This window comes from Hoplias malabaricus, chromosome 18 (genome assembly GCF_029633855.1).
Source record: "Hoplias malabaricus isolate fHopMal1 chromosome 18, fHopMal1.hap1, whole genome shotgun sequence".
NCBI lineage: Eukaryota > Metazoa > Chordata > Actinopteri > Characiformes > Erythrinidae > Hoplias > Hoplias malabaricus.
In genome coordinates this window covers 21,734,657-21,806,745 of record NC_089817.1, presented here as the reverse complement: position 1 = coordinate 21,806,745, position 72,089 = coordinate 21,734,657, and the positions used below count along the sequence as shown (strand labels likewise).

General features: G+C 37.3%; 2 protein-coding genes across 7 annotated transcripts in view; both read right to left on the bottom strand.

The window, feature by feature from the left end:
• Window positions 1–23,872: 23,872 nt before the first annotated feature.
• On the bottom strand, window positions 23,873–50,951 carry ints2 (integrator complex subunit 2). 2 transcript variants are annotated; one of them, XM_066651013.1, is made up of 25 exons: window positions 50,595–50,951; window positions 49,774–50,070; window positions 48,600–48,738; window positions 48,386–48,488; window positions 48,109–48,222; window positions 47,038–47,168; window positions 46,744–46,914; window positions 46,342–46,568; window positions 46,043–46,168; window positions 45,730–45,801; window positions 45,323–45,437; window positions 40,982–41,050; window positions 38,592–38,726; window positions 38,012–38,188; window positions 36,932–37,040; window positions 36,430–36,534; window positions 33,583–33,747; window positions 32,750–32,951; window positions 32,378–32,503; window positions 31,219–31,420; window positions 30,717–31,046; window positions 30,381–30,488; window positions 28,354–28,459; window positions 25,761–25,937; window positions 23,873–24,520 (listed from the first exon to the last, which is right to left on the bottom strand). In XM_066651013.1, exons 2-25 carry the CDS (start codon window positions 50,064–50,066, stop codon window positions 24,339–24,341), a joined length of 3,684 nt encoding a protein of 1,227 aa, XP_066507110.1. In that variant the 5' UTR covers window positions 50,067–50,070; window positions 50,595–50,951; the 3' UTR covers window positions 23,873–24,338. The 2 variants fall into 2 exon arrangements, with proteins under 2 accessions (XP_066507110.1, XP_066507111.1); XM_066651014.1 differs by having other exon boundaries at window positions 45,323–45,374.
• A 3,400-nt stretch (window positions 50,952–54,351) lies between these two features.
• Window positions 54,352–72,089, bottom strand: part of med13a (mediator complex subunit 13a) — a 78,677-nt gene continuing 60,939 nt past the window's right edge. Inside the window, exons 15-30 of one of the 5 annotated variants that reach the window (XM_066650728.1) lie at window positions 72,079–72,089; window positions 69,756–70,678; window positions 69,200–69,367; window positions 68,815–69,038; window positions 68,362–68,551; window positions 67,529–67,973; window positions 65,563–65,782; window positions 65,089–65,280; window positions 63,192–63,415; window positions 62,902–63,044; window positions 60,585–60,743; window positions 59,985–60,161; window positions 59,674–59,831; window positions 56,938–57,102; window positions 56,134–56,234; window positions 54,352–55,642 (exon numbers count right to left, since the gene is read on the bottom strand). The exon at window positions 72,079–72,089 is cut by the window's right edge and continues 183 nt beyond it. In XM_066650728.1, coding sequence (XP_066506825.1) covers window positions 55,510–55,642; window positions 56,134–56,234; window positions 56,938–57,102; window positions 59,674–59,831; window positions 59,985–60,161; window positions 60,585–60,743; window positions 62,902–63,044; window positions 63,192–63,415; window positions 65,089–65,280; window positions 65,563–65,782; window positions 67,529–67,973; window positions 68,362–68,551; window positions 68,815–69,038; window positions 69,200–69,367; window positions 69,756–70,678; window positions 72,079–72,089 — 3,633 coding nt within the window. In that variant the 3' untranslated portion in view covers window positions 54,352–55,509. Of the gene's footprint in view, window positions 55,643–56,133; window positions 56,235–56,675; window positions 56,850–56,937; window positions 57,103–59,673; window positions 59,832–59,984; window positions 60,162–60,584; window positions 60,744–62,901; window positions 63,045–63,191; window positions 63,416–65,088; window positions 65,281–65,562; window positions 65,783–67,528; window positions 67,974–68,361; window positions 68,552–68,814; window positions 69,039–69,199; window positions 69,368–69,755; window positions 70,679–72,078 lie in introns of those variants that run through there. The other 4 variants (XM_066650730.1, XM_066650731.1, XM_066650729.1 and 1 more) reach the window with 4 other exon arrangements.

Genomic DNA, 72,089 nt, shown 5'->3' with positions numbered 1-72,089 from the left:
TTCTAATGTTGTATTATAATGTTTGTAACAAGACTCATGCTTAACACATTGTAAGTGAAAAGACTCTAGTGTCACACTTGGTTCCCCAGTCTTTGTGCTGTCCTTCCAAACCAACAGAGGTTGCTATCTCCTAAGTATTAAGACCAATTAATGCTTCTATGTTTAACCTATGCATTAGGCAGAATGGCCTGAAGCCACCTTTCCAGAAATGTAACTCATCGCGTCTACACAGACCACAACAACTGTGATTGGTCTGCAGTTTGACGAACATGGCTCAAAAGTCCAGAAATATTAACTCTTCAATATGAAGACAAAATATTAAAAAATTGTTCTCCCCAAGTCCAATTGGGTGGTCCTCCAGGTGCTCCAGTTTCTTACCACAGTCCAAAAACACGTGGATAGGTGGATTGGCAATTCAAAAGTGTCCATAGGTGTGAGTGTGTGAGTGAATGTGTGAGTGTTACCCTGTGAAGGGCTGATGCCCCCTACAGGGTATGCTCCAGACCCACCGCAACCCTGAACTGGATAAGCAGTTACAGACAATGAATGAATGAATGAATGAATGTTTGGATTCAGCCCTAGTGGCTTGGCAGTTTATTTGCCGAGTGACACAGATGCCACTGCACAAGTATAAAGAGCAGAAACATACTTCACACAAGGACGCAGTGCCAATGCCTGTCCAGTGATCTGCAAACGCACATTCTTGCTGTGTACAAACCCATGTGCTCTTACTCGTGCAATTTTTGGGTTTTGGAATATTTCTTCTGGTTTTGACCTCGCTTCACATATTGTGTTTCACATGTTGTGTATAGTGAGTTATTTGTGACATCTACAGATCCGGAAACTGTGTATATGGATGACTAGAAGTTACTGAGGACTCAAATACTAAACGGTAAAAATAATGGTACCAATTCCTTTTTTTTTTTATACAATCTCCCCAGCCTTAGAGAATACCCTTTCACATAGCACTGAGGAGGCTGGAGTTCATAAAAATACCAGGGTTAGGCTTGAACCCTCTTTATGCGGTAGCAACACTCAGAATGAAATGATCACGTGTTCCACAGAATCCGAGGCCCCCTTTGTCATCTGTCATGTGATTTATATGGTAACAATACAAGCCTCTAACTGGGGCTTCATCTGGCATGTCACTTTTTGCTCAACACAGGTTCTGATACCTTGCTTCTATTGTCATATCTGTACTGGGAGGAGAGGTGTCTTAAAATGTACAGTGCAGTGGCCCAACAGGATGAGGACTGAGCACCCCACTAAAGAAAAGTGAAAAGTTTGTTTCACGTTACATTTAATTTAAGTTATGCTTATCTGATACCAGTTTGTAATCTAATTTTGAATTAATTGCCATACTGGTGCCACAAAAAATGAAATCCATGTCATGTAAGTATAATTGTCAAGTATAATTAGCTTTCACGGTTCAATTAAAAAGTTTTTATTAAATCCAGTTGTGAAAAATTATCAGATATACTAATTCATGAAAAATTACTCCTGCAAATGGGCATTGACCCATGCAAATTGTATCCATGCACATTAAAGTACTTTATCTGATCTTTCATGCCTGGTTTTTAAAGCAACACTGTACGTTTTGGTATTTTTGCTTCTGGGCTCCATCTAAAACGTTGCAAAGTGTAATTATTTTTTACAGCACTGTCCTGAAATCAGGACAGATGAGGCAAGAGGACTGGCTGATTTCCTATCCTCCTGCAAATTATAAATAGTGCAGTTTCTGCTGTGCTGAGCCAAGATTAGCAACAACAGGTGCTCTGTTCTCCCTATTACAGCTCGGTGAAACATCACAATGATTTCAAAGCTATCAAATCTGTTATCTTTTGGTCAAAATAAATTATTTTTATTTGTGCACCATATATTTTTTCTCATATGGCTGTCATTCAATACAGTTGCAATATTACATTACCAACAATGGTTACTCAGGTCAGTGGTTGCAATTTCATTACCTGGCTTACTTATACTGGACAGTACAATGTCATGTCTATATACAGGGTGAGTCAAACGTCACAGGACACCCTTCATGAGGTCATAACCTGGATTGGTTTTCAGTGAACAGCTGTGGCCTTGTCAAGAGTTAATTTGTTAATTTGTAGAACTAGTCACTTTCTTAAAGTGTTTGAGATCATAACTTGGGTTGTGCAGAGGTAGGGCTGGCACACAGATCTATACACTGAATAACCCTATTCCACTAATGATTAATGAGATGTGTCTATAATTTTGATGAGTACTAATATATATATATATATATATATGGGTTGGCCAATGAAACTGAAACACTTGGTTTCAGACCACAATAATATATTAGTATATTGTAGGGCCTCCTTTTGCGGCCAATACAGCGTCAATTCGTCTTGGGAATGATATATACAAGTCCTGCACAGTGGTCAGAGGGATTTTAAGCCATTCTTGTTGCAGGATAGTGGCCAGGTCACTACGTGATGCTGTTGGAGGAAAACTTTTCCTGACTCGCTCCTCCAAAACACCACAAAGTGGCTCAATAATATTTAGATCTGGTGACTGTGCAGGCCATGGGAGATGTTCACCTTCACTTTCATGTTCATCAAACCAATCTTTCACCAGTCTTGCTGTGTATTGGTGCATTGTCATCCTGATACACGGCACCGCCTTCAGGATACAATGTTTGAACCATTGGATGCACATGGTCCTCCATGGTTCGGTAGTCCTTGGCAGTGACGCAACCATCTAGCACAAGTATTGGGCCAAGGGAATGCCATGAGCCCAAACCATCACTATTTCACCCCCATGCTTCACTCTGGGCTTGCAACAGTCTGGGTGGTATGCTTCTTTGGGGCTTCTCCACACCATAACTCTCCCGGGTGTGGGGAAAACAGCAAAGGTGGACTCATCAGAGAACAATACATGTTTCACATGGTCCACAGCCCAAGATATGCACTCCTTGCACACGTTTGGCATTGGCATGAGTGACCAAAGGTTTGGCTATAGCAGCCCGGCCATGTATATTGACCCTGTGGAGCTCCCGATGGACAGTTCTGGTGGAAACAGGAGAGTTGAGGTGCACATTTAATTCTGCCGTGATCTGGGCAGCCGTGGTTTTATGTTTTTTGGATACAATCCGGGTTAGCAACCGAACATCCCTTTCAGACAACTTCCTCTTGCATCCACAGTTAATCCTGTTGGATGTGTTTCGTCCTTCTCGGTGGTATGCTGATATTACCCTGGATACCATGGCTCTTGATACATCACAAAGACTTACTGTCTTGGTCACAGGTGTGCCAGCAAGACGTGCACCAACAATTTGTCCTCTTTTGAACTCTGGTGTGTCACACAATGTTGTGTGCATTGCAATATTTTAAGCAAAACTGTGCTCTTACCCTGCTAATTGAACCTTCACACTCTGCTCTTACTGGTGCAGTGTGCAATTAATGAAGTTTGGCCACCAGGCTGGTCCAATTTAATCATGAAACCTCCCACACTAAAATGACAGGTGTTTCAGTTTCATTGTCCAACCCCTTTGTGTGTGTGTGTGTGTGTATATATGAGAGGGAGAGAGAGAGCTAGGTAGCTCCATGAGACAGTACTTAAACAGCATTTTGTTGTTCGGCGTAAGGGATAAAACAGATATGATTTCACAGCTGAGCAGGCCAGGGGCTGAGCTGGGTGCAGACAGGCTTTCACGCTTGACATAATAACAGCACTGAAGATTGGATCAAAAACAGCAGCTGAGCTCACACCACAGATCATCTCAAAGCTTTACATCAGCTTCACAGTGCAAACCACACAGCACACACCTTCTCCGTCTGTCTAGGCATTAGTTTTTGTTAACTTGGCTTTAAATGAATGAATGTACAAACATATTTTGATGACTGGGCGGGACTGTACTACAACAGGTAGTGTTGCTGTCACACAGCTTCAGGGTCCTGCGGTTGTGGGTTTAAGCCCCGCTCTGAGGAGTTTGGTGTGTTTTCCTCGTGTCCATGTGGGTTTCCTCCAGGTGCTCCAGTTTTTTCCCATGGTCTAAAAACATGCGTTTGTATGTGGATTGACTACTCCAAGTGTTCTACAGGTGTGAATGTGAGAATCAGTGTGTGAGTGTGTGTCGCCCTGGAAAGGACTGGCACCCCTCCAGGGTGTGTTCATGTGCCCTCTAATTCCAGGTAGGCTCCGGACTGAATAAGCAGTTACAGACAACGAATGAATGAATTGTCTGCTACATTAGTTCACGTTTTATTAGCTAAAATGTTCTTTGTTGATGGTAGTAAATTAATAGCTACAGTCTAACTGAATATCTACTCTTATAGCCAGTGTTTTTTTTACAATGAACGTGATTGTGTATTTCCATAACCCTCGCCTCAGAGAAAACGTGTGTTTTTGGACTGTGGGAGGAAACTCAAGCACCCGGAGGAAACCCATATGGACACAGGGAGAACACACCAAACTCCTCACAAACAGTCACCTGGAGCAGGATTCGAACCACCAACCTCCAGGTCCCTGGAGCTGTGTGACTGTGACACTACCTGCTGATGATACGTATCTGCATTATGGTTTAAAACCTAAATAAATATTATGCCGAGATGAACAAGTAACTTACCTAGCCCAGCACACTGCTTTAAACTAGAGTTCCTGCCTTGCACTCAACAATTCCGAGTAGGCTCCGGACCCACCGTGACCCTGAACTGGATAAGCGGTTATCTTTCTGAGAATTGCAGAATAAAAATAGAATTCACATATAAAGACCAAAATGCACAGAACTTGAGTCTTTAAAAAACAGAACATGTTTTTACAAAACCACAATCTACCACATCTATTTTTAAGAGATGCAGTTGGTGCCATGGTCCTTTCTTATGTACAAATGATTTTAGTATGTGGCTGTGCATAGAATAACAGTTCATAAACGTTTGTTTGTTTCATTCACATGTAATTCATTAATTATGTATACATTCATTCATTCATTGTCTGTAACCGCTTATCCAGTTCAGGGTCAAAAGGTGGGTCCGGAGCCTACCTGGAATCACTGGGTGCAAGGTGGGAACACACCCAGGAGGGGCTCCTTCGCAAGGTATTATGGATACATATATTTTTTTTAATAATATGTTATTGAAACACTTTTTCTTTTTTAATACAAGCCCAATTCCAAAAAAAAAGTATAAATCATAACAGAATGCAATGATTTGCGATAAAGTTACGTTAAAGCCAAGTACACCCTTATTTTTCTTGTGAAATTCCCAATAAGTTTGATGTGTCACATGACCCTCTTCCCACTGAAAAAACAAAAGTTGGATCCAAAATGGCAGACTTAAAAATGGCCACCATGGTCACCACCCATCTTGAAAAGTTTTCCCCCTCCCATATACTAATGTGCCACAAACAGGAAGTTAATATCACCAACCATTCCCATTTTATTAAGGTGTATCCATATAAATGGCCCACCCTGTAGAACCCATATCAAATTTTTTTGCCATTTCTTGAAAAATACTAACACATTTAAAACTTGATGGCAGCAAATTGTAATTGGATAAAGGATTAGTAACTTTTTTTTGCAATCTTTTCACCCATTATCTGTATGAAGGACTAGAAGATAAAGTTGAGGGTTAGATATTTTTGGTTGGTGTGCTGTTTTCAGAATTGTAGTTAAAATCTATAAGCTCCAGTAAGTTTGCTGTAGCTGATCCACACTGTGATGGCAATGCTAAAATCTAGTAACCACACCCATCTGTAATTTTCACCAACATATCTTATCAAGTGCGAATTGGTCATAAATATTACTGACGTCTTTTGGTAAAATAACATTACCCCTGCTCCCCACATAAAACTTATCCCATCCTAATAGCGGTTATGACTGTTATACAACACAGCATTCACTGTATCCAACTATTCATGGACTGATTTTCTAAGTTCCCTAATTTATACAACAACACAGAAAAAGAATGAGCACTCATAGACAAAGTCAAAATGCATACTGGTCCTGGTCTCCATCATAGCAGCCCCTGTCTCTTTCTACTTCCCCTGAGGAGCTGATTATGCTAATGATATGCTAGCTAATTAAGTGCCAGTCAGGAAGGAGTGCAAGCCTCTCAGACTGCACTGTAGAGATCAATTTGCTGTCAGGAGGAAGGAAAAAAGGCACCCAGAGGCAATAACAAAATAACAGTTTTACAGTGTATGATGATAATCAAAAACCATAATGGCTTTTCAATCACAATGTTAATGACACAGTTTTGATGCAGTGCATTGTATTTGTGCAATTAATATGGATATCCTCCTAGCATTGTAGCCATCTGTCAGGCAGAGAGAGGAGCTCTGATCCTCTAGAGTAGATGGGGAATACACTCTGAACAGCATAAAGCTGTCAGCAAGGTCGATGGTTTTTAATGTGTGTTTTAAATTACTCATAGTGGGTTTTAATAACTTAATTCATATATGAATGAAGCAATAATTTTGATATATATGGCTGCTAAAATAACTTATATCATATAAGCATTTTTTTCCAGAAGATCAAGATGGTATTATATTATTAGTTCCAAGTGAAAAGGCTGCATTAGCCTAAATAAGAAATGTCTGGTTAACTGCTTTTTGTTTCTTTTTGACAAAGAGATGTTACATTTTTACTAAATAATGAGTCATTTTCTTACAAGGACCTCTAGGTTCTTTCCATTTACCCCTCTTTACTGTAACACATCAATATGTTACAGACCTATTAATAGAAGCTTGCTTTAACACACATGGTGAGTGACAGGCACAGACTGAACAGCTCTCAATCACTGGGCTTTAAAACTGTAAAGCAAACATACACAAGTAAGAACACTCCCTAGATGGCAGCAAATGGAAAGACCTCCAGGCATCTCAGCTTTAATTCTCCATCTGACAGGAGAGTTTAAATCCCATCACTTTCAGTTCTAGCTTTAACAGCAGGGTTAATTAGATGTTAAGCGCACTAATTGTTGGGAGGCATGTGGAAAGTCTCATATTGAGAAAAATAGAAATTGTAGGCTAATTGCTTCTGTTTTCAATTCAACTATATTTTATTTTGGATAGGGCTTTTTACAGCAGGTGTTGTCACAAAGAAGCTGTAACTGGAACTAACATGCAGGGATGGTCACAGTCAAACTGTAGAAGGAAATACAATATAAATATTTATTTCAAAGAAGGAGGGAAAATGCTCTGGGCATCTCTAAGCCTCAAAATTTAATAAAAATAAATTAACTAATTTACCTCCACAAACCTATAAATACCGTCTTTGTTACCATTTTTATACATCCCTTTAAGTTATTTTTAATAACTATTACTTATTATATAAACTTGTTCCTTGATTATACCAGATTCAGCTCTATTTGATTGCTGTTTGTCATAATTATTGTCATTATAAATACTTCTAATTAAAGTGAGAATTTTTGATTATCTTAAACTTAATGTTCAGTGATGTTGTATTTAATGCTTTGGCAACACTAAATGTGGTCATGCCAATAAAGCTGATTGAACTGAAAAAAAAAAAAAAAAAAAAAAAAACATACAATATGAAGAAAAGAAATCAGAGGTACTGGAACCCTGTTCATGTGTGGTCTACAGCACTCTGAACAGTGCTGGCCTGCACACTTTCCTTTTCCTTTACAGAATTCAAGGTCTACGCCTTAAAAAAGAAAGCAAAGGTGGGTAAAATGGTAAAGAAACACTGCCTCAAAATATGAGGGCACAAACACTAAACATTCATCCATTCATTATCTGTAAACGCTTATCCAATCCAGGGTCGCGGTGGGTCCAGAGCCCACCTGGAATCATTGGGCGCAAGGCGGGAATACACCCCGGAGGGGGCGCCAGTCACAAACACTAAACAATGAAAAAGAATTATGGGGCTAAATTGGGTGTATAGTACTCTATTAAGTTATGATATGAGTGGTGAACCTCTGAATCTGGACCCTCATATGATCAGAAACTGAATAAAAAAGATTTTTTTTCCATTAGTGCTGCATTTGTGCCGCAAAAATCTCTGTACTGTTTGTACCAGCAGTATGGTGGACCAAACCTGCCAAAAAAATAAAAATAAATTAATTAATTTTAATAAATGACCAGGGCGGCACGGTGGCACAGCAGGTCGCAGTCACAGCTCCAGACTCCTCCAGACTGTCTGTGAGGAGTTGATGTGTTCTCCCCGTGTCTGCGTGGGTTTCCTCCTGGGTGCTCTGGTTTCCTCCCACAGTCCAAAAACACACGGTGGGTTGATTGGTGACTCAAAAGTGACCGTTGGTGTGAGTGTGTGTTGCCCTGTGAAGGACTGGCGTCCCCTCCAGGGTGTATCCCCACTTTGCGCCCAATGATTCCAGGTAGGCTCTGGACCCAGCATGACCCTGAATTGGATAAGCAGTTACAGATAATGGATGGATAAAAGACCCAGTAAAATTTATTTCCTCCATAATAATGATAGTAAATATAAAAATAAATTGAATAAAAAAAACTGTGAAAATACATAACACTTTGCCTGAATTAAAATGTTAGTTTAACTTACTCTATGTCTTGACTAATTTATTTATATTTTTATAATATTTTTTCCAGTTACTAATTTTATTATTCATTCATTTATTTCTATAACTATTTATTTTTTGCTCCCAGAGACAGGGCAGCACTGTCAAGGCCGATTTATACTTCTGAGTTGACTGTACGCAAGAGCACGCCGTCATAACACAAAGGCTGAATCTCACAAATCTTCCTCTACACTATGTAGTGGTGTAGTAGAATTGCTTTTATAAATCTTTAAAGTGCACTATTTAGGGAGTAGTTCGTTGTTTGGGACAGATCGGAGTTTACATGAGGTGCCAGGAAGGATACAAATGCCTTCACCTTTTTCTCGCGTGCTCCCGCTTTTCATAGAGTTGTTTCCCAGAGACGTCCTTTTTTCTCTTTTCTACATTTTTATTGATCCCTGACGTCCACACCATGTCTGAAGAAATCTCTCACTATTAATTTGGAGAGGAGTTCATGTCTGCGTCGATTTGATGCGTACATTTCTGGAGAGATGCGCGTCAGTATGGAAGGCGGTTGGGCTCAAAACATGTTGATACATGCACATTAACACAATACTTAATACATTAATACAATTATGCGAGTCAACGCGCAAATTTTGGTCGTGATTAAGTGACTAAAAAGGACACGATTACACGCTTATTAAGGTTTTTGCCAATGGGAGGCCTCAAATGTAGACATAATTACAAATATCCATAATAGGACTTACATCACACATTTGTGACTAACAACCCAACAAAAAAAGCCAATGTGAACGTAGCCCCTAGGTTTCATCTTATTTATAACATAGTGAGCTAAGCACTGACCTATGGCTATGTAGAGCCCTACATGAGCAGTGTGATTACAGCAACACTAGCGAGCTCATCCCATGGCAAACAGAAGTTTATTTGTCCCAATAAACTACTTTGGTGTTTAATACCTTAAAATTTGTAAACATGCCTATAACTATTCATTCATTCATTATCTGTAAACGCTTATCCAGTTCAGGGTCGTTGGTGGGTCCAGGGCCTACCTGGAATCATTGGGCGCAAGGCAGGAATACACCATGGAGGGGGCTGCCTATAATTATATAACTTCATAAAATGTTGTAAAGCATTTCATAATTTTGTATCAAGCAAGCATCACTATTCTCTCACATTATGGGTGTGACACACCTTGAGGTATAATTCACATTTATAAATTATGTATATTGTTTTAATGGCATACTGCCTAAACCAGGGGTGCATAATCCTATTCGCAAAGGGCTGGTGTAGCTGCTGGTTTTTGTTCCAACCAACCAGGGGTGAGTTTTCCATACAACGATGGAGCCTAGCATAAATTTAACGTGGTACAATACACTGTTAAACTAGCCAACATCTGAAGTCTGACCATTTCCCAAAACCGTCATACTTTTTTTAGTACCACAGTAGTTTGAATCATGTTGGCTTAAACCACTGTAGTCCTAATTTCAATGGTCTGGTTTTCACAACTGGAAACTTGCAAAAACTCACACCTTTTGTAAAATTATGTGAAAATATGAGAGTTGTGACCAAAATTACTCATATTGTAATCATATACAATCAGCAGCAAAAAGAATAACGTAACTTGAATTCAAAATAAAAGCATATTTTAAAATAAAATAAATAAAATTGTAATTGATAATAAACATTGTTTTGTAACAAAAATATTTTAGTGTATCTATTATTATAATTCAAACTAAAAATAGATATGAAGTAATTCAGAAAAGTTCAGAAATAAAACTGCGAGGAATTTCAGCAGTGTTCCTAAGTGGCGCAGTGAGCTACATGGGAAAACCCTGCATTTCTGTATTGCACAGAGGTGGATTCAAAACTCAAGAGTGTTTACTGTTTCGTTTTTATAACAGCAATGGAATCTCCTTATATCCCCAATGTCCCCCACCCACTAGAGATGTACTGGTTGTATAATTAGTAACTTTTTTCACTTTTACAGACCCTGATTGATCCTTACTGCATCCAATCCCTTCTACCCATTCCCTACTTCAAAAAAGACCTTTAAATCAGACCTCCAACTCCTCATCCTAGAAGTGGGGAGTAGGAAATAGATGTCTTTTGTCCAACAGGGCTCTACAGGAAAAGTGAATAATATTCAAATCCATTTTTAAAAACTCTGGTCTTAATATACAGTTAAAGTTACTATGTTTTAAATAAAGTTACTGGTTTTAAATAACATTAAAGTTACTATATACTCAACATATAACTAAAACATGTAATGTCTTTATTGGTTCAAGTAGGTCAAGATGAGACAGATTATTGCTGGAACACAACATTAAAACCTATCTCTAAGTTCACACAATGTATTTCATAATGGTCATTCATAGTTAAAAAAACATCAGGTATAAAAAAAAAAAAAATCAGGATGAGTTATTTAAAACCAGGGTTTAAATGATGACTGTATATTAAGACCAGAGTTTTTAATATACATCTTTCAAACATTTTTAATTGCTATTAAATATAAACATTAATAATATTATATACATATATACAACATAATTTTTGTATAGTCTATATTGTTTTTATTTAAAAGTTTAAAACTGTCCTAAGTTTTGTATTAAATCTTGGGTAAACATTATATTATTTTACTTACGATTTATATAGTATACACACACACACACATATATATATTGTGGCGTGCTGGGTGAGGAAGGAGGCTTAGAAGGATTCAGCATAACGCAGAACTGTTGTTTATTCCTTTTTCAGTGAATAACATAACACGTATTGAATAAAAGAAACAACACCCTTACAGAGCCAGAGTGGCTGACCACACCAAAACATTACCACAACACGAAAATGGTAAGTCACATAATTAATCAAATTAACCACATACAACAAAACAGAATGAAAGCCAAAAAAAAGACGATGCACAAGACCCATAAACTACTACATAAATTGAAACACTCAAGGAATTATTACAATGAAACATGACTATTTACAACCCAGGTGTTTATGGGTAGTGACGTTGTATGTAGCCCACTCAATCCACATAGCGGCCGATGCCACAATATATATACACACATACTATACAGTGTAGGATTTAGAGAAGGATTTGATAGGATTTTGAGAAATGATGATGGTTCAGACTATGCAAGTTACCTCGATAGTTCCAACGACGGTTCTGAGAAACACTTGCACCACAACTGCATCGTTCAAACTATGTCAAGCTGCTAACATAGTTAGCAACTATGCTTTTGGGAAACACCCCAGGAGGTCACATGATCAGTTGTTTCACTGAGACCAACTAATTATAGGAGTGAAATCAGGTGTGCTCTGGCCTGAATGGATAAAATCCAGCAACCACACCGGCCCTTTGGCCCTATTCATTTTTTAATTTATGTATATCTACTTATATCTATATATATATCTGAAAAATCTGAAATCTTAATTGAAAAAAAATATATATATTTCTCTTTTTTTTCTTTGCAGAATATATATTCATGCCCCCTCTAAGGTGTGTTCCCACCTTACGCCCAAAGATTCCATGTAGACTATGGACCTACATGACAGCTATATGTGTGTTATGCTGTATGATTTAAAATACATGCTTTAAATTGTTCAACAATATAATGCAGTTATGTTTATGCAAAATCCCCCAAAAGACATGTATGTATCTTTACTCTAAATGTGCGCTTAGAGTGAAAAAAACATCCATTCACTTTTTAACATTCTTCACAGTCTTTAATTAATACTATATATTTAACAAAAAGCTCACAAAGAAAGGAGGTTTTGTTATAAAGTACTGCACACTCCAGTCCCATTCCTTCATTTCAAAGAGGAAAGTGCTTTGTATGAAACAGACAGACATTTTATTCTGGTCAGCGCCTGAAGCCTCGTTCTTTGCGCATGCGGGTCAGTTCAGGAGCGTGATCTGTTCAGACTGATGTCAGATATAGGTCACATTATACAGATTGTGTGAACAGCAGAACAAAAAAAAATTATATTTGGTCACAAAATCAGATTTTTACCCTCTGTGTGAACGTAGCCTTCTGTTAGAATCAACATTCAATGTTCTGGAACTGAGCCTAAAGGTGAAAAACACACCCCTTCATTAGCATATATTTAGGAGGAAATAAATAAATAAAAACAAAAATTGAAAATACAGAATACATCATTTAATTAAATAATCTAATTATTTAAAATAATGCAGAAATAAATATATTGAGTAATAAATAAATGCACAAAATGTTTTGTTTTGTTTTATATCCAGTATTAAGTTATTTATATATTTATTTTGTTTTGCTTTTATATTCTCCATGTCTTTTTTCTTTTTTAATTCCACTTTTATTCATTCATTTATTTATTTTTAATTTTGGCAGGTTTGGTCCTCCATTTTTTAGAGAAATTATACATTATATTTGATTAAGTGTTACATAACAAACCCTGTCATTAGTGGCCAAATCGCACCAAATTGATCTCATTCATTAGTGCCCCATTTGTGCTGGTTGTGCCTTAAAATGAAACATTTGTGCTCATTTACTACTTGAGATATAGGCTAAGAAATATTTATTTGAACCAGTGACATCATGCAGCAGTTCAAGTTTCAATTTGTTTGTGCCGTTAAAAGAAACATTTTTGTTCTTTTTGTGTCTGGGTTGTAAGTGATTATCAATGAACGTGTAATGCCACCATTCCCCTTTGATGTTTCTTTTATGTCACTCAATGTCAAACAAAGAGCACATTTAGGCTTGCTTTCCTAGATAAGGATTAAGTGTAGTCCTTGATCACACAGGGTTCTGAATGAAGAGTCCCCATTAAAAGAAGGACTCAGGGATGAAGTGGGTTAGCAACTAGGACTCGGGGATTAGGTTTGGAAGCCTGAGATGCTATAAAATGTAGAAATTGCCTGCCATGGTGAAGACTCCTAATCATTAATTAATAATGAATTAATACAGGAATATGTATAATCATGGTTTGTGAGTGCTGTAAAATTGCAATATGCATGTAGAATGGTGTCTCAACAATTTTTGAAATAAATTTATTTCTAAAGTTGCTATTGACATGACATTCTCACCAGATGTCAGTAACAACCCATCCAATCCACACATACAAACAAATCAAACCATAGAGGTCCATAAATTATGTGTAATAATGAGAAATAACACAGGGAAAAATGATTGAACACCCTTACTGAAATGTATTTAATACTTTGTAGAAAAGCCTTCGTTGGTGATGACAGCTTCAAGACGCCTCCTTTATGGAGAAACTAGTTGTATGCATTGCTCACATGTGATTTTGGCCCATTCTTCCACGCAAACACTCTTCAAATCTTGAAGTTTCCGTGGGCTCTTTTTATGATCTCTGAGCATTAGTTCCTTCCATAGAGTCAGGTCAGGTGATTGGCTAGACTATTCTAGCAGCTTTTTTTTTTTCTCTCTTAAAACAATTGAGAGTTTCCTTGGCCATGTGTTTGAGATCATTGTCTTGCTGAAATGTCCATCGTTGTATCTACTTCATCATCCTGGTAGATTGCAGCAGATTATTATCAAGAATGTCTCTGTACATTTGTTCATTCATCCTTCCTTCAATTATATGAAGCATGCCAGTGCTGTATGCTGAAAACCAGCCCCACACCTCCCATGATCCCACTTCCAAGCTTCACTGTTGGTATGGTGTTTTTGGGATGATTTGTAGTGCCTTTTGACCTCCAAACATGGTGTGTATGATGGCATCAAAAGAGTTCAATTTTGGTCTCATTTGACCACACTATATTCTCCCTGTATTTCACAGGCTTGTCTAAATGTCGTTGAGCAAACTTTAAACATGCTTCAACATGCTTTGTCTTCAGCAATGGAGTCTGGTGAGCATGCATACAGGCCATGGCAGTTGAATGCATAACATTTGGTTTTCTTTGAGAAAACTGTACCTGCTCATTCCAGGTCTTTGTGTAGTTCTCCATAAGTGGTCCTTGGCTCTTGGACAACTCTTCTGATAATTCTTTTCACTCCTCTGTCTGAAATCTAGGGGGGGCAAGGTGGCACAACAGGTAGTATCGCTCTCACACAGCTCCAGGGAACTGGGTTGGGAGTTCAAGTGCCGATCCGGATGACTGTCTGTGAGGAGTTTGGTGTGTTCACCCTGTGTCTGCGCCGGTTTTCTCCCACAGTCCAAAAACACACGTAATTTGGTGGATCAGCGACTCAAAAGTGTCTGTAGGTGTGAGTGTGTGGGTGAATGTGTGAGTGTGTGTTGCCCTGTGAAGGATTGGTGCCCCCTCCAGGATGTGTTCCCGCCTTGCGCCCTGGGGCCACCACAACCCTGAACTGGATACACGGTTACAGACAATGAATAAATGAATATTTCAGGGAGCGCCTGGTCGTGGCTGGTTTATCTTGAAATGCTCACTGGAACTGTCAGTAGTTTAGAAATTATTCTGTAACCAATCCTGCAATGCCATCTGTATGTTTTGCCACACTAACGTTGTGAAGGTCTTGAGGGAGCTCACTGGTTTTACTCAGAACCCTGGGGGACACCACAGGTTACTGGCAGAAATATTATTGTCTATTTCTACAAAGTAGGTCCTGCCTTCCAGCTATGAAAAAAACAAAAACCTTAGGACTGTTTCTGAGAGTCCAACCCAGTTTACGGGTCTATATATAAGAATTTTATGATCAGTGGTATCAAAGGCAGCATGAAGATCAAGCAGTAATATAAGAGATACCTTTCCAGCCTCTGTATTTAAGTGAATGTCGTTAATGACCTTAATTAGAGCTGTCTCAGTGCTGTGATTAGCCCTAAACCCAGACTGGAATTTTTCTAAGCTGCTGTTTATGGACAGGAATCTAGTGATTTGCTTAAAAACAGTTTTCTCAATGATTTTGCCATTGATAACCTGTAGTTATCTTGAGATCATTCTAATTTTTTCTTTTTTAGAAGAGGCTTCACAACTGGAGTTTTTAGGGAGCTCAGAAAAACCCCAGACACAAGCGAGGTGTTTACAACTTGGAGTATGTCTGGTGCTATAGTCAGCTGATAGAATCGATTGGTGCCACTCATGTCCAGTGTCTGCTGCTCCCTCAGGTTGTCCTCAGTGGGGAGAGGATGTTCTGGCTCGGAAATGGATTCATCATCTTCTACAGTAGAGTTCCTGGATATTGGTGCTGATGTGCCACAATCAAGGGGAGTGGATAAATTGCACACAGAAAATGAGGTTTTCTGTCAGATGTTTAAGACCCTTCTTGGTTTGTGTGTCATTCTTTCAAACATGTACAAAAATCCGCTTCAATGTCGTGTACTCAGCCAGTAACAAATCTCAATTAACAAATCTCCATTGTCCAATCTCCACTGTCCGCTGCTCTGTTAAGTCCTCCACCCAATATCTGCTGCCCATACTCCCACACACTTTTACTCCTTGCACAGGGCCAAAATACGAGTCCTTAAACTCTGATAGCAGGATCCGAAAATCCCTTTCCAAAATTCATTCTTTGTAGAAGTCCGTAACAATTCTGAAAGGACATGTTGAAAACAAATGAGCCATTTTAAAAGTTTCTTCTGCTGTAGCCTAATGAAACTGTCCTGGTTCCTAGAAAAAAGGAAAAAAAGGAGAAAAAAGGAGTGCTTTAAAAAGTATCAAAAACAAAAATAAAATGTCCAGTTGTGGCATCATAATGTTGCTGACAGTTGTGTTTATAAAAAGCTCAGATACTCTGTCACAGAAAAACAAGAAACTTTTGAAAATAAAATAAAGTAAAGAAATAAAAGATAGCAGAGCTAAGCAACAAAACATCTGAACTACAAGGAAGCAGGAAGCAGCACAGAGTGATATATCACAGCAGAGGAAGCATAATTTGGAGAATCAAATATAATACACTTTTGGACACTGTAATTTCTACTTGAATAGACTGTTTAGCTGTGTAATTGCCATTCTTCAGTACATCAATTGGGGTTCCTTGTTGTTTTAGGAATAAAGTCCCTATGTAGCCACTCTGGACAAGGCAGAAGGTAAGCATGGTTTTTAAATTCTGTGGCAGAGCAAGTCCTATCCAATTTTCCACAGGTGGCTCTTGTGTCAGTATGTCATCTCTAGAATATTATATTTGTTTGCTGTGTGGAATCTCTTGGATCAGTGGGTTTTGATCTTCTATGCCTGAAGATTCTTCACATTTAACAGTTTCTGGGATACTTTTCTCATTGTTGGCAGGTTTGACTAGAGGAAAGCTGCAAGTTCCCTTCAGTGAACCCAAGGTGTCTGTTGACAAAATGGTCCAAACAAATTGGCAAGTTTTCATGTTTGGATTGTAGTGTTGTAAGGACATAATATGCAGTGGTGTTGAATCCAGCAGTTCTAAACGTTTTCTATCATTCCCCACCTCAGATGAAAGGAAATTTCCGCACCCAACCTGTCCTGTATTACCTTAAAAAATGGTAATAAAATGCACATGCAAGTTTATAATTTTCGAATGTATTGTGGTAACACTTCTATCTCTAAATGAGTAGCTTAACATTATAACACCAGGTACAACATTAACATCAGTGTTCAAATATTTAAAAATACAGGAAATTGGCCCAATACTTAAACTGTGCTTCAATTTCTCACTTTTCAATCTTTGCAAAAATGAGCAAAGGCAGGTGCAAGGACGTAGGAGTGAGTTTGATATTGGGGGTGACATATTTGCTGAGTCAAAGTCCCATTCCCAAAATATTAGAAGGCTATAAGCTGATTCCTATGTAGAATCATTTATAATGATATGGAACAGCATTTGATTAACATTAACTTTAGAGAGTGAGACAAAACAACACACTATGGAACTTTACATACTACAATGTAGTTTACTTACATACCTTGTCTGGGACAAGGACAGAGACTAACATTAACTTGCTGCATGTTTAGAGCGCTTTCTCACAATCTGAACACAGCTCATATTACAGTTAACTAACTCTCAGATACTCATCTGTTGCCCTAACAGCCATATACAAACCGCTTTTAAAACTGTAATTAGACGCCATTGATATCTGTTGTGCTCTCGTTACTGACCTCAAGCCCAGAGCTGGTAAACGCTAACTTTATAAACCAGACTCTGATGGTGAATCGGAGGCCAGTGATCGCGTTAATCACTTTGGCGCATTTTCAAAATAAAAGTTTGGAATAAAAGCATATTTTGGTTCCAGGCAAGCTACATTTTTCTGGTCTCCTATCTAATGTTCTTTTAGCATGTTTAGGGGCTATTAATTAATCCAGTTTTAGTGTGTGCTTTTTACTGAATAAGCTTTATCACTTTGAGAATTGCTGAAATAATCCAACTCACATGAGTGAAACTTGAATATTGAAAAATCTTCTTTCCCCTTCTTAGCATTAGACAAACACTATATTGTCAAACTATGCTAAAGAGTGTAATCTAATTAATGTGGGATAAACTCTGGAAAATTATCCCTATCGCCATCATGCATAGCTAATGCCTTACTCTCCTCACAGATACAGGTCACCCAATTTCTGACATCAGTGGTGCATTCTTGGATAGACTCCTGAGTCTTCCCAGTGTCCAAACTGTTGAATCTGCAATTCGTTTTTCAGATTTCTTTTGCATGTCTCTGAGATGGCAGACATGCCTGTTTCATTCTTTCCTTCAGATTCACTCAGAGCAACAACTGCAATAGAGTGAATGAACTGTCTTGCATTATGGATTGCCATAGATTGAAGAACCAGTGTCATGGCTCTTAGGTAAAAATAAATGTATGTTAATTCAGTTCAATGGACCTGTAAAAATTTGGCCCTCTGAGGCGACGCAAACTGACATCATGGCATGTTGCACAGCTTGCTTTAATCCAAAGCAAATTGAAACATATTTTCACATACACACATGCTTAAATTTAGATCATTTAAAATAAGCCAAGACTCTCAGTGGTTAATTAGTAACAATAGTACTATCACAGTAATAATGAATTCTGCAACATTCATAGATTCTCTTTGATTTGATTTTGGTTAAGCAGGCTTAAGAAATAACTTTACATTGTTTTTTGTTTTTTGAAGCTTTATAAAGTATATATAAAGTATAAGCTCTGTGGCATAATTTTGACTTGTATCTGGCAGTGTTGGCATGGTTGGCTAGTCAATAGAGGGCACTAGCGCAATTATTATTATTTTTTTATTTATATAATAAACATTTTTTTCAATGATGATTAAATACTTACTGGTTATATGAGTGTTTCAAATGTAAATAATGTTTAATATATCAATTATATTCAGCAAATGGAGCCCAGTTATCTTTGGATATAGATACAATATGATAGTGTTTTTGCTAATAAATATGTTTTTCAACTGGTCTGTAATCTAATGATTAATATAATGTAATAGTTGATGTCTAGGTTTAAGACCTTAATTTAGCTTTAGTTTGCTCTATATATGTGTCAATTTAACTCTTGCACTCTCTATCACCATTTCATTAGCAGATGGATCTGTGGTCTAGTCTGGCATGAATATTCATAACTTAATACTGCCAGCACTGAAACACTAAACTTGTGCAGATTATCAAATCAAACATGAATTACATTATAACACAACACCGTAGCCATGAACTGAACACTGGGGGACCAAACCTACTCACAGATTTTTTTAACATGAAGCTGGGAAATAATGGAAAGGTCTCGCTTAAGTTACTTAAATATAGAATGCCAAAAACTTAGGAAGCTTTATTTGAATTGTCCTGTCCACATTAAATGGTGCAAGGCCACGAATATGGCCTAATTTAAGGTGGAATGGGGAAATGTTAACAGGAATTTGGGAAATGAGTAATTACAACACCCACCCCCAAGGTTATTAAATAAAAAAAGGCCAAAAGTTGGGAAGACCCCATAAGCTTCTTATTTAAATTAGCTTTTTCACTGTAAAGGGTGAAGCAGTTACATTCTAGCTCCTGCATCATTTAAGGTGAAAGAGAAAATTCGAGAAAAATGTAATAGAAGAGCAACATTTTTAGAGGTGTTTCGTAACATAATGCCTTGGGAAAGGAAGATCAATTAAATTTTTCTATTTTTACCTAAGCATATTGGGGTGGGGTGGGGGGTGCATATCCATATATTGGTATAATGGGGTATATTATATAGCATCCTGGTTCAAGATTCTGAACATGGCTGGCAGGCAGAGGGAGGCAACTTGAACACACTTCTAAGAGAAAAAGGTCAGTCTGCTTCACTGACATGCAATCATTCTGAAACCACACACTTCCCACTCACTGCAGCTCAGCAGTGTTCCAGCACACATGCACAGCCGGATAACTCAATATCCTGTCAAATGAGCAAATCATCAGATAGCCTATGACCCCTAGGAAATACTGTAAAATCAAACACAGCTAGAGAGCTTTTTAAACCTATTCATATTGAATTCTCCACAGTCCCACCTGCCAACCAGTAACCAACTGCAAGGAAAGGCGAGTGATATGGAGGATATGGATATAGAGATGATCTATGTGAAGAAGACATTTAAACTTGACAATGCCTCGCAGTGAAAACAAAACCGAGCTGTGATGTCTCCCCTTGCTAGCCCAAGGCAATGTTCAGAGCAGCTCAGAGTTAGAGCGTAACAGAGACAAAAGTGTAGCTCTAAAGAGAAAATTTTAAGGCTGCTGCTTAAAAACATTCTGCTGCACCTACCACCTCTCTATGATAAAAAAGACATCACCCTAAGGGGAAGGTTGGCTTCAGAATTGTAGAACTGATGGTTAAACAAAGACAAAATATATACACACATAATCCATAACATTACAAACCTCTCATTTCTAGACTGTCCATTTTATCAGTTCCACTTACAATATAAGTGCACTTTCTAGTTCTACAGTTTACAGACAGTGTTTCACTTATTGATTTGCATATGTTTTTAGCCCCATTTCACCCTTCAATGATCAGGACCACCACAGAGCAGGTGTTTTTGGGTAGCAGATCATTATTAGCAGCGCAGTGACAACTGTGATGTGTTAGTGTGGGTTGCACTGATAGGAGTGAATCAGACACAGCAGTGCTGCTAGAGTTTTACATGTTCCAGCATCACTGTTGGACTGAGAATAATAGTCCACCAAACCAAAATACTCAGTCCCGTGCAAAAACAGATGAGCTACTGTCAGATTTTGCATCTATAAGATGGATCAAAAATATAGGAGCGTCTAATGTGATCTAATGCATTGTGATTCTTTGGGACTAATTTTAATAGCCTGACATCGCTACCTCCCCTCCATTAAAAATGGCATAATATTGTGTAGGTCCTGTAATCCTATTCTGCTGAAACAGTTCTGATCAACCAAGCCATGGACTTTAAAAGACCCTTGAATGTGTCCTGTGTTATCTGACATCAAATATTTGCATTCTATATGCTTCAAGGTGGGGCCTTCACACTTGCTTTTTCCAGCATGTCACACAGATGCAGATATTATATCTTGATCTCTGTTATGTTTCCAAACTAGGAGGAAACCCACGTGGACACAGGGAGAACACACCAAACTCCGGAGTGGGACTCAAACCCCCAACCTCAGATACCTGGAGTTGTGTGACTGTGACACTACCTACTACACCACTGTGCCACCCTAAATTGTAAATAAAGAAATTAATATATTTTTCCAGCATTCACTTTATTCCATTAATTATTTACAACTGGGCATGTCACTTTCTTCTTAATTGCTTGATTAAATATTCTTGATGGATGTTGCCCTTAGTGCACAAATACACGTTGTGTTAAAGTATGTTGGCTGACACCTACATTCTTAAATGGTGCTACTAATTGTTCTTTGAGGAGTTCCATAGAAGAAACACTTTTGGTCACCTGGCTGACACCAATATAAAATGAATTATTGAAGAGATATTCTGCTATTCATTACAGATATATATTTTCCAGTCTTCTTTACTAAAGTAGTGTTCTTCTTCTAGGAATTCATACATACAAACATACCTGACCAGGTGACAGTTTCCACTTACTTAATTTTAAAAAATAATTTAGTTTTTTTTCCTAGGATCATTGTTTTGATTGTACATTCCTTGTGAGAATGACAATCACATTTTTATTCAGATTTTCATTGTAGAAGTCACATTTCTAAAAGTCATCTACCATGCACTTGCTGAACTCATGCAACCCCCAAATTGCCCTTTTTCTGCTATGAGCTGAAAGAGGAAGCCTGGCATACCAGATCAAGACACATTTTTAGACACTGGGGCTTCATAAACACATTAGATCGGTTTAAAGTATGCAAACAGTCTGGATAGGTAAAAATTGTGATGAATCTTCCTAGAAGTTTTATTACTTTTTTTTCAATAAATTGGCTTTATGAGACAGGTGGTAAAAGCTTTTATCTTGCAAGTAAAAAGGAATTAAGCAGTGGCCTGAGCCACAGGCTGGTTCATTTAAGGACTATGAAGTATTGCACTTTGCAATTTCCTACAGGATCAACAGAATACTATCTTTATTCATTCATTTTCTATAACTCATTTACCTGTTCAGGGTTGCAGTGGGTCAGGGTCTTTCTTGGAATCATTGTTTGCAAGAAACACACCAGTGCATCACACATTAATCCAGTCAAACATTTTTGCATAGCCAGTCCATTTACTAATCTGTTTTTGGGCTGTGTGAGAATACCAGAGCACCCAGAGGAAACACACATATGGAAGCAAATCTGTCTCATCAGACTTTGAAATATTACCACCTTTGAATTTGTTTGCACTGAAATTATGCAACTGAATTTTGTTGCTTTTGAATTTAAGTCTTCTGATTTCCACCTCTGAATATTTTGCTTCATAATTATGCATCTGAATATAATTGCTCTTGAATTGAACTCGTGAATTTTTCAAGAACACGTTTTCACTGTTATTATTGAAGGTTAATAAATGGTCAAGAAAAAAAAATCAAGCTTAAATTTCTAACAATATATTTCAAAGTTGCTCAAATTCAATAGACCAAATTGAGATGACAAAATACGAGTGAAAAAATTCTGGGATACAAAGGATAAGCAATTGAGATTTATTTTTATAGGATATCAATAGTCTGTTATATTGTGTCTTTAGTGAGACTTTCAGATTTTTGTGACACTTTGAAATTAAAAAGATCTGCAGAAGGAAGCTAAACGTGTAGTTTTTCCATGGTATGGAAGTTGTGTTCGTATTTTGCCATCTAGCGGCTTCAGAATGCAACTAGTGCACCATTTAAGGTGAAAGAGACACCTAATGAATCGATTACTTATCCTTTGTATCTCGGATGTGTACTCTGAGTTTTTTCACATCTGAATTTGGTCTATCGAATTTGAGCAACTTTTAAATATATTGTTAGAATTGTTTTAAACTTTAATTTTTTTTAATCAAATTTATTTACCTTGAATAATAACAGTGAAAACGTGTTCTTGAAAATTCACGAGTTCAATTCAAGAGCAATTATATTCAGATGCATAACTGCAGAGCAATTGGAAATCTGAAGACTTAAATTAAAAAGCAACAAAATTCAGATGCATAATTTCAGTGCCAAAAAAAAAAATCAGTGCAACAAATCAAAGGTGGTAATATTTCAAAGTCTGATGAGACAGATTTACTTGTATACACACAGACACGAGAACACATCAAACCCCTCACAAACAGGAGTTGGGGATTGAACCTGCAACCTCAGAAACTGGGAGCTGTGTGAAAGCGACACTCCCTGTGGTGCCTCTCCCAATTATTATTGTGTCATATAGAAAAAGAAATCTAAAACTAAATATTTTCATAAATATTTCCCTTTTTTTCTGGTGGAAAAATTACTTGTTGCTGCTTTGATTGTACTTAATTAAAAATTGCATCACATATACACAAGTTTGTACAATGGTGCCTATAGTTTCAGTATAGTCTGTCTAAATATATTGCTTTTAAGTTAACAGCAAATGTCCTGTTCAAATTAAAATAAATCATATTTGAAAATTGGTACTAATTTGAATCAGTACATTTGTGATACTGAACAGGTTGTACTGTTTTATAACATTTATTGGCATTTTATGCATATATTTTGTTTGTGTGGAGTGGGAGCACAACACGTAATACAGATGTGTCTGCTTAAGCCTCAACCTGCATTACAGCTTGTCGAGTTTGCATCAACATACACTAGAATCATTCAGTAAGCTGTACTGGTCCATAGACACCACTGAGATTTGACTTTCACAAACATCAGTTTGCATGGTGCAAAATGAACGTTTTAACATGTAGCAAAAGTGCCCCCAAATGGCACACAAGCGTATCTCATTATGAAATGTATGTAGTAGAGGAAATATCAGCTAAACGCCCCCTTTTCCCCATACCAAATAACATGCTTTTTAAATTAAACTGGCTAATTAAAAGTTTAATTACTACAATAATAAAATGAGTATTCTCTTTTAAATAAATTTGCAATTACTTTTTTTCAAAATAAGCAAAATGATTCCTAAAGGTTCAGATTTTTTTAATTAAAATATTGAAAACTGTAACAAAACAAACAAAATACAAAAAGGAGAACAATTCAAAACTCAAGATTTCAAACTTTGAGAATGACATCTGGAACAAATTAAATAAACTTTATAAAGTGTTAGAGATAAAAGACCAAAAATTTGTAGCCACTTTTGGGTCCCTTCTACATACACTTGCAAGTAAAAAATAACAGTGAGTCAAACACTAAGAAAATCCTTTCACCATAGACATCACACTCCTGAGAAAGCCTCCAAAACTTTTGCTGATTTATTATTTCAATTCCTGTGTTGGCATTTTGGAATAGACTCTAGAATTGGAAATAAATTTGTCCAGTAGAACAGAAATATGATTTATAGAAATTAGATTGTGTCCAGTTAATATCTTATGTTCTCACAGATACAGATATTTTCCCCCTTTTTTTAAGACTGCACAATCTTTTTATGGTCCTTGTATACTTGTACTAATAATGTCCATGAATGTGGCCTCTATACAATAGCACAGCTGTACATCTGTGTCTGCTCCACTAAATTCCTCAGTAGATCTTTTAGACCAAGCCCTCTTGGATAACTGCACATCTGATTCCAGTGCTTCTTTTGTTTTCTCTCGCAAATACTGCAACCCTGAAAAAAAAAAAGAAAGAAATATAAAATAAACAAATATTTTGGCTTATTGCAATATTTTCTCTTTCAATACATTTCAATCTCCTTTCAATACATTTTCCCTAAATAATGTTTGTCTGGTAATCAGAATGTGCCAGCATTTAGATTAATCGGCAATTACCCATGACTGACCATTCAGTCTCAAATCTGATCCTGTTCCGGTCAAATTTAAATTGTGCACAGTGGTTTGTGTGGCACAGTAGAGGTACAGACATACATGTTTTTACACTGGAGTATTTTCACAGTGAGTAAAAAGTAACAACAAGCTCAGAGCAATACCTACAAGACAGCTGGAGATGGTTCAGTAAATGTTTGGCCACATCAAAAATGAGCGGCTCTTTACTTTCGTCACTTTCCAGGCAACAGTAGTAATATACTACTAATACTACTGCTATTATAAATATTATTAATAGTTGGAATATTATATCAATATTGCTTTTAATTATAAAAACATTTTTGAAATATGAACATAACAGTATACAACACAATTTCTTCTCTTTTCTGAAACCTTCAGGCAAAAAAACAAAAAACAAAAAAACAGTACTAATTGCCTATCCATTTTTGGAAGTGGAGAAAGACGTTTTCTTTTTTGTGAGAGTAATTTTAAACGTAAGCATGTTTATTCTTAAAACGGAAATAAATTTAGTCACAGCTTTTTTTTTTTTCTTAAATAGAACCCATCAAATTATGCTATACTAGGCTTAAATTATTATTGTTTTTTTTTTTTTTCACAAATAATGACACAAAAGACCTCTCTTCTCAATAGCTCCTGATTTTCAAGCCGAATTTAAAATCAACCGTGTAACTAAAGGATGTTCAGCACGGGAAGCCTATACCCAAACCACAGGGATCATCCTATAAATTATTTGTTCAATTTTAGAATTCAACAGAATTCAGAGTATCCACATTTCCCCAAATCTAAATTCCGTCCATAACTATTGTCAGAAAACCTTGTGTCCTCATTTAGTCCAACCAAATAATACACATTCCAAAAATATAACAGCATTACAAAAGTGCGCTTTTTTCATTAAAATGGAAGAAAAATTACAAAAGTACAAAATATATTTGTATGTTGTCACCTATTGTATTTACAAAGAAAGAAACCAGAATTGGCAGGTTAGACTTGAGTGCATCTGTAGAAATTAGCAAAGCATAGTAAATTAAATTCAAATTTAAAATATAATTCAATGTAAACACTTACTGGCAATAAATGGATCGATATCTCTGGCTTTAGTGGCAACATCAGCAGCACACACCTGGCCCACCTGCACTAGCAAGGAGGCAACATCATCGTAGAGCAGAGGAAAAGCACGGCAAAATGACACCAGGCATGGCAAAGTTGGCATGAAGAACACAAACCGCTTGGCATGTGTAAGCACTGAGTAGAGAGGCAAACAACACATTTAGAGTTATAAAATAATGACTGTTGTAATCTTAAAGAACAACCAATAGTGTGCATCACATCATACCTTTAGAAAGGACCTCAGAAAATAAATGAAAATGTGGCATTTCTGATTTGGTGTTTATAACTTAAACAGGGCTGCTGAGAAACCTGCCCTGCACAGTAGTTAAAAATGTGGAGATAAAACTGAGCTACTGGAAAAAAAAGTTTCAGATGTTTGAAAATGGCGACGGTACAAGAAAATGATTAATGTTAAACATTCTTTTACCTTTCAATTTAGGAATTTGAAGTAAACAGGTCCCATAAAACAAGAATAAGATTGTAACAAATATAAAGCCTAATATTTGTTATTGACCTCCACATGAATTAAACTTGCTCAGTCGGCTTTGCACACATTCCTGATGTTGCTTGTCCTGCTCTAAAAGTGTCCCACCTGTAAGAGTGAAACTCACTCAGACCACTCTTGAGTTTCCTTTGTGGAGCAGGCGAAATGAGTTTTAATCAAACTATTTTTCCCCAGTGCAATTAAAACTTGCTGAGCCCAACGCCAAGCTTTCTCAACATTATGACAACATACTACCGTAAAGTTTGGAAACACTATCATGGCAACATTAAACGTGCCTCTATAATGCAGCTGGGTGGTGTCCCTTAAAATATTGAAGCATGGTAAATTCACTACCTGTAAGACATTTACCCGTTGACTTTACTTTTCAAGCTGATAATTCTACAGATATATAAATGTTATACAATGTCCCATTTCTCTAGATTTTACCCAATATTTGACTTAACCAACTCATGAACAGGGTCAAACAGACCTAATGATTTCTTGTGGCTTTAACATAAATGTAACATTATTTTAAATGTAGCTATCTCAGATCATTACTGTTTGTTTTTCAGTTTGGCTGTAATGTACATAAACGTGACTAAACTTCAATTCCCAAGCTTTGTTCATTAAGACTATACTTATTCAGGTCTTAAAAGGGTTCACATCAAATTGCCATCACACATTACATTTGCACCTTGGAAAAGTTAGCATTTCAAATCTTTAAAAATTAGCATTTCAAGGAAGAATGGAGAAAAGAACAAACATGGATAAAGAAGAAACTAACAATACACTAAGATCTTGAAAGACAAACAAAACATTAAAATCTGTGAAAACTTTAAACTCCAATGTAAAGTGAATTTCATTCATTGCAATGTCAGAATGGAAATCTATATCACAATAAAATGTGTGAAATGTATTCTAATCTACTTGTGAGAACCAGTTTTCATCTGGCAGCTATTTCTAATGCATTCAATGGGACTGCTATTACTAATGCCAAGAACAAAGAGTCCTGAAACAATTCTGTTCAATACAATAGAAAATTACTAAGTACATAACGATTAATTTGGTGTGGTCTTTTAGATTTGGGCATGTTGGTTCAGTAAGTAACTGTGTTAGGGTAAGATTGCCACATTTCCTCTAAGTAATCTGATGCATTAGAAAGCCTGTTGAGATTTAAAATCCCCTAGGACCAACATTTCAGAAGTGATCATATTTTGATAAAAGTCAGAACAAGACGGATAAGACGGAGCGGAAAAAGGCTTCTATATCCCAGCTAAACAAAGTTTGTCCAGAGACACCTTCAAAGCTAGGATTTCTCCTATAACACTCCCAGAATATCTGAGTCAATCACATTGCTGGGTGGGAATTAACTGTGGTACTATCTTATATAGACAGCTACACTACCTCCACAATTGTCTACCTATAAAGAAAAAATATTTAGAGGCCACAACGTCATCACTTACAAAGTGTCTAAGTCTCTACATTAAAATATCAGGATGAGACTATACAATCAGCATTTTTTTTATTACAACTCTCAAAGCCTGGCACGGGGATTACAGTAGGATTTTTTTTTGGTATTATAGAGTAACTGGAGATTATTAAATGCAAATGACTATGTTAAATGCAAATTATAGACTATGATTTATAAAACCTTTAAAACTATTTGCTTCCTTGACATTTCTTGCGGTCTTTGATGAAAAGCTGACTCCAGGTGTTCTACCAATAACTACTGTAATGTTTGAACATGAGGAACAATTACATTTGTTAATATTAGATACAGGCCAGGATGAAATCTGGAAAAACATGAAATCTCAAGGGAGCTGCTCATGTGATGATACAGGCAAATCAAAACAACTTGCAGGAAAGTATTAGCTGTGTTGGGAGGAATGTTTTTAGATGCATTTGTTTGAGGGTTTCCCCCCCTTAATTATGCTTTTATTTTTCCCAAATGTCAGACTTTTTCATTTATGTTCTTTGCCATGTCATAAAGCACTTTGAGTAGCTTAAATAAATAAATAAAACAAATTTAATATCACATTTTTTTAACAAAAATTTTTTCATCCTTACCTGTAAGTAGAGTACCCATTACGCTTATAGCTAACCGTGCCACACTGAGGGATTTGGGTAAAGCATACTGGGTGCAGAGGTGAGAGAGAAGCTGGATAGCAAAAATCTGTGTGGGGGAAGGGGATCACATACAAATGACCATATATAATATAAATGATGTTTTATATAACACTAAATTGCCCTCAAACCATGCAAACATCCAGTGCCTTGGGAGTAATATACAATGAAATAAGTTAGATAAGTTACACTAAAACACAAATAAAATTATAAAACATTAAAAGAATTTATTTGGCATTACTTATTAATCATGAAAGGACCTCTGTATTAACATAACAGATTATATCAGGATTATCACAATAAACCAACTGAATAATTTTCCCTTAAGGTTTATTGTGATCATGTAAACATGGTGTGCGAAACAAACTACACTTTCTAATAAACTCTTAAGGCATTATCAGAAAGAATTCAGAATGATAATTTTCGTTTGAAACTTTCTACCTTAAATGTTGCAGTAGCCACAGGCACTAGAAAGTAACTGAGTCATCATTAAAGGTGCAGCTGGAAATTTACTAGCTAACAGAGAACGCCATCATGCTGGTGATTCACAAAGCATTCATAGCCCTTTATATGAAGAGTGGCCCTGAAAATTCTCTAATTCAAGAGAGACAGAACTTTACACCTTTGCCCTACCACTCTTTGCCTACATGAATTGAGACTCCCTACCACTAGGCAAAACAGGGGGTGGGGCTAAGTGATAGTGGTAGTAAGAAATGGGAGTCTTTCCAATCACAGAGGTGGACCCATGTTTTTGTGAAAGTGCAAAGGTGATATTAAACAATGCTAATCACACAACAAGCATGGAGAAGTAAGAGTACTGATTAAATTTGGTGAATACAAGAACGTAGATGAAACAGAACAACATGATAATGGGTAAAAGCCTTTTCTGCTCTTAGTGTCTCACTCCTGGGTGCCTCACTTTTGAAAGTAAACAGTGATTGGTTCTCAATCTGTTGTTGTTTTATTTATGATACTGTGACCAAAGCATATCACAGACTTTTTATTAAAACCACAGGGGAAAAAAGGTGTGTAATATCCCTTATTTACATCTTTCATTTTTACAGATTAAATTTCTAATTTCCAGTTAGTGTAAAATTTTTGGGGTGTAAGGTTTCATTCATTCATTGTCTGTAACTATTTATTCGGTTCAGGGTCATGGTGGGTCTGGAGTCTACCCAAAATCACTGGACGCAAGGCAGAAACATGCCAGTCCATCACAGGGCCACACACACACATAAAGGACAATATTGAGTAGCCAATCCACCGACCGTTTGTTTTGGGACTGTGGAAGGAAACTGGATCACCTAGAGGAAACACACCTCACAGTGAAATGACTGCACGACCCTGGAGCTGTGTGACAACGACACTACTGCCCCTTTCACACAGGAACTCATGAGAATTTCTAGGGAATCTCCGGAATATCAGATCCGGAGATGTCCCGGAACGGTCGTTCACACACACAGTTCACAGCAGGAGATTTTCTGCTTCAGGTGTGCTCTCGCAGCGGGATGTGGAGAAACTCCAGAACACATCCTGCACTATTCTCACATGCACCGATTCTGACCACCTGGAACATTTACTAGGGCTTGAGGAGGATAATGTCCGGGTAAGGTCTGGGATGAATGTTGCAGGTGGTCGCATTCAGACATATGGCTCAAGTAAACTCTGGAACATTTCAGGATTACCATGCATGTATGAAAGGGGCATAACTGTTGCACCATTGTGCTGTCCTTGAAAGGCTTTAGCCATATCCAATATATAGCTTCTCTACCAGCAGAATTTTTAATGAACCTTCATGGATTGTAGCTTTGAAGTTGAACTATGTAAATGCCATGGTAACTATGCTGTCATTCGTGGTTTTCATACTAACAGACAAGTTACTGTCAGCTTAATTAACATTGCGATTCAACAAGACTGCATATATGGAAAAAACTGACAAACAGATGTCAATAGGTGAACACAAAGTATACCTGTTTCTCCAGTTGAGGCTGTGCAAGGAGTTCTGGAATAAAGTCCAGGCAAATATGCATAGATGGAATTCCAGCTACAGTCAGAGGAAGCAGAGCCTGAGGATAACCCTGCAAACAGAACATCATTACATTAGAACATTCTGCGCACAGGCATTTGAGCCCTGCATCTACTTACATATAAAATAAAAATAAATATATATAAAAAAAAAAAAAAAAAAAATCACATTATCCATGATCAGCAAGAAGAAAACAGTAACTGAGCAATTTAAAATAAAATATGAAAATGATAGATTTCCTGATTATGATTAAATGATATGTAATCACTAGATATATTACCTGGAAGTGTACAAGTTTGGCAATATTGGGGTCTGCAATGAACATCTGGTGCAGCAGACAGCAGATAAGACACTGCACTTCTCTGAGATCACTGAGAAGTCCCTCCTCTGCCTGCTGTTCTACCTGTGCCCCCACAAACTCCACCTCAGATTTTTGGGACCCCTGAGGTTTCTGCAAAGCTATGCTATGCTCTTTCACAGACATGCTTGGAGCAACTGAAACAAATTGAACACTCTTTAGCAAGCTGTCACTTTCTCCTGCACCCAATTGTCGCTCCTCCATAAAGGAGGGTAAGCACACCTCCAACAAGATCTGCACTGCTGCACTGTCCTACAAACAAAGGAGAAAGAAAGAAATTAAAATGCATGATGAAGAACAATGTCAAGTACAGCAATGCTAAACAAAAGGGCAACACTCACCGATCCCTGACTCAAAAACAGACAAGCCTTCACATAAGGTCTTAAGTGGAATAAAGGTATTGTTTTATATGTTCATACTGTACCTGTGCAGCCAATAAAGCATTTTTTAACTCCTCCCTGGTGACCTCTGGTGTGTCTGGCTGGCCAGAAAGCCCCAGGTTTGATACTGTTTGAGTCTGTCTTTCATATTCGGCTGTCTCTTTCAGGTGGGCATTTAGGTAGGCTTTAGATGCCAACAAGTAGCCATTCAACATGTGAAGCGTGATGTCCATCAAGGGAGGACACCTGTAGACAGACAAACAGAAATACGTTCAACTGAATATCTAAAATCAAAAAGGATTTTTTTCCCCCAATGTCAACCTAAAATTTACATTTTTCTTTCTCAATTTGTTTGCAGCATAATAGAATGATACACTTGCATATAGTTAATTAGACAATTATTCAATCAACCCCATTTCTCAAAGGGGACATACAAAAAAAGACAGGAGTTCAGAACTGCCCCAACTCCTAAGTCTGAAGACACGGGATAAAAGTAATTCTGATATTGTCCTGCATTTTACATAGACAGCATTCAGCGTTGTCCTGCTTCTGACATATCCGAGTCTCTCCAATCACAGCACTGTACCCCATTTATGTGAGAGTGTAAAGATTAGGTTAAACTGATCCAAAAAAAATAAAAAATAAAAAATAAAAAAAAAACGGATTAAATATGCTGAAAACAAACATTGCTTGTTTTCAGTGCTCACTCCTGGGAAATTTGTGATAGGAGTAAGAAAAGGATTATTATAATTTAATGGAAAAGGAGATGGTCATTCTGTTCATGGCTCTTTAGACAGAGTAAGATAAGTACTGGGTTGTTTGATCCATATGTTATTTTGACAAAAGCATGGCACATACATTTTATTAAGACACCTATCTCACCTTTCACATACCACCTATCACCTTTATTAAGATGCCTTTATCTCTTACACTAACTTATTCATTCATTTTCTGTAACCGCTTATCCTGTTCAGAGTCATGGTGGGTCCAAACTCCACACAGACAGTCACCTGGAGAGGGGCTCAAACCCACAACGCCAGGACCCTAGAGCTGTGTGACAGCAACACTACCTGAGGTGCCACACTACACTAGATTATTTAAAATTGTATTTATTTAGGAATAAAACAAAAATCTGTTAATCTAAATAACATTTTAAAATGCTATCCTTTACAACAAAAATTCAAATTTGAACCACAATTCTACCTGAACACTCTGATGTCACAGCGCAGCACAATAAGGGGATCCACCAGAAGGTCATTCTGTGTGTAGCGGTGCTGTCTGAGACGCTTAACAGACGGTTGTAAAGCATTCACTGTCATGACCCATAGTCTGAGAGAAAAATAATTTACATGTGAATAATATTCTCCAAGGTGAAAAATAAGCATTGCTATTGATTTTTAATTATTTGTTGCATTTAGCAATAAGTGGTTGATGATACTTAAGACCATTTAAAGGCTCATTACATTTGTATCCATATTTAATGTTGAGCATAAATGAGCCTTAATACTGATGTAGCATGTATTAATAATCATTCAGATATATTCACATATACACAAGCAAAGGACTTTTTCTCACCGGCGAGGCATGACTGTATTGAGCACCATCCAGAGCTTATTGACGGTCTGTAATACTCTGCGAGAGACACCCTCCTCAAGTAGCAGGCTCATATTTGCTGTTAGGGCCTCTGCGTAGGGGATCAAATCACCAGCACTCAGTAGTGTCAGATGTTCCAGGATTCTCATCAGCATGTGCCCACTCTGTACCACATTCTGGAAGGCTGCAAAGAAAAGAACAATTAACCTTTCAAGTAAAGGATGCAAAGAACAAAGAATAGCTGACTAACTATTGTATAAAATATGTCCATAGTGAGATAGTATTGAAATTACTTAGAGGGCTAATTGCTTCAAAGTGTTTTAAAACATTATTTAGTTTCTCTTTCAATATTGATCTACGTTGATGATCCCTCCACAGGCAAGATGCAGACTTAATGGTCAGATCAAAATGAAAAGCGAAACTGCTATCAACACTGTTATAAGCCTCTGACATTTCCTTAGATCTTATAAAACATTTTACTCGTTTACTGATATTAGAGCTTTTTAAAGAAATTTGACTGGTTTTCAGCACACAAACAGACTGGATAGCTAGCAAACTTTATAAAAAAGTGACTTTTAATTACAAGTGCTACACATAAAAGCCCTGAAGCTCTGTGTTCCACAACAGGCCTATCTGAAACACCATTCACAGGAAGCACCAAATTCTCCCTCTGCTGCCAATGACCTTTTGCTGTAGCAAATTTTTCCCTTATAAAGTATATAATGAGGAATCCTACTTCCACATCAGTAGGAAACCAAATTTCTGCAATGTCCAAAATAGTGACTACAGGTTAAGGCTGTGCAGGTCCCACTCACCCTTGTTCAGCTGCATTTGAGAGTACTTGCAAGTTGGGGTGGTGAGCAACATCCTGCGTAGAAGGGGTAGTGTGCCAGTTACTTCTTCTTCACAGATCCAGTCCTCCACCATGCACAAGTGAGGGTAGTTGGTGGCCAAGAGACGGAGCAGAGCAGAATGCAGCCCTTTAGAGAACAAAATATAAAGAAAAAGAGAGTAAAACAAGGGAGAGAATGAATTTAATGTAAACTGACATTTAAAAAAAAAAAAAAACACATTTTCAAAAGTGTTGAATTTTTTTTAGTAAAATGCAATACCAATTATCTTGAATTACCTAGTAGGCTACTAAAAGTAAAAATTCAGACAGACCACTCCAATGCTGACAAACACACCAGTTATGCACACTTCATTCACCACAAATCAGAGTGCAGCAATAGGGTCCTTCTTTTGTCAGGACAGTACCTGCTCTGATAAAAAACTGCCAAACTGGTAAGCTCACCAATTTTTTTTTTAAGCATTTCATTTTTACCCACAGCCACACAGTTCAAGATGCAACAGAATACTACAGGTGATTGGCTGTTTGTATATCACACATATCACAGTTCATTATGAAGGGATCCGATAAGTTATTTAAGGGTCAGTGCAGGAAAACACGGTAGACTGATAGAGAAAAAATAAAGTCAGTATCCACATGGTTTGAGGTTTAACAGTGTCCACTATCTGTTATAAATTATTATTAATGACTGTTAATGTATTTATACCATAATTAATAGTTATATTAAATTACAAATTTAAAATATTTATTTATAATGACTACATTTATAAGTGTAGTCATTATTCTAAAGCAGAACCATTGAACGTTCTTTTTAGCATTTTCCTTAATGTTATCAATGACAAGTCTGCTGCAATTGTGATGGAAATTTGTTTATAGAAATGATTCATAATCAGTAGAGACATTTTTAATCAGCAATGACCACGCATGCTTGTGTAAACTGAAATTGTTTTATTCCTAATTCTGTGTGAGACAGCAGATTTGTGTGTGTGTGTTTCAAATAACATATCGACACCTTCCCTTCAAGCAACTCCCTTTGTCTCCAGACCAAAGAGGTAGAGGGGGAGGCACAGGGCACGTCTGGAAAGGTGTTAGAAATATAGGAGAGAGTGGAAAACAAATGGTGGGAAACTTGGAGTTTCGGGAACAGGATACATTGAAAGATGATTGAAATGTAAAAGAGCGAACAGATGGTGAACTTCAAAGGGTTTTCCAGGTATAAAAGACGCTGATCGAGAAATGGTCAGCGGAGAGGTGTAAACAGCGTTGTGCGCACGTTCCTCTCTCACGTAATAAATTGCTGTCTCACTTGATGCCGACTCAGCTGTCTTATTTTCTGTCAATTTTCCACCACACAATACATATTGATATTGCCCAGGCCATAACATTTTCTGAACTTATTTATATTTACAATATACAATCAAGTTGATTAATGATTAGAAATGTTTTGTTTTGCTATGTTCATTTGTCAGTTAAATACATGTTAACATGTATTTATAAATCACAGACAGGGATTTTTTAAAAAATAAAGTTTTTTTTTATAGTATTTTACAAAAAATCCCAACAAACAGGGTTTGTACATACATGTACGCTTATACAAATACCAACTATAAAATTATGACCACCTCCTTGTTTCAAAACTCACTATTCATTCACTCAGGTCCACTTACCACACACAAACTACTACAACAACTACTTCTACAATTACAAACTGGAGTCCATCTGTTGCAAAGCCATGTGCATTGTTTGACCCCTTTCGCTCTGTTCCTCAATGGTCAGGATCATTCTTAGTGCTGCAGTGATGTGGTGGTGATGTGTTAGTGTGTGTTGTGCTGGTACAAGTGGATCAGAGACAGCAGTGCTGCTGGATTGTTTAAAGCACTCAGTGTCACTGCTGGACTGAGAATAGTCCACCAACCAAAATTATAATGCCAGCAGCACCCTGGGGGTGGTGACTTGTGTCGATTAATAAAGAATTTGAGGATGACCAACACATACTGTACAGCAACCGATGGTGTATGGTATCTGATTTTATATTTACAAGGCGGACCAATGAGGGGGGTGTGTCTAACAGAGTGGACAGTGAGTGGAGAACTGATGTGTCTGATCCACACATACTTGCACAAAACACATTAATAAATAATCAGCATGTCACTGCAGCACTGTAAATGATTCACTACCTTCCCTGTGGTGGTCCTGTGGGGTTCTTCACCAGTGACAAACAGGGTGAAAACGATACAAAGCAACAAATGGACTGTATCAAATAGTTTGTAAATATAAAACTACTAAAGTGCTCCTGTATGGTCAGTGGAACACAGAAAATGCACAGTGTATGCAGAAACAAGTATAACAATGTTCATCAGTGTATTTGCAGGAAACTATATAAGCCAGTCGTTCATTCATCATTGTCTGTAACCGCTTATCCAGTCCAGGGTCACAGTGGGTCCAGAGCCTACCCAAAATCATTGGGCGGGTGTACACCCTGGATGGGACAAACTATATAATTTTAAAATAAATTGTATTTTCTGTTACGTCAAAAATAATTTACATGTGCGTTAGTGCATTTGTTTCAAATCACGAATAAAAATTGTTACCAGTGTGTAGGTTGGTCAAATAGTTGTCAAGTGATCATTTACATATTTCTATTTTATCTGCCAAATCTTTGTATTTGTCACAAATACTATATATTTCCTATAATTAATTCAGGCAAAATAAATTTCAATTAACATTTCCACTTAAGCAAATTTTAAAACAATAATTTAAGGTAAAACTTATAATAATATAAGGTCTTTTAAGTATAAGGTAAATCTCCTACCACCAAGTTCTTGCTGTAAGCCCTGGGCTTGGCGGATGAGATATTTAATGGGGATCTGGTCCATGAGAGCAGCAGAGTAGGACTTGGGCTTCTTCTGCATGAGGGCTGGATGAGGAAAACAGTTAAATGCAGCCAGTGTACAGCAATACTTCAAAATATTATTAAGTGAAGATAGCCAAGTAACCAAGAGAAAATCGAAAGGTTTGTACACAAACTTTGGCGGACAATGTGAATACCATATATCACTTCCAGAACAAGTCATGGGTAACAAATAAAAGAATAAGTGTTAAAATGCTGAAGTCACCATGAGTTGGTGCAGCTGATTCAAAATAGTGTTATTAAAGACGACAAGCATTATAAGGAATTAGCACAAATAAGTTATGTTAGAACAAAGAAATCAAATGGATAAACAAAAGCAAACAAACGGATGAAAGATAAGATGTCCCTATATTTAGAATATAAATTTTAAGGTGACTAAATGTTGGTAATATTGTGTACTGACCAAGTGCCTTTGTGTTGGCCAGAAGAGCCTCTTCATATGAAAGTATATAGTAAAGCATTAACAGTTGGGTGGTGATGCTAAACTGAACACGGCCTTTCCCACAATCTCCCTGAAAAAGAAAGAGACCATAAGAGAGGTATTACATTGAGGTTAAAAGGGTGACAAGGGGTTCACAATTTAAATGGCTTCACACCTCTTGTTCAGTCCTATATGGCAAAATGAAGGGATGAGCATCATAAAGCTTCAGAGCATTTATGATATAGAAGACATTTACATAGAAAGTGATCATAGAAAGCTGTGTGCTTCACCACCAGGTTGTTTCTGAAAAATTCAACTTTCTGATTTTGAGAAGTGAGATCCCTCGTTTTCGAAGCCTTACTAATGATATAGTTAAAGATATGGCAATGATGGTTTGGCCGTACAATGTGTCTTGGTGGAGCTTCCAGACTAGGTTGAGTGCGAAGTGATGCATGTGCTCTGTTTAGATTTTCCATCAAGCTCTAAAACTTTATAGGAGATCAAAGTCCCTGTTTTTTTGCTGATACTCCAGAACTTTGAGATCCACAACTCTTAGGTTTTGCCTTTTTGAATGTCCTTCCATGTCTAAATACACTTGAGAACGGAGATATGCCTGTCCTTTACGCCTTAAGTTTAGAGTGTATATTTTCCATAGCCTCAGATTTGTTCATCGATATTTCTACATATTTCTGTGCTTATCTCCATTTTATTCTCATTCATTCTGAAACAGTGTTGCTATGGCTGCTAAAACTACATCAGCTCAAGCTTCCTGTGTTTATTTTTGTTGGTGCTGTTCGTCATGAGGGACCGGGATTTCAGTGTGGCCTGCTTCTTCCACTTTGTTTATTCTTATATATTTCCTTTTGCAACAGGCATTTTGAAACATAACTCAAGTTAACTCGAATGGAAATAAAGCCTATAAAGCTATACTGTTATCTAAGCAAACCTGACCAAATAACACTGTTGTCAATTTATTTGTTAAAATCTGCAGGAGCTACCAGAACATGTGTCCTACCCACAAATTGCTCCCCAACTCATTAACTAGCTTTAAGATCCACTCACCCCTGCCCGTCCCTGAAAGATGTTAAGAATCTCCTGTTCAGTGATTGGCTGGTTGGTGGCTTCAGGGTTGGCCTTTGAGGCAGGAGTAAGGATGGAATTGATATAAACATCAATCAGAGGGAGCAGCTGAGTGTGAAGAGGTGTGCTGGTCTCACATAGCTGCCTAAATATCCAGTCCTGTACACATTGTGTGTGTGTATGAGTGTGAGAGAGAGAGAGAACAAAAATTTTAGGTTGACAAAATCCTTCCCATCCTAAGTGAACTAATCAATACCGATAATATGCCTTACTGATCTCTACCACACTGTCAGATGTCAAATTTGTTAAGACTGACATAATAATTACAGGGAAATAATCAATCAATCAACATTGCGGCAAGGCAACAAATCTAATTCACGATGGTCTTAATTAAATCAATAGAGTATCTGCCCTTGGTCCAGTGCTGAAGATTGTTGAGGCAATCAGATAATGGATAATTGCAGGACATGAACATATAACAGAACAATGTAGAGTATGCAGACTGGCACAAAACAGAGTACAATAAAATTGACTGTAGTTGTCAAATGGAAGATCTCTGTACCTTGATAGAAACTTTGTGCTTTGTGAATGCTCTGCTTTTAAGGAGCTGGTAAATGCAATGAATGGGGAGGAAACCTGTAATGTTGGCACTTAGGTTGTTTGTGACAGCTACTCTCACAGCATGAGCAGTGACCACCTACAACACAGAAGTACTTTCAGTTAGCTCAAAAAAAGCAAGTGAGATTCTGATTACCAATGACCACCTCATGGCAAAAGAAAACAAATGCAAAAATAACTTAGTCCACTTACATACAGTCATGTGAAAAAAATAGGACACCATATGAAAGCCAATATTTATTTTATTTTTTAATAATTGGACATACATATATCCAATATACTTATACACAGACACTTTTTATATCAATGTTAACATAACTGGGAGATTCAAATAATATAATGAAACAATTACAACTGAAGAAATTACTTTTTAATATTTTTTGTAATTGTAATGTAAAAAGTGCAATTTTAGGTGAGGAATAAATTCGGACACCCCTACATTTATTCACACTTATTCAGACTAGCTATCCAAGCATGTTCACCCCAAGAGCAGACCAAAAGATGCTGAAAGAAGTCTCCAAAAACCCTAAAATGTCATCAGAGGACCTACACCAGGCTCTTGCTACTATTGAAGTGAAAGTGCATGCCTCAACAATCAGAAAGGGACTGCACCTGTTAACTTGCATGGGGTGTGTGCAAGAAGGAGAGCTTTGCTCTATAAGAGAAAACTGAAGGCCAGACTGAAGTTTGCTAGAGAACGTAGATGAAGGCCAGGACTCTGAGATAATGTTATTTGAACTGATGAGCCTAAAACTGAATTATTTGTATAGCAGAACATGCTTGGCATAAACCAAATACAGCAAAGCACCTTATACCAACCAAGCATGGAGGTGGATGCTTCATGGATTGGGGATGCTTTGTTGCAGCAGGCCAGCTCTCCACCATGGAATCCACCATGAATTCTATTGTATATCAGGGGGTGTTTGAGGAACATGTGAGACCATCAATAAAAAAAAAAACATTAAGCTGAAGCAGAACTGGACCCTGCCACATGACAATGACCCAAAAGTGAATCCACCAAGGACTGGAATGGCTGAGTCAAAGCCCAGATCTTAATCCCACTGAGATGCTGTGGGGTGACTTGAAACGGGCTGTACATGCAAGAAACCCCTCAAACAACTCACAGCTGAAGGAATTCTGTGTTGAGAAGTGGGATAAACTTTCCTCAGACCAATGTCGGAGACTGAAAGATGGCTACAAGAAGCATCTCACTGAAGTTACTTCAGCCAAAGGAGGTAACACTAACTATTAGGGGGCAGGGTGTGCTAACTTTTTCCTCAGTTAGAATATGCATTTTTGTTAATATATTTTGTTTAATGACTTTTGTTGTTTAGCTGCAATTAAATCACTTTCTTTTCCAAAGATTAATAAAAACAAGATTAGACATTGATATGTGACCTTTTCTTAATAAAGAACCAAATATTCCATAGGGTATCCTAATTTTTTCACATGACTATATTTAATGATCAGCATAATGTGAAATCACCATAATTTACCAGTGTTAAATGTTATGCTTTTTGAGTTACCAGCCCATCTATAACATAACATTACGTATGTAGCAGACATTTCTAAGACTTCTGAAAGATACTTATAAAAAATTATTTTGTACATTTACACTGTGGACCCTGGGGAAGCAGATTCATTTATTTAGTTAGATATTTAGTTAAAAGTTAGATTCATGTTCTCCAGGGTTCCAAAAGAATTTTCCAGTACAGTCTATCTACAATCACTCCCTAGCCCATGCCTCTTAAAAAACCAGAGTAAAGGCATGTGGATAAAATAAACCAGGAATAAAGAACTAGCCATAGAAACTGATGGAGCTGTATTTTCATTTATCATTTGTTCATTTATTTATTGTCTGTAGCCGCTTATCCAGTTCAGGGTCACAGTGAGTCAAGGACCACTGGGCAAAAGGCAAGAATACACCCCGCAGTGTATATCACATGCTCACACATTCAGGATATCACATGCTCACACATTCAGGATATCACATGCTCACACATTCACGCACGCCTAAGGACAAACTTTAATGGCCAATCCTACCAACAGGTCTTTTTGGGCTGTGGAAGGAAACTGTAGCACCCAGAAGAAACCCACACAGACATGATGAGAACACATCAAACACTGATAGCAGTGACTAATGAAATATACTTTTGTTCTTGCAAATTATTTAAAAATGCAATTCCATATATTGATTTTTTTTTTTAGAATGCAGGACAATAAGCACAATTATGTACCAGAGAGACACTCTACAGCCTTCAAAGAAGATCAAGATTGATGATCTTCTGACTCTTGCCATCAAAATTTGCTTCCCTTAAATAATTTGTACCATACCTGTTCAGTGAAGATTTCATGAGTAAAGATGGTCTTCATTTTGTTTAGAGAGCTGGGTTTAATGGCAATCTGAAAGAAAGGGAAAAAAATCATAATCTGCAGTTATATTCAGGGAACACATCAATAACTCAAAAAGAAAAGAGAATGCTAAAAAGAGCAGCAGCATGTGTTCTTCATTTTATATTCTGCTAAAGTATAGTGCCTTGCAAATGTACAAATGTAACAAATGCATTTAAAATTTTTTTGTTTTTTATCTGAATTGTTTGTGATGCATCTACACAAGTAAATTGGTCAAGCAAAATGAGGAGGGGGGAATAATAATAATAATATATATATATATATATATATATATATATATATATATATATATATATATATATAAAACAAAGTTCTGGTGCAACCAATTACCTTTAGAACTGGAGTATCTGTCCATACTACCACAATAAGCCGTACACTCTATAGAGCTGGGCTTTATAGAAGAGTGGCCAGAAAGAAGCCTTTACTTAGAGACAAAAATAGGAAGGCTCGTTTTGAGTTTCCCAAAAGGCATGTGGGAGACTTCTCAAGTATATGGAGAAAGATGCTCTGGTCAGATGAAACCAAAATGTTACATTTCAACCACCAAGGAAAAGCTATGTCTGGCACCAAACCAACAAATATCATGAAATGTGGTGGTGGCAGCATCACGCTGTGTGTTTCAGCAGCAGCGACTGGGAAACTGGTCCGAGTTGAGGGAAAGATGGATGGTACTAAATACAGGAATTTCAGTTTGTCACTGATTTGAACAGAGGTTCACCTTCCAAAAGGACAATGACCCAAAGCATACTGCTAAAGCAACACTTGAGTGGTTTAAGGGGAAACGTGTAAATGTATTGGAATGGCTTAGTCAAAGCCCAGGCCTTAATCTAATTGAAAATCCATGGTCAGACTTGAAGATTGTTGTTCACCAGCAGAAACCATCTAACTTGAAAGAGCTGGAGAACTTTTGCCTTGAGGAATGGGCAGAAATCCCAGTGGCAAGCTCATAGAGACTTATCCAAAGCGAATTTCAGCTGTAATTGCTGCAAAAGGTGGCTCTACAAAGTACTGATTTTAGTTATGAATAGTTGAAAATAACTGAAGTTTTCTGTTATTTTGTCCTATTTGTTGTTTTCTTCACAATAAAAAGAAAATTAAATGTTTAGAGTTGTAGGCATGTTCTGTACAGTATCTCACAAAAGTGAGTACACCCCTCATATTTTTGTAAATATTTTATTATACCTTTTCATGGGACAACACTTAAGCTATGACACAGTCTAAAGCTTGTTTAACAGTGTAAATTTGCTGTGCCCTCAAAATAAATCAACTAGGGCTGCAACTAATGATTATTTTGATAATCGATTAATCTGTCGATTATTTTTTCGATTAATTGATTATTAATCGGATAAAAAGGAAGACAAGCCAAATTTGGTTTCCTGTCTGTTACTAGCATATTCAGGATACCATCAGCGAGAATAGCTGCTTGCTGTGGTGTGCAGATCTTCAAAACATAGTCAGCAATGCTGGGCTGTTTTTATCTGAGGTGAGAAAGAAAGTGTAGATATGGACATGCATCTTTTTTAAGTTAATAACTACTGATCTAAAATGCAGACAACAATGCAGGCAAATTGAAATTACATAAATGGATATTGGGTGATGCTGCCATGTGCTGAGAATAAAAGTGAAATTCAACTAACGCACATGATCAGATATTGTTAAGATATTTAAGATTTTAGAGAACTAATTTTGTAATTGTATAAGTAACACACAACCTGCCATTATTAAAAATTAGTGTTTACATGAAGAATTAACCCAACCGTTACATTCATTTTATATTTATCAATATTTAATGTAATATACACTTGGCTGTGATACTCAAACACTAACGCGCAATGCCAGTCAGAAAAGACCTTGAAAAAGGCTTTAAATATATTATTTAAAAAATGTTTGGATTGATTTTTTTTTTTACTCTGAATGTGTTCCACCATTTAAGGTGGAACGGAAAACTCGCTAAATACAAGAGTGATATAAATTTACTAAAAATGAGACATCTTGTTTAACTACTCTAGCAGGCTCTAGTGACATTGAGTGAGAGAAAAACTAACGTCACTAACGTTAGCTTGACTAAAACTACGGCTTGTTTTGGAACTGCTGGGAAAGATGACACATTTAAGGTGGAAGAGAAAACTCAGGGGATGCTAAGGCTTGTTCGCTAAACGCGAGTGTAATATCAATGTACTAAGAAAAACAAATGTTGTTTAACTACTCTAGCAGGCTCTAGTAACATTGAGTGAGAAAAAGTAGAATTAATTTTCTATAATTAATCTCTTTCACACATAGCTCCAACAGGCTTCATTTTCAGATGCTCATGCAGTGATGTTGTGCTGCCGTGCCATGAGATCAGCTGTGCACATTTTGCACCTAACGCTGTTCCTTGAAGGCGTTAATGTAAAGTGCTCCCATACTTTTGATGACTTGGGTCGTACATTTTTCTCTCTGATTGTGCTAACATTATCCTCTGCTGTGACCGCCTCCGCCATTTTTCAAACCCTTCTTCCAGAGTTCGTCACGTGTAGCAACTGTACCTATGTGTATAATAACTTAGACCCAACTAATCGATTATTAAATTAGTTTCCAACTATTTTAACAATCGATTTTAATCGATTTAATCGATTAGTTGTTGCAGCCCTAAAATCAACACAGCCATTAATGCAGGCAACATTAACAGCTGCCAACCAAAGCGAGCACACCCCTAAGTGAAAATGGCCAAATTGTGCCCAAAGTTTCAGAAGGGAGGGATCATGCTCTGCTTCAGTATGTCACAGTACATGTTGGCATTCATGGCTCCCCGTTGCCCCCTGGTTGCCGCAACACAGGCTTGACACCATCTGAACCAAACAAATTTATCTTGGTCTCATCAGACCACAGGACATGTTCCAGTAATCCATGTCCTTATTCTGCTTGTCTTCAGCAAACTGTTTGCAGGATTTCTTGTCTTTAGAAGAGGCTTCCTTCTGGGACGACAGCCATACAGAAACAAATTGACACATTGTGCGGTGTATGGTCTGAGCACTCAGGCTGACCCCCCACCCATTTAGCCCCTGCAGCAATGCTGGCAGCACTCATAAGTATATTTTCACAAGCCAAATTCTGGATATGACGCTAAGCATATGCATGCAGTATGGTCTTGGCCACTATGCTGCAACTCACTTTCAGGGTGTTGGCAATCTTCTTATAGCCTAGGCCATTTTTATGTATAGCAACAATTCTTTTTTTTTTTTTTCAGATCCTTAGAGAGTTCCATGAGGTGCCATGCTGAACTTCCAGTGACTAGTATGAGAGTGAGAGCGATAACACCAAATTTAACACACCTGCTTCCCATTCACACCTGAGACCTTGTAACACTTACGAGTCACATGATCCTGAGGAGGAAAAATGGCTTATTGGGTGTACTCACTTTTGTTGCCAGCAGTTTAGACCTTAATGGCTATATGTTTAGTTATTTTGAGAGTACAGCAAATTTACACTTTTGTACAAGCTGTACACTCTTTACATTGTACATTTAAGGGTCATATCTTCAGTGTTGTCCCATTAAAAGATCAAATTAAAAAAAAATAAAAATGTGAGGGATGTACTCACTTTTGTGAGATACTGTAAATGAAATTAAGCAACCCCTCAAATAATCGATTTTAATTCCAGGTTGTGAGGTAAGGGGGTAAATACTTTCACAAGGCAGTGCATGTTGCAAATAGGCTTGTGGTGATGATAAAATACTTGCAGACAACAATATGGAACATAACTGCAGAAAAAAGTTTAAACCAGGACTAGATATGTGAGGGTGGTGAGTGGATTGCTAGACATATGGATAATTTTGTTATGTTATTTAACCCAGATAATGACACTTTGCTTCTTCATCCTTTAAAGTTACAAGACAGCTTTAAATTACTTGAAGAAAAGTTGTTGCTTCTATTACTACTTATTCTATCAATACTACATCTGATGCTACAAAGAATCCCATCAGCAGGAAATTATAAGAGATTTGCTTCTTGTAATTGAGACAGGTCCTACCAGTGAAGTAGACATTAAAATCACAGTGCAAAATAAATCTTACGTTTGTCAAAGATAAAAAATATAATAAAGAAGTACTGTCATAAGAGCATGTAGTTTGTCTTCTCTAAACCTCTTGTTAATCCACACACCAAATTCAAAATAAGTTGAGACAGTATAATTCATTAACAGTGATTAGTGAACAATGTTTTACTTTTTTAAACATTTTTTGTAATAAGTGCAACAACAAATCCAATATTCATCATAAAAGCTCACCTTCATTCCCAGAGTGGAGCAGACCAGTTCAATGATGGCACTGAGCTGATTGCTATGGAAATACATGGCAACTAGTAATAACATCTCACCAAAGGATGCAGAAACACCAGCAGCACTGGGACACGAGAGACAGAGGGCATTAAAATGACCCAGCAAGAGAAATAACAACTAACAAAGACAAACCCTTTAATGTTTTGCAACAGGAAATTCTTAAAATATAAAATCAAACATATTTATACTTTATAAATATATATCAAATTGTTTTTACTAAAAAAGGGTCATAAGAAATGCCTGTTAACCAGTAATGACAAGTCCCTGTTCTATTAATTTAAAACCATGCTTTGCTGTCCTCTGCTTTAATATGAATCCCATTTGAGCTTATTTGTGATGGTACATAATCTTCTTACCTCTCAAAGTACTCTTCTTCTTTAATCATCCAGCTGAGCCACATCACCATCAGTTGCTCCTGTTCTGGAGTACTAAACAGAAGTAGAAAGCAATGAGATGTACAGAATATTACATAAATTGGATTATTAATTATGTAATTTAATATATTTAGGAAACTATCCATTAACATGCTGCCATTTTAAAATGCTATTACTATATTTATGTAATGTGTACTTAGAAGGACTAATAAGGAAGCGCTAAAGGTGCATAAAAGATGCATAATGTTACAATTGCTATTACCTTATCATGTAAATGTACTGATGTATGAAGTACCTGACAAGTGTAGGGAAAGCAAGTAATTTGCAGAAAGACAAAGAGACAAAGCGCACACCAGCAGGTGTGGCAGGGGGACGACTGGTCATCAGCTGGAGAAGTTGCTCAGCCTCCTCATCAGTTGGTCTTGGAGTTAGGACAGAGAACGTTACAACTCAGCACTGAGTGTGTTGGTAATGGTAATGTTGATCAAAGATCATTCAATAGTAAAAATATTGGTTAGCAATTTAAAAGAATCTAGCTACATGCTAACATCACAGATTCAAGTTGAAGTTCTTCTTTGTGTGAGACATCTGTACCTGAGGCCAGCAATGCCCATTAGAGCACAGTAGAGTCTTAGAAGTGCACTAGCCTTCACCACATGTTCCTCTCTTAGACCTGAGTAGCCTGAACTACTCTCCATTTCAGTGTCCAGTGCTGTGTCATTGGGCACATGTGTACTACGTGAGCGAGGCAGGATGGCCACCAACTCCAAAAGTAGCTGTCTACGCATCTGCCACAAAACAGAACTACTCTCTCTCTTTCTCTGGGGAGGGCAAAGGAGAGAGAAATAGAAGAGGGGGAGAAAATGATGCAATATTTCAGAATAAACAGGATATTTGTAATTGAACTTTATACACTTCAAATTAAAAAAACATATTCATACAGTTAAGATATCTGCCTACACTCTACATATGAGAGTGGTAATTGTAGCCTCTTACCTGTTGCCCATTACGGATGAACATTCCAAACCAGGTACGTACTTTCCCGTTGGTGCCCAAGAGGAGACCACTAATATAAGACACCAGAGGACTAACAGCTTCGTCTGCAATGTCTGGCTTATAATCTAGTGTAAGAGCCACTCCTAAACCTGGCAGGTGACACTCTTCCACCTGTGTAAAAAAAAAAAAAAAAAAAAAAAAAAAAAAAGAGTTTGTATAACACAGTGTTTAGTTTAAGTGGCTGAAATTAATCAGAGGTAAAAGTGTTAATTCTCCACAGTTACACATGCTCACCACCATAGCTCTGATGTTGAGAGCTTGAGATGGGTTCATCTGGCACAGCTGCCTGAGAGCTTCAGTTCTGCGTCTCCCACCAACACTCTCCTCATCTTGACGCTCACCATTCTTTATTAGACTGCGACATACTAAGAGAACAGAAATACATACACCCACCTGTTAAAATTGCTTAAGCACAATGTTTCTGTCTTAATCAATGGTGATACATATAACTGCTAAAAAAAACATACAACTGACTGACTGAAGGGCTGAACGCTTTTATGGATGAATCCCATTACACCCCTTGCCTCTACCATTTTACACCCTCCATTTTGCCTAGGGCTATATAGTCCTTCAAAATAATTTTTCAGAGGCACATGAACTACCAGTAAGATGGATGAGCAAGCAATAACACAAAAACGTCTGTATTTTTGTCCCTTTAATAATTAGTTATGACCCATTACTGCATAAAAGGCATAGTTGTTGTCTCAGTAGTTAACTAGTAAATTTCCTGTTCAACCTTAAAGTGAAGAAAATACATTTGGCAACTGACAATAATGTGGAATTAGAAGTTTCTAAAAATATATAATTAATTAATTAAAATCACAATATATGATTGTTTAATGCTTCTGAAGGCATATTATGGCCTAATTTTCAGCAACATGGTGGCAGCACTGTAACACTCCTCTGATGTCACTACAGACAGTCAGAGCTGTTTATGAGGAGTCAGACTCTTAAAAGGTTGTCCCATTTGGTAGGGATAATTTTAACCACTATACTTGGTAACTAAGTTCCAAGGGGCAAGATGGGTAAGTGTAAAAATAAGAAATAACCTCACAGTATTAGACTGTGTTGAATTTCACTCCCCAGATATATTTAAAATCCCAACTCAGATGCAAAATTAAGAACTGTGTAAAGACATGCATCAAATAATTTCAAATAACCCACTGACTCAACAACGACATAAAAACTATATACAAGCAGCAGAACCATAGGGCTTTTTTTTCTTTACTTAATAAGAGATTTCAAATAGGCTGAACTTATGCAATATTTTGATCACAATCATTACAAATCTTATATCAATCCTACCTTCATTGAAACTGTCTGGGACATTGGCAACAAGGAGACAAAGAAACCAGTCTCCATTTCGTACATGCAGTAAGGCTTCTGCCACATCTACAATGGGCAACAAAGAAGGGAGTTCTGCAGGAGAGGGATTAAACGTAGAAATGAAATAAGTGTGAAACCAAGCAAGGTTTTTTTTTTTTTTCAATTTAAGAAAAAAAAAATAGAAAATTACACGGCCAGTCTTCTGGTACACCCCTAAATTTCATTTGTCTTGTTGATTTGCAGTCGCTATATTCACCTGCTTGAAGAATGCAGAGAACATCAGCTACCTCCTCTAGATACACAGGACTCTCAAAAAGCTCAGAAGACTTCATAAAAAACTCCCCACTGGAGTCAGCTACCTGCACAAAAAATAAAAGAGACATGATTATTTAAACGTTTTGAATTATATAAAATAACTTTCATTCAAAGTGTACACTAGATCTATTGTCAATATGCAGACAGATAGGCACCTTGTTCATGATAGCCAGCAGCTCACTGAGAGCAAGTCTAAGTCTCCTTAGTGGGTCACTGTGTTCAAACTCTAGTGTCAGACCATGCTGCAGCTGAGAAACCAGGATACTCTCCGAATTAGACCCACCTGCCTTATGCCTACATTGCGGAAAAAAAACGTTTTGAAACAATGAATAACAATCATCACATTTTACATGCCCTATTAACAATGATTTAAATGGTTGCTTGTTCTCAGACACATGAATCTGTAAAGAGTGGAAAATATGCAAGAAACTAACAAAAGGGACAGGGGCAAAGAATAGACTGCTAATAAAATAAATAATTTAATATTTAATTTGATTACATACCATGACTTTACCCATAACATTAAAAAACTACTAGCAAATCAGTTGATGGTTAATGTGCATTCTAAAGCAGAATCCAATCAATTATTGAAAATATAAGCATAAACAAACAAATCAATGCTAGGTAGATTATACCTTACAACTTCAAAATGTGATGTGTACTGGCCAGTAACAGGGAGAACAGAGCTCCTGTCATTATGCAACTCTGGGATCAGCACTGCAGAAACTGCACTAAGTAACTTTTGGAAGCAAGTGGAAAACCATTACCCACCCAACCCCCTTGATTTCAGGACAGTGCTGTAAATGAGTATTACCCTCTTCTGCTGTAGAGGGATCCCAGCAGCACTCTACAACATACTTTGTTGTACATTACATTATTACTTTAAGATGTAAAGAAATGAATTAATCTCTGTTTGACAATAATCACTAATTATAAGAATATTAAAATAAGAAATTATCACTAATTATAAGAATTATATTTCTAAAATATATAAAGTCCCTACAATTTACAACATACAACTCTCCTTAATTACTGTTTTTAAATACATTCATGCACCCAAGTACATGCAGTGCAGTGTAAGAAGTCCTGAAATTTTCCACTATTTTTTCCATCATGAAAACAATATATACATCTATATGTAAGTTTACTAATTGCACTGGTTAACTGAAATGACTATATTTACTTTGTTGACAGTGCCTCATTACAAACTAAACCACCGGAATGACTGTCTGCATTTCTGTAGTTGAATTTTGCTAATCTTGTGTCCCAAATCATGGAATTCCTCATTTAAACGATGTGTTGAAATATGAGCATTCTGTACGGCTTTACCTAAGCTGCTGCTCTTTCCTAGCATCTTGTTCCAGGGCGTGAAAGTCCACAGAAAGCAGCGCAACGATTGAGTTCACCGCCTCCACTCCTGACAGCAGGCGCAGGATGAGCTTTTTTTCTTGAGCCCAGGCATTGCTCTGGTCAGCAGGGGCACACAGTGCCATCCTTACTAGGCACGGCAGCAGCAGCCTCAGCTCCGTGTCACTTAGAGCTGCCAGCCGCACGACGTCTACCTTCTGCATTGCCTCAAATGCATAAGGACTCACAAACTGTAGACCTAAACTTTCCGTCATGATGCTGTATAAAAAAAGGGACAGATATGTGACCAATATCAGATTTATTCTTCACATTTCCAAATCACAACGTCGTCCTAATATCATCTCGGGTCATGAAATACAGTTTCTGAAGTTAAACATCGATAAAATCATGAAAAAATCGCAAGAACAAGGCTTAAACCGTACATGATAGCATTTAATGGATTTGTTGCCTGGACTGTAATATTTCTATGTAATAAAAAAATACTAGCAAGTTAGAAAAACATTTTACAAGTTAGCGACAGGTTACTTGTGTCCAAATGTCAAAAGCGTCCTCTGTGTGTTGTACTAATATTTCGCTGAGCGACAAAAATAGTTAAAAAAGCTGTACATAAATACTAACGCTGCAAATACCATGCTAGATAGCTACTTTCACCAAGCAGTCGTTAGCTTCTATTACGTTGCAAGTTTGCAGCATAAGTTATAACTGAAATGCTTGTTTCTGACTAGTTTTTTTGCCAAATGTATTTCACTTTAAAGTTGTATCATGAAAACAAGATATCTTACCTGGTTATTAAAAACAATGAAAACTACAAGAACCCTTAGAGAGGCCCAAGTAATCCTCAGTGTATCTCGAATGGCCTCCACCCACAAAGCCGCGTCTTTCGCGGTATACACACTCCGCTAACAGGCTAACCGTTGACATTTAGCTTAGCAGGTAAATCCATACCACATTCAGTCATTTCAGTCAAAAATGTTAGATTTATATGTGGTTACAAACATTTTGCAGTTAGTTCATCACCATAATTCATTGTCTGGAAACAAAGCACTAGGTTTCATATAACAGTTTAAGCTACATTTGCGGAGTGTTCGGCATCCGACTTGCTGGATGAGCCGTAGTGGAACTGGGAGCAAACCAGAATAATACGGGAGAGATACACTAGCCTCACGTAAGATTTGCGAGCGCAGCTATTAGTGACTCAGCGGTAGGAGTCACAGGCGCATGCATATTCCTTTTATTAAAGCCATTGTTTACTAATTTCATTGCATAATAATATGGTAATTTCTAAAAAGCCTTCCATAAAGTCGAGTTTATCATATTACATACCCACGAATTATAAGGGATTTTACTTTACAGAAAATTGCACCCAAAATCCAATCGTCGTTTTTTTCATGAGAAACAATATAAAACAGTCGTTTCTAATAAGTAGCCAATAAAAGCAATTCATTTATCATAAAAGCTTATCACAGTTCATAACTATAATTTATGAAGTGATGTCAATTCCACAGTTGTCAAGTTTATTTTAATGCTCAGTCAAATTCAACACAAAGGGTAATTTCTAATATAAGATTAAAACCAACACATATTACACTTTTTTTATACACATAAAATATGAAGGCATTTTGTATATAATTGTAAAGTATAAAAGGCCTCCAAATTCTCCATAATTTTCAAGATTATTTTAATTATATATCAAATTCAACACATTATAAAATTTATTTTTATGAGTAAGAAAACAGATATCAATTTACAATTTAATATACATACCTTTTTTTACTATACAGTTTAAAGTAAATCGCATCCAAATTACTCATAATTCTCAAGTTTAATGACATGTCAAATTTAACACATAATAGTAATTTCTTATAAGTAGTCCATTAAACCAGTAAGTAAATTAAGCAAATGTGGTTCAAATTCACAATCATTATCAAATGTATTTTAATGATTATTAATACATTATAAATTGGTTTTGTCTATTATGTATTCCACAAAAACAGACAAAAGTATTTGCTCATCTGCCTTGCACACATGCAAACTTAACACATAGGGTTTAATATGATGTCATCCCACCCTTTGCAGCTACAATAGCGTCTAATCTTCTGGGAAGGCTTTTCACCAGGCTTAGGAGTATGTTGATGTGAATTTTTGACCATTCTTCCAGAAGCATATTTGTGACCTCAGACACTAATGTGGGACAAGAAGGCCTGGCTCACAGCCTTTGCTCTAATTCACCCTAAAGGTGTTCTACCATGTCTTTATGGACCTTGCTTTTTGCACTGGTGTGCAACCATGTTGGAACAAGAAGGGGCCATCCTCAAACTGTTCCCATAAAGTTGGAATCATGAAATTGTCCCAAATCTCTTGTTATGGTGAAGTATTAAGTTTTCCTTTCGCTGAAACTAAGAGGCCGAGTCCAAGTCCTGAGAAACAACACCACACCATAATCCCCATCACCAAATTTTATAATTGGCACAATGCAGTCAGACAAGTACCATTCTCCTGGCACCCCAAACCTAGACTTGTCCATCAGATTGCCAGATGGAGAAGCGTGATTCCTCACTCCAGAGAACACGTCTCCACTGCTCTAGAGTCCAATGACTGCATGCTTGACACCTCTTCATTCGATGCTTTGCATTGCACTTGGTGATGTATACACCTGTGGCCATTGAAGTGATTGGAACATCTGAATTCAATGATTTGGTTGGGTGAGTGAATACTTTGGTAATATGTATGTAATATGAAGTGATTTTGCAGGTTTTAAGTAAATGGTATCCAAAATTCCAATAGTGGTTGATTTTACTCAATGATGTGAGTAATTTAACACATTCCAAATTATCCTTTTTAGGAAGAAATCAATAAAACCATTATATATTATTTTAGTGTTTATCATACTATGTACAGAACAATGTTATTTATATTAGCTTTGTTATATTTTTGGGAATACTTTATATTGGTCAGTCTAGACACACAAATCTTACGTACAACAGATTTAACCATGTTTTGGTAAAAGGCATGTGGCTTAACCGCAGTTCCAGGACCATAGGAAAACAATACTGTCACATAGCTGTCCTGGTGTACTGAAGTATGCAAGAAGTATAAAAAGCATATCGTAAATCAATAGTGTAACTATCAATTTGTATGTGAGAAAATTAAGATATCAGCATAAACAGTACACATACACTTTTGTCTGGTTAGTTTTATGTTAGTAAACCTCAAACTTCCCACGGATCCTGCTTACACTAGTTGGTCACTGTAAAGTCAGAATTATAATAATGTATAATGTATGTATAATAATGTATATATATATATATAATGTATATTATATGTATATTATAATGTATTATAATGTATAGATATAATGTATATTATAATCATGTTGAAGTACTGTGCACAAGGTATGTGTACAAGCTGTGCATTTTGAACATCAGCTAAAGTAACGTTAATAACTTGCAATGTGCTAGCTGTGTAAAGAGAGTTTCTATGCATAAAAGGATAATGTATGGTTTGTACATCAGTGTCAAAACTAGAGGGCTCGAAATACCAGGGGCCGGTTTTTCAAAACTTTTCTTGATCCAAATGGATCTGGATTTTCTGTGAATTAATACTCCACAAGAGAGCAAATTGTTCCCTTTATTCTCCATCTCCACACTTTAATTATGATTTTTAATTGCTTATTTGTATTTTATCCTGTCTCCAGTTCTCCTTTGTCTAAATTTTACAGTCACAATTTTGTCTGATAAACACTTTGAGCTACATGTATGCATGAAACATTACTAAAATTTCAGTTTTAATTTAATTTCCGATTTATTTCCAAGTAATTTCTGTACCAAGTGTGTCCTCAACACACCTGAATCCACCTCTGGATCATGGGATCATGATCATGATAGGCCTGATATTTGGTATCAAAACTATCCAAGAATTGTCTTAGATGTTTTGAAAAACCCAGTTGTAGCATTTAATTCTGATTAAAGATTGGATTACAAAATATAGATCCAAATATACTGAATCAAAAAAATTGTAATCTGTTTTGAAAAACCCATTTTTCAAGTTTAATCCAACTAGACTGTTTTAATCTTGTCAGATGCGTTTTGAAAAATTGGCCCCTGGAGAAAAATGTTAATCTGCACGCTTTAAAACTTTGCATGTTTAAATAATCCTCTCACAAGTGTATACATGATTTTTTTTTTTTATGAACTACATATTAGAGAAGATAATTTTATGAACCTGTAAAACTTTTTTTTTTTTTTTTTGGTTTTCAAGTGGTGTGACTGTTAAATGTCTAGTAGATGCATAGGTAAATCTTACAACTGTGAAGTGACACAACTTGTAGGTTTTAACTACATTGCATTTGGCAGCCAATTCTGACTTTTTAAAAATAATTTTCATTTTATTTCTAGAGATATTCTGACTTTATTAGTCCTGGGCCCACCAAGTCAGTCACTATTTATTCACTGTGTGCGAGTTCTGGACTAACTTCACATCATGCTCCCCAACACCCACCCCAGCCACAGAAACACAAGCACAGGAAAGAATTGAGTTGACTCACTTTATTCCTAAAACAGTAGCCGTGCCAACTGACTGGCACGACATTCATATATAATTATTTATATATTGCCGTTTTTGTGTCTAAATGTGTGGTATAAAATACTATATACGACAATGTACCTCTTTATTTTAGACACAGTGAACTTCATTGCTGTACAAGTCCTCTACAGCTATAGCATAGCTGTGCCCATTCACAAAGGCATGGACATAATTCACCCAACTCGACCACCTCTGTACATCATGACAATACAAATATTCTTTCTCCCTTACAAAATATAATACTCTAAAAGCAACCTACTGATTTTTCTAGTTTTTTAATTAAGACAATTACATATATTTTTGACCAATTGCTTCAAAGCAGGAAGGCAATATAAACCTTCTATATCTTTTATATATAAAAGAGGTTACGAAATAAGACAAATTATACATTTAAAAACTTACAATAAATAAGACAAATATAGGCATTTCATTTGGATGCAAGTTCATCCAAAAGAAACAGGGAATTCTGGGTCTTAAAACCAAGAATACATTTGTTCTTGATCTTAAAACTAAGAATTAATTATTTTGTATTGAAATCACAGATGTCTCATTTCCTCCAAAATCTTAGTCTTTTGTCATACAGACACTCACTCCATAATATTACTGACTCAGAGGTGGTGACTGTAAAAAGTAAAAATCTTCTAGGATTTAATTCCAACTGCCTGGCATCTAAAACAAGCATCAGAGGGGTCAGGGCAGTTTAAACAAAATTCTGGGGTGGATTTTTTCTTTCTGGACCTGAATTTGTCACCTCTGAGACTCTTACATCCGCCCAGTGCCTTATAACCAGATGGTACCACAGTAATCATAATGGCATCAGGAAACCCTTTAAGCTTCCATTTACTCCTCTTTCTGGTACCTCTTAGGCCTCTTTGCTACAATAAAACCCTTTTAACTTCCATTTTCTTTCTTTTTATATCATTGACATCAAGAAGGCTGGTCTTTTTCTGTGGTGCTAGGTCTTTAACACCATGACAACCACAGCTGAAATTTTTGATTTTGTCCCAGTCTTCAAGTCCAGCACCGTAGTATAGATTTTTGGGTTTAAATCCCATAGGAGCACTTCTCTCATCCCGACTCCCTGCTCTGGTTATGCTCAGTTCTTGTCTATTGGTGTTACAACATGTTCATAATGAAATTGTAGAGCTGGTTGAGCACAACAAAATGAATGGGCAGACATGAGCGCCGGTCTTGGGTTGCAGGGTCACAGGTCAGCCAGGAGAGGGCATTGTACTGCTCTAGCACAAATCTGGTGGAGGAAGGTAAGAGTTATTTATATTACAGAAAAATTACTGAGCATTAGTATTAAATCCTAACATTCATGTGCTGTATTTTGTGGCTCTAATTTGAGACTATTTATTATCCGATTTTATATATATATATATATATATATATATATATATATATATATATATATATATATACACACACACACCAAATTTTTTTTAAACCAATATTTTAATGAAACTGCTGCTAGCTGAAAATACTATAACCTGTAATATTGATTGCACAATTACAATAAAAACATTTCTAATTTGTACAGTAGCATTTTCCTTTTAACATCAAACCCACAGAACTTCTTATGGTTTCAGAACATTTAAGAGATGCGTCAGTTGCCAAAAACAAATATAGTTATGAATTTCAGCTGCCACATTTGAAATCACTGACTGTAGCTTGAAAACCACAGTAATTAACAAAAATGAGAGCAGCAGCCCATGGCTGAAGGACAGGATTTCCCACCTGAGCACATCTGAGGTCTGATTTGAATCCAGTGGGTGGGAGTGTTTGCCATGCAACAGCTCATCTGACTGCACTGAATACACATGGAGATGTAGAGAGGCCTGTGGATATAGGAAACATACATCAGGTACAACAGGATCAACTCTCAATGCTTTCAAAACCATGGGTATACATGAATCTAAATTTATTCTGGAAACCATGACACACTTTCAGTTAAATATCAGCTGTGTACTAATGTATTTATAGTCTTTTATATACACCTAAATTCCACACTTTCATACATGACAAAAAGAGCATCGCTCTTCTCTCCTGCTCCACTCCTATACACCAAAACGTCTGCCCACCCAATAACTGAGCACTGAGGATTTTGCAATGTTTTCCATTGCAAAAAAAAACAAATCAGTAATTTATAAGCAGGTCATAGGTCATTGGAATTATGGAATAGGAAAATGTAAGAACTTGTAGGACATGAACTGAGAAATAAAATATGTACTCAAAAAAAAAATCTAACCTTAACATGTAAAACCTCTTAAACATGGCTGTACAGTTCAGATGTGTGCCTTGACTTTTGCTAAACTCTGAGTAGAAGCAGCTCTAAATAAAGCAAATATGAACATGTAACAACAATGTTAACTGCTGCACCTTTTAAGATGGAATGATTTACTACACAAATGGATGAAGCTCCAGAGTCATGGTGAAGGCCATTCATGGCCATACTATAACACACACAAAATTATATTTAACTTAACTTTAAACCTTAAACTCACAGTTAGCACACACAGTAAAGCACATACAGGTGTTTACCTTTAAAAAAAGAGGGCACTGGTTCTGAGCTTGCGGGCAGGCGGACCAGAACCAGTCAGGCAGTGGACCTGCTTTAGCTGTAGACACAAAATAACCAAGAGCCAGAGGCTGCTGCAAGATATTGGGAACTTCATCATGGGACTCCATCCGATCGGTACTCTGACCCTGAGAGAAATAAAGAGAGATCAACTCCAGACACTAATTTCAAACACAGCTGTGCACTGGAATGCAGTCTGTAAATAAATTATGTCATTCTTTAAACATAAAGCTACTCACATTATTTCCTACATGTAGTACACAGAGCACGATTTCGAGGCAAAAATATTAAGAATCGGGCGAAAAGTCGTACAGTGTATCCCCAGCTTAAGGTATGCCAAAGAACACTGATTAATTTAAGCAACCACGAAGAAGCACGCTAACACAGGTCAGCAGCAGTCCTTAAAGGGCATGACAAAGGTCGTGACAAATATCCTCATGACAGTGTAAAAAGCTGTTCAGTCAGGCTAGACCGTCTTCCTATTTGTACTTGTTACTGCATTGTGGACATATTTATTTTTTCATGGCTATGAAACTTAAAATGTTTTAATGTGCAGTTAATAAAAAGTAAATGCTGTTCATTCAAGCTTATTATATCTTTTTAGTGATACAGAACACTGCTTTAACAAAATAACATTGGTAAGTATAGCAATATAAATATCTGGCACCTATCTAGTAGTTAAGATAAATATAGTTGGTATCGGCACATACTTGAACATGAAATATCGGTATCGATAGGGGAAAAAGTGGTATTGGTGCATGCCTAGTAATTAGTTTTAATAGTATTTAAAATGAAGTGTCTGTTTTAAAATGAAGTGTCTACTCTATGAAGTGTATATTAGTCATCTTTCTCATTGATTGACAGTAATATTCTTCTATGATTTCCAGTTAATCAGAGTCATTTTCTTTGAAAGTGTTATACTTTCTTTCTTGTTTAAGCTAATTTCTGTGTAAGCAGTGCACACAGATACAAGTCTACCATTTCCATTTTGGATAGGTTTTCCTAAGTACAGTGTAGTCCAGTGGTTGGCAGAAGGTGTAACCAGATCTTCTTCCCAGTTTTGCATTGGTACATTAATTGTTTTGCCTGTTTCAGATAATAATCTATAAACTATGAATAAGAGATTATTTGAAAAGGTGTTGAGAAATTCTATAATTGCTGAAGAAGTGTCTTTTATATTTTTTACCCGAAAACCGATTTGAGTTTTACATATTCAAAAACCCAGTTACACTCAAAGTCAATATCTTGGTTAGATGTGGCATAGTTGAGTAGTTATCATTTTGTAAAATGCGCTGTGTGTAATACGTTTATCTTTCTTACTCAAAACTATTTTACATATGAACTCACACCCATGTCGATGTTCTTAGAACTAGATATTTTTGTGTGCTTTATGGATGGGGCAGTGCCTCTGTAGCATGTGCAGGACGCTCAGCATGAATTCACAGTGAATTCTCCATAATGTTACTGGCTCTATTTATAATTGAGCTCACTCTGACTTCACTCAGGATTTTGTACTAGGGGGTTGGCAGGATAAAATCCAAATCCAGACTTTTGCGTTTCACATACAGCTCTTCTGTGTAATGGCCAGAAAGATTATGGGTTACTGTGCATGTAGCCTTAACAACAGATACTCAGCCCACACGTAGAGTGAGAATCTGATACCTTAAGTGCCTTAAGCTGACCTCACTGTCAAGATCTGCTAGTTGCATTGATTCTGATCTGTACATTCATGTAAACTATACTGCCAAAAGTATTGGCTTGTCTGCCTTCGCACGCATATGAACTCGAGTGACATCCCATTCTTAATCCATACGGTTTAATATGATGTCAGTCTACATTTTGCAGTTATTACAGCTTCAACTCTTCTGAAAAGACTTTTCAAGAAGTTTAGGAGTGTGTTTATGGGAATTTTTGACTATTCTTCCAGAAGTGCATGTGAGGTCAGACACTGATGTGGGACGAGAAGGCCCTGCTCGCATCCTCTGTTCCAAAGGGGATCTACAGGTTTGAAATCAGGACTATGCAGGCCAGTCAAGTTCTTCCACACCTAACTTGCTCATCCATGTGTTTACAGACCTTGCTTTGTGCACTGGTGTGCTGTTCCCACAAAGTTGTGAGCATGAAATAGTGCAAAATCTCTTGGTATGCTGAAGTCTGATTTTCTCCAATCACAGCTTTCAAACTAATATCATGATCTTTAATCATGCTATGATCAGAGATCTGAGAACATCATCATAGTGTTGGACTCCCTTTTATGTGAGACCATAAAGAGAGAAGAGAGGAGAGAAAATAAATAAATAAATAAAAAACATTTAAATAAATGGACGTACTGATAAAATATGTTGAATACGCTAAAAAAGTTTGAAAACAAGAATGGAGAACAAAGCATTTCTACTCATTGTCAATAGGTGTTGTAGCCGGTCATTCTGAACAGGGCTGTTTAGACAGAGTTAGAAATGTGTTATGCTGTATGAGTCTTGTTGTGTTTTGACCAAATCACATCGTAGCCCTTTCATTTAGGCCCCAGGGAACTTTCATACTGTTTAATGATTGCCTCCCCATTGTTGATATATCAGTTTGGCATTCCAGCAAAGCTACACCTGCCTGGTTTGTTTGCTTATTAAAAATTAGGTTTTTTTTAAATTACATCCATGTATCTCATGACAGAGCCTTATAAAATTTCCCCATGTTGTGCATACCTTGCTCCCATCTCCTCCATGGTGATACTGTGATCCTGGAGAGTGAACAGGTGATGTAGTGGGGGAGGCAGGAAGGATACTGATGATGTCTTGATCAACCAGGTCATTCTCTTGCTCAAGGAGATCAAAGATACCTCCGATTGCATCTGATCCATCTACTGAATAAAAGAGAAATCCACATTTAAAATAGGAGCAATTGTTTGGATGTCAAATAGTGATCTGTTTTACCTCACTTTACAAGACAAACTAGAATAGACTTAATATACTCTAAATGTGTGAAAACATTAGCAACTTTTGCCCAACATTCCTACCATTGGGGTTAAAGGCAATATCCTCAGGTGTGTAGCTAGAGCTGTTGACCTGAACAAAGGCAGATGTGGGAAACACTAGGATGTGGGTGCAGGAAGTGTCCTGAGGGGTGCTGAGTTGTGATGTCTGCATGTTAAGAGTTGTGCTACGGCCAAACACGGAACCAGTCGACACAGAGTCTGAAGAGAGAAAAAAAATTAGTAAGAACTCCTTTCTAAAACCTTAAGTCATAAAATGTAAATAAAGCTTTCACTGCAGTATTAACTGCGTTCAGTTTAGCGAGTGGTCTGTTATTGCAATAAATCATGCCTTTTCTCATGAGTGACTGACACACTTTCCTTACTTTCAGTATATCTTAATATGTTAATGGAATAAATACATTTCACCACTCCAGAAACAAATTTGTATTATCACACCATTGGAAGAAATTCCAAAAGTTGCATTAAAAGGTGTTTATGACACACAATTTGTCAAATTAGCGCTGCACTTACTTACACTTCTTCAAACTCTTTGCCCTATTCTCACAATCACATCAGGTATACAGAAATCGTACTTCAAAATTTAAAAAAACAACTGAAGAGTAATAGTAAGTCTAAAATCACCTGGCATAATTATAAAAGAGCCTTGAGGCTCCATTGCGACCAAGCATGCGCTAAGTATGCTGGGAGTGTCAGCTGATGAGATGCCACACATCCGGCACATGTCCTTCAGTCTGCGGCTTAGAGACTGCAGATTTCTCCTGCTTAACAATATACTCCAGTCTGAAAGAGAATGAACAAGAGAAAACGATCATTTTAAAAAGAAACAAAAAAACAAAAGTGTGATAACAATCCTACCAGCTGACTCTGATCAAAGAACCTTGTGTTCAGCAGCTTTCTATTACATTATAATTCAACAACCCAATGTTTGACATACTACAGTAAACAAAGTATTACATTTTGGAAATTAGGGTGATTGTTAAAAACGAAAAAAATAACGAAGAATGGAGAAGAAATGGAACAAAGCAAAAATGACTAAAAACCAGCATTTCTGCTCCTCGCATCACTCATGCGTGCCTCATGTTTAAACAGAAGCTCATTCTCAACAGGTGCTGAAGACTGGAGTACTGGATACTAAGAATGGAATTGAGCATGAGCAAATTAGATAATATATAAGCCACAAATAATTTAAATATTTAAGTCTGTATTTCTTTCCTAATTTAGTACTTGTAAAACAGTATGTTATGGGCATGGATGTTCTCTTGTATCTCTATCCTGTCCTGTCCATATGTTCTAGGATCCAGTCCTGGGTTCCTGAGTGACTGCATGCCGGATGCCGGAATCAGGGTCCATGGTTTGGCTTCAACCATCGGCTATGAAAGGGAGGGTTACGTCACACCCGGGAGGAATGCTTCCTCACTCGACTGTTTACATTTTTGTGCTGTTGAACTCGCTTTGTGTTGAAATTGTTAATTGTTGAATGTTTTTTTGTTTGTTGAGTGTTGCCTGTCTGTTGTACCCATTTGTAAACGTGTACCAGTTGTAGGGAGTGGCTGCCGTTTTTGTTTTGGGAACTGGGATTTGTCTCTGTTTATACACAGCAAGGGAGTAACGTTAGCACATTGTCTTTGTTTTTGTCGTCTGGCACAGGTTAATTAGTGTATCTAAAAGTAGTTAGTGTGGGGTTTGTTTGTTGTTTTGGCCTGGGTCTCTCCTGAAGTCAATTTTCTGGTCACTAAACTGTATCTATCACCTTAATACATTTCACAAAACTGTCCTAGATGTATTTTTTTTTTTGCACTCATCACACTCCGTTATTTCATTTTTTTTGTGTTGTGGTCTGCCCTAGACCAGGTCATAACAAGTAGGACATTTAATACAATTGGTGGAAAAAAAATAATTAAGTAAATAAGTAAGTAAGTAAATAAATAAGTTTGGAAAAATGTTGTTTCTGTTATTGCCTACTGTTTGTTTACATAAGAATAAACATGACCAGTATTTTAACCACTCACTCAGTTCTGGAGAAGAGAATCTAATTTATGTTTAGGGAAGACAACTGGACTTTAAAATAACTGATTTACCTTTATACTGTTTGTAATTTTAGTGTCCAATAATGTACCTCTTACCTTATTTCTTGGAGTGGCATTAAAATAACAATATCATCCTTTATTGCAGTTAAAGGTAATGTACATATTGACCACAAAAATTACTATTGTGACATGCCTACATGGCTGACTACATTGGTGGCCCCCTTGGTTATTTCACTGAATGAAGCTGAATGACCCGGAGGGTACTTTGGCCAAGCAGAACCTGCAAGCACACAGATTATGACATCGACAAATTCTACTATCATGCTGTGTGAAACTTGTAGTTTTCAAAGCATTTGGTTCTCGTTACAGATAGGGTTTTGTAACATCACCAGCTACACTTCAACCGGGGAGCTGTGCTAATGGAAAAACGTCCAAGGACCAGGGCTGAAAAGCGTGTCAGGTCATGTAGGTACCATGCAATGGAAAAGCGCCATTAATGTGGTTCTGCAAATACCATATGACAGGCAGAGCTGTCCAACACTTGGACAGAGTGAGATTACACAATAAGTTATCAGAGGATATCTGATGTGCATGGTGGCCTTTAATAGGGTGAAGCATGTCACACAACTTGTTAACATTAAGTCTGAATCCAAGCTATATGTTGCGGAAATATTTATAGGCTGAACTACATGCCGACTGTCATTCAAAAAACAGTTACATATGTAACAAATGTCTTTTTGACATGCTAAATGCTGAATTTTACACAAAACAATTTAATTTAAAAAATGTAACTCTTTTTTACATGTATACTCATTAACTGTCCTAATGGTTTTGACCATTTTTTACCTCTCAAAAACTACAAAGTATGCATTTTATGTGCTGAAAAAAAAAAAAAAAAAAAAAAGGCTGACCTCTCAGCTCTCCATGACCTATCCGTCCAAGTCGGCCAATCACCACCCTCCATGGTACTGATGTCATCTGTACCAGTCCCAGGCACCATTCCCAGAGCTTCTGCAGACCCAGCCGCCTAGCTGAGCCCTTTTTCCTTCGGGCTCTAAGCACATACGAGAAAATCTTAGAGCTTCAGAATACAAACTCTCATTTAGGTCAAAACTAATCTTCATTTGAAAAAAATAAGATCAAAAGTACTCTAGTAGTAAATATGTTGAAGGGTTGAAAAAACAGATGACCAGCATCTAACCTGTTGGGAACATCTATGTTGATAATGCATGTCTCCAGTAGCTCCCCATTCATGTCTGTACAGGAGGCCAAGAGCCACCTCTGGTCATGTGACAGGCAGTACCCCACAAACAGCACATTGTATTTCTGTGATGCTTCACCAAATGTCTCGCCCAACTCAGTCTGCTTGTCCTTCACTGGTGCCAAGATGAAAGGTGGTGTGTATATGCGCAGACACTCTGGCCTCTGTAAAGGCAAAAAAAAAAATCAGTGGTCAGGTCAAATGTCACTGAAAAACCTGACACTACAAAATTTAAACCCAAAACTGGATTGTGGCCAAGGGCAGAGGGGGATTGTCCCAATCAAGTATGTTGTCCCTGATTCCAATCCAAGTCATTTAATATTGAGCATATTTTGATAAGAGTCTTAACCTGATACTTATATTGTCCTAAATAATACAGTTGCACACTACACACACAACCTTTGTTATTAAAATCAGCACAATGTATATGCTTGATAAATTCATAGCTCGGCAGTGAAATAAATAAAAATGGCTTGGAGTCAACCTGTTGCTTATTCTGTTTCTGTTACAAAATAAATTAAACACAACATGTCTTTATAAATAACTCATATGCATTTCACTTTATGGAGCACTGCAGTAGTAAAAGCAGTACACTCAAAATGAGCAACATTCAAAATAAAACTTTAAAGTGTGTTTGGACTGGTTTCATTCTCCAATTTAAAATATTCCCCACAATGCAGACATTTTCACCACCCCCTGTCACAAATTGCACTCTCCAGCTGATGTAAAACGAAAGAATTAGGCTTAGGTTTGTGCTCAAAATAGCCAACACTGTTCAGTTACAAAAATGCCTTGATCGGCCCTGACAATGATCTTTGAGACTGGAATGGGACAACCATAACAGGCAGGCTGAATCCCAACAGGGAAGCCTCAGAGCTTCTCGAACAGATAATGGAAAGAAAATTGCTGGTGCAGAGTTCTCCTTTTGGTCCTGCTCCAAGACAGGAAGGTTAGTGTAACACACACAATGCCCCATTGCATTCCACTTCAAGAAATAGTACCATAATGATGCAATACAGATCCAGTAACAAAAGAGCTGCCTACCAATAGATCTGTTAACAGTAGCTCTGCACCTCAATCAGTGGATATTGGCACTTTCGAAAGACAAACATGTATCTCCACAACAGTAACTTTATAGGAAAAGGAAAAAACCTTCTTAATTTTCAATGAATGTTTATGTAAAAGGATTTTATTCCAAATATTTTTGGAGCATATCTATTGGTTCATTCATAATCAAATTTTCACACGATGAGAAATACAGCTGCTGTGTTCAAACAATGTAGTAATGTAGTAAATTAGAAAAAAAAAAAAAAAACACACAAAATGGATATTCATGTTTTTAATTGGACAGCGATGAGATGTACCCATGCACGAACACAGAGAGCATAATTTATGTAGTATGGAAATTATAGTATAGAAGATGATCCTATCAGCACAGACAATTTCTTTTTTTTAATCTAGATTACCTTGACAACAGTACAATAAATGCTTTATTGAAGCAAGTAGGAGACTTCATTTAAAAAAAAAAAAAATTTTCCTTCCCTATTCTGTTATTCATTTAGTTTTGAGGCCCTGAAAAACTCACTGCCTCCAAATGACAATCTCTTACTTCAGTTAAAATGACTAATTTTAGTTTTAGTTTTAAGGCTGAGCTATAGGGAACAAGCACAAAAAGCGTAATTTAGGGAAACTGGGGATTCAGGGTATTAATCTGCTTAATACTGGGTAAACTTTGTTCAGATGGACAGGGAAAAAACATCCTTGATGAACAGATCCTTGCCTCTGCCCACTGAGTATCTTCAGTACATGGAACGCTAACTTGTTTTCCCCCACTCACCTCTGGGCTCTTAAGGGCAGTGTCGAGTGCCAGTCCAGGTCCAAAACCAGTCAATGACTTGACGTTAGTTGAGGCAGGGAGGGGCCGTCGGCACTGAGAGAACACTGAGAAGGCCAGAGATTTCAGGTGCTGTGTGTACATCTGCCTCTCTTCACTCTTTACTGGCTGCAGGAGGTACTGGCATGGGATTATCTGAGGAAAAACACAACCCACCAGAGAGCTGTCACATATGCTTTCAAAAGTTTTAAACTAAATGGAAAGTACATTAAAACATGTTTAAATAAGTACAGCAAAGAAAATTAAATCATGCTGATTAAATAAAACATTATTTATTCGATATATGGTAAACTCCTATCAATTAATTTTACCCCATTTCCACAAAGTAGTAAATAATCACACATTTAAATAATTCCCAATCCTCATGAATGAATTTATCTGCTCAGTGGCATAAAGAATTTCACAACCTGGACATACCTGTACTGAGATAGAGCTCTGTATATGAGCAGGAAGGATTTGCACCATCTCCATATAGCACCGCAAGAGGCCGAGTGTCCACACACATGAGTGGGCAACCCCAGACTCTGCATCCTCATAAGAAAAAGGGTCAACAATATAAATCATAATGGCAGGGGGGTATGTGATGGCATGAGATTCCCCATCAGTGGGTACGCCAACTTTTTCTCTCTCCATGGTGCTAGAAACAAAAGAGAAACACACCATTACAAACAGAAACAGTTAACATCGATAGGATAAAACCTCAAGTATGACAGAGATGTCCAGCAACTTGTGATGGAAGAAAAGTTTGATAAGTGAAATAAGCTTAGAAGCTTAGTTAGCACTTATGGTTTAGTACACCACATATGACCTTGGATCCATGTCAAAAATCACGAGCGGGTATATACCATTTGGCACAAAGAAAAAAAAAATCACTTCTCAAGAGAAAGAAATCGCCTCACATGAGGAGTAGTACAATTGTGAGTGTTTAGGGTTGGGCAGTATAACAATAATACTGTATACCACACTATTTAATAATGTGGATAGTATCTTAAAATGAAGGTGGTATTTAGGACGTGTGTGTGGTGTGTCAAATTTCGGTTTTGTGTCTTTATAAGTCGGCTTAAATGTTCATGTGCATTTAAGAGAGCTACAGGGTGGCTGTGGGAGCTCAATGACTGCTGATGTCACGGTCTGAAAACACATGGAGAAAAACACAAGCCCAGTAGCCCAGCACAGTTGTATGTTTAGCAATGAGTTTGGGTTAAAAGGGAAAGGAATTAAGCTGTAAACAGACATGATTATCAGAAAATCCTTCACTCGACTCTGTGCTCATATGGCTTTATCCTCTAAATATGTGTTGTTTTGAGCCTCAATTTGCTGAAAAATGCTGTGATGTGCTAAACCACAAGTTAGCATCAGCCGTGCTTCTAAACAGTGTAGAACCGTCTTATTTCAATAATTTTCAAACTGTTCTGTTCCTTCAGCACCAGTTGCTGTTGGGCTGTGTTTAACTAAATTCACTCCACTTTGTGCTCAAAGATATAAGGCTCAGCGCACCCTGACAGAGCACCCCTTCCCCACGGTAATACCGTATACCAAGATAATATTTTGAGACGACATTACAGTATAAAAATGTGGATACCGCCCATTCCTAGTTTAAAACCACCTTGCACAATGAAAAAAATTCTTATTCCTTGCACAATTTGGCTTTACGTGGTCATAATTTTTGACATGGATCTGATAACATACACCACAGCACAGACCGTGTTCCTGACAATTGAGGCTCAAATCACACAAATTTATAGGATTCATATCCTATAGGACTCATATCTGTCAGCACAAAATCGAGTGAAGTGTCTTCTGAGTGTTTATGTGTTGTATCTTTTAAGTCAATCTCTGTGCTATGTCATAGTCACCACTATGATGGGTGACTGGGCTTGTGTTTTTTCTGTACCCGTTTTCAAAGCATGATATTACCAGTTAGTGAACTCCCACAGCACCCCCTCCCTGTGGCTCTCTTAAATGTACACAAATGACCTGATTTTACCTTGTACTTTATTTAGTCAGACAAAGACCAGAAATTTTACTCACACCACGTCATAATTTTAAAATACCATCCTTATTTTGAGATACCAACCCTATTTTTAAATACTGCAGTATACAGTATTACTGTTATACCGCCCTAGACTACTGTTCAGTCATAAGCAAGCTTCTGAAGTAACCTCCAAACATGCTGGTTATGGAAAAGCCCTCTAAGCATTATCCTCAAATGTCCATTCTACAGTAAAGAGTATAAACCATGTTTGCAATCAAATAAAATAAATGCACGGTTAATGTTTTACTTTACAAGTTAAAAATATTTACTTCATCTCCAAGGAATTACCATAATGGAAATAAAAGGCCTTAATAGCAACAGTGAGGATATGACAGTGAAAAAACTTACAAATGTAATGCTTGTGAAATTGAAGTCAGGTTTGTTGTGGAATACCTCTCGGGTGGTTCAGAAGGCCCCTGTGTCTGGCTGGTGTTGGTGTCTCCAGAGAGGTTAGAGTTCTGAGTGCCAGTCTGCTGGCTCAGAGCCCCAGACTGTGAGTTGCTCTGGACTCCCACAGCCCCAAAGGGTGGGAAGGAGCTTGACTTGCTGGGCTGCATGCTGCTGTTCTGTGTGCCTGAGGAAGGCATGCTACTGGTACTGCCTGGTAACCCTGGGCCACTGTTACCAGGGCCAGTGTTATTGATGAGTGAGGAGCCTCCAGAGGCTAGTGAGGATTGAGAGTTAGAAGAAGTTGATCCTGAGGACTGTGCAGGTAAAGAAAGGGTGGTGGAAGGGGGTGGACTTGGCTGAGTGAGTAAAGAACTATCCAATGGCTGTGTAGCGAGGTATGGAGCTGAGAAAGAGACAGGGAGAGAGATGGAACCATAGATTATTTTCTATCAGCTCCTCGGTACATTTATTTTATCTTAGATTCATTCATTAGTAAAGTTTTTTTAAAGGTGACTTTTGTAACATTAATATAACAGCAAACAATCAATTTCAATATTAAGATGGGGTAAAGGAGATGTCTTGGGCAGAGGGATCACAAGAAACAAAAAAAAAAACATCTACTGTGTTGTGCTGAAGGGAAGGGCATGGCTGATTAAGTAATGTGTGTAATGTTGACTACTTTGTAATGTTGACTAGTGCAAATTTAATAGGTCTGCATAACCATTATTTTCCTCATGACATAATATTAACAGAGGTAACATGTAACATGTTCTGCACTAAAACTAACTTACCAAGGTCATGCCTGCAGACTTGCGCAAATAGCTTGAGCTTGGCAAAGGCTTCACTTGTGCTGCTGACTCCCTTCAAGAACCAATCTGAAACTGGTTGCTCCGACAACTTTTTGGCTGCTGCTCCTCCCACTCTCACAATTCCATCTGTATGCACTTTGGAAATTGGTCGATGCTGACCGAGCTTGCAAGACTGTTGGACAACAACACCATCTGTTTTTTTTTATGCAGCTATAATGCCTCTTTTAATCAATGGCCGCACCAGCCTATCAATTTCTCTAAACTAAACTAATTTAGAGGTGACATTCTGATTTCAAAGCCAGAGATGCAGTTCGATTAAAATTCTAAGCTGATTTCAGGTATTTTTAACCATACCTCAAAACATGCTAGTACATCAAAAATTATTTCAATGAGTTACTGGATATAGGACTAACAGCATACAGCTCACACACACACCTCATAGACAGCAGTTAGCTCCCTGAAAAAATTCTTGGCTCCACTGAGTAGTGCTTCATTGTCAGGGCAGAGTACCAGATATCCCACGTCTCTCTGAGAGCCAAAGGGTTCCAACAGTAGCTTCTCCCAGTAGGGCAGGCCAAAGGGAGACAGTACCACAAAGTCATACTCATAACCCACCAAAAATGTAGGAATGGGCAAAGGCTCTGGAGATTCATCTGTGCCTGAGAATAAATGTAGAGGGGGAGAAAATAAAAGAAAATTAAGTGTTTTGATTGATAGTGTTGGGTCCATTGTAAGAATTATATACTTTATGGAGAACTTTAACTATAGGAGTATAATTTACCACGTAACTAAGAGATATTAAAGAGCACTTGCTGCTTACCATAGGATCCTCTTCCAGCCATTTTGTGAAACTGCTGCCAGGTAAGAGGTCCTTGGACACCCCATGAGCGCACAGTCCTTTTCTTCTGGATGGCATCCTGAAGAACAGGCTGGAGGGAAAGGAGGACTCTTAACACATCCTGCGAGCACAAAGCACTCACGTCCACTGCTGAGAGAGTAAGAGTAAAAACACAATAAAACAATAAAACAGACATTTTGGACACTAGGACTTGACAACAATTCATTACCAATATATATGGCAATACAAAATATTTCAATATCAAATATATTTTTACTGATGTTCAATACAGGGTGCTGCTGCCAGTTATTTGCACTCAATTTTCAACTTATTTTAAAAATATTAATATTGACAGAGCCATGTAATGTCATGTTTCTTGTTTGTTCTTGGCAGTTTTTAGGTGGCTTTTAAATTGTTCATATCGATACTGGAATTAAACCGATGGAATTATCGAAGCTAAGAAACATATCAGGATATAAATTTTGGCCTTAGATTTAGCCATATTGTTCAGCCCTATGAAAGGCTTGGTCACACTCACCGCTGCGTTTAGCCCAGTGGTGCAGGCAGGTGCTTTTGACCAGCGTCTCATCCACTTTGCCCCCTGACATGTTATCCATGAATTGTCTACCATGTTCCAGAGCCAGGTAGCAGTCATTGTGGAAGTCCCTCTCCTCCATCCGCACACAGGGGGGGACTACAGTGTTTCCTGGCACCCTGGATGCTGTTCCTTCTGACTCTACTCCCACAAGTGGTGAGAAAGGGTTGGTGCACTGGTCTTGCAGGAGCAATATCAGATCATCCGGGACTCTGTCCTTCACTCCTCCACTCTTCTCCAATGAGGAGCTCCTCAGTGCCTCGAAGCGCTTCTCTGCTTCCCGACTCACATCGGAGCCCCGACCAATGATGTCCAACTCATCCTCCAGGAAGAGGCCTGAGCCGTTGCCATACCGGCGGTTGGCAACAGCACTAAAGCCACAGGTGCAGGGATACTGAGCCTCCATATTGGGGTCACTGATGTACACACCTACGTCAGCACCCTTAATATTCATGTTACACACACAGATGCAGCAACTGTCAAAGTTGCAATCCTTGAACAGGTTCATGACAGACTCAGATAGGATAAGGGTGACGTAGAGGCTGTGGGCTTCAGGAATGGAGGGCACGGTAGCTGGCTCCACAGAGTTGAGAGGGCGGCAGGTTGAGGGTGTGGAGGCAGGAGAGTACAGGTCTGAGTTGTCATACTTAAGGGAGCCCTGGACGCTGGCGGGGCCGCGTGGGGTTCGGGGGGTACGAGGTGTGCGGGGAGTGGGGGCAGAAAAACGAGGAGTGGCAGGAGAGGGGAGAATCCCTGTACCGCTGTTGCTGGGTGGTGCGCTGTTTGATATAAATGGGGTGTGAGTCTGGGGGGTGTATGACTGACTGTAGTCCTGTTCCATAGCACTTCCCACACTAGGTATGTTACTGTAATAAAGAAGAGAGGGTACATAGAAAAGACAAATTCATGCAATAGAAATATTATAGTGCATGTTCGACAACTACTCCACCCCAACACTGCATCATCCCAATCCCCCATACCACTCACACACATTCTGATTAAGATATACAAGACATACACAGTTTGAAGGGCCATTTTTCTCATCTTAAATCAACTTGAATATAATTTACTATTTAACTAATCCATCTCCAGAGAGTTTTTTCTCCTCTGTGGATTATGCTGATTTTGCACATAGCTTCAGCTTTCTGAAAATCTATTTCAAATCGGAGTAGTTGCTCATCAGCTGCAGTACTGTACTTCCATTCTCCAGGACCCTTCACTATGGACAGACAGGCTATTTTTGGAAAGACAGGCCAACAGGCAGCTGTGAAAGGAATGAACGCATAGCTTGTCCCACACTGTGTTAGTATGTGTGTGTGTGTGGGCCTGTGTGTTTCTTAGTGGCCTTTAAACTGGCAGGGTTCTGAGGGATTGCTTTTTGAAGAGGTGGTTGTGTAGCTGAGCTGTGGTAGGTTTGAAAACCAACCTAGCCCACTCATACCAAGCCCTGAACCATCTTTAAAATGCCTGAACCTTACAATCAGCTTCATACCATTCTACTCACACACTTGCAATGGCCAGCTCGCATTCGGCTCCTACATTACTCATTTCAAGTACATTAAATTATTTTAATATTATATAGCAAAAATATGAACTAAATTGTTATTCGATTTATTGAATGTATACTCCACCAATGTATCACTCATTTAATAACCTATACATTATTAAATAACTAGTAATGATGGATCTTGACTCATTAACAGGAACTAATTACATTTTAGTTTCAACACGGATTCAATACATTTCTCAACTGTGTTTACATTATTGAGGGAAGATTTCAAATTTCAAGATTTCTTTCTGTCAAAAGAAAAACAAGCATTTGCATTTTTCTTGATTTTTAGTTTACTACACATCAACTGTCCTTCACGTTGTGTGAACATTTCATGTTGAACGGATCAACAGAAATGCTCCAAAATTACATGGAATAAATTTGTTTTACATTGACTTCCACTGAAAATATATATTTTTTTGTTTCTATAAAATAATAATCAAAACACTACAGAAATATTTCTGAAAATATATCCAATAAAATGCTTTTTGCTAAATTTGTAAAGCCAGATAAATTTTAGCTCTTTTAACCTGAACATGCATTTAAAAATACAATATAAATTAGATCAAATTCTTGAGATGCTAAACAGCAAATCTATTAGATGAACATTTTCATAAATGTGAACAGCAGTGGCATCCCTGCTTAGCCCAATTTTTAAAACTTGGATTCATGTACCTACTCATAGATCACTAGAATCTCACTGATTGTTCTACTGACCTGTTGAGGAA

Bases quoted from the DNA above. Each gene is read 5' to 3' on its own strand.
- ints2 (XM_066651013.1), bottom strand. From the start codon at position 50,066: ATGACGGAAAGTTTAGGTCTACAGTTTGTGAGTCCTTATGCATTTGAG. The intron at 46,915-47,037 runs GTGAGCATGTGT...TTTTTTACACAG, and splicing joins TCAACATCAGAGCTATGGTG to GTGGAAGAGTGTCACCTGCC. The intron at 46,569-46,743 runs GTAAGAGGCTAC...TGCCCTCCCCAG, and splicing joins TCATCCGTAATGGGCAACAG to AGAAAGAGAGAGAGTAGTTC.